General features: G+C 49.3%; 2 protein-coding genes across 2 annotated transcripts; both read left to right on the top strand.

The window, feature by feature from the left end:
* The first annotated feature begins 20,315 nt into the window (after window positions 1–20,315).
* LOC125756135 (uncharacterized) lies at window positions 20,316–45,794 on the top strand. Its single transcript, XM_049413029.1, has 5 exons — window positions 20,316–24,416; window positions 41,530–43,410; window positions 44,470–44,706; window positions 45,424–45,585; window positions 45,693–45,794. The coding sequence occupies exons 1-5, from the start codon at window positions 20,316–20,318 to the stop codon at window positions 45,792–45,794; spliced, it is 6,483 nt and encodes a 2,160-aa protein (XP_049268986.1).
* A 217-nt stretch (window positions 45,795–46,011) lies between these two features.
* Window positions 46,012–48,580, top strand: LOC119383053 (neprilysin-21). Its single transcript, XM_049411875.1, has one exon. It carries the CDS (start codon window positions 46,018–46,020, stop codon window positions 48,358–48,360), a length of 2,343 nt encoding a protein of 780 aa, XP_049267832.1. The 5' UTR covers window positions 46,012–46,017; the 3' UTR covers window positions 48,361–48,580.
* The last annotated feature ends 23,509 nt before the right edge of the window (window positions 48,581–72,089 follow it).

Here is a 72,089-nt window from a genome sequence, read left to right as displayed (position 1 = left end):
ATGAAACCGCTTTCTCGTCTTTGAAGTCGAAGTGGTTTAGGGGCCCTTTAAAGCCAGGGCGGCGTTCTGCGTTTTCCGCAGCTTTTGTGAACATTGCTCGGATGTCATACTGTAAATGAACCAGAGTTCCAGCTGAAGTGCTGTGCGTGTATAGTACTATACAATGGGTTGAGTGGAACGAGCGGTAAACGTCATGCAAACGTTGTTTCACAGTGCGCTCCCTAACGTCGCATCTTTCCCGTCGGTTTGATCCGTATAGTGCGCCATGGACGCCTGTGACGCCACTGGCGGCCCTTTTCAACACATCAGCGTCGCGAGATGCCACGGTATCTGCCGGGGCGCTCTTTCTTCTGCACAGCAGCTGTCGCACTTGCCCGCTGCATGAGTCACGCCAACGTGTCGCAGCCACACTATCCGATAACCTAAATCCTGATACCGTTGTCACTGCTTCGAGCGATGGCATTTTTTTTTACTTCATGGCACATAAATACCACGCCAAGCATTACGGAACACGGTTTTTTTGGCGCGTGAAAGGACGGTGCTTGCGTGAAAGAAACGGTGTTTGTGCTCTGTGTTTCGTGACGACTCTCGTTCTTTTACGCACCGAAAAAAAAAAAAACATGTTCTATAATGCCGGCAACCAACTAGTCCATCTATTGATTGAATATTCCAAGTGCCCTGCGGCTTCTTTATTACGAAGGTTACGTAATTTGTGTAATTTTCGCCCTGAAAATTGAGGGGCTGGGGTTTCAAACCCCCCGAAAATTTTCAGTTTTGCATGTGTATATATATGCGCAACAAACAAACGCACGCACAAACATGCATAAAGTATCACAGCCCGCATTGGCACTTCAGTGATGTCCCAATGTTATTGCCATTGTCGTGCCAGCTTTTCCTTTAAAAATAAAGAAATAAAAAAATGCACAAGAAACCCCCCGAAGGCTCCCTAATTTGGACACTGTTTTGTTTGGTTTTGTAAACCTCATTTGCAAGGATCGCGATGCGAGCATCGATGGCTTTCCGTAGCTCGAACAGTTGAGCGTCGCCTTCGACGCGTGCAGTCAGCGTCGTCTGTCATCACGAAGTAATTAGGCGCAAATTAGCACTACCTCATTCACGCATACATGCGCACACGCAAATACTCGACACCATTCCTCTCTCCTCCCCATTTGCGTGTGTAGATGCGTGCGTGAATGAACGCGTGCCTATAATAACTTCATCACGAGGATTTACCAACTAGCTCAACAGCAAGTTCCACTAGGGGTCGTTCTGCTCTGAAGGGCGGGCGCACGTGCCCCGAGTCTCGTCAGCGTGGACAGGCCGCGTGCTACGAAAGCGAACAACCGATGAAGGCGGGACTCATCGCAGCGTTGGAATGCGCCGACGCTACGAGAATAGAAAAAGAAAGCGCAGTTTCCCTGCAGATATCATTGTCACAGCGGCAGGGCACTTAAAAGCGAGAAAGGCACTGGACGACGCGAGTGCAGGCCGGTACTCTTCAATTTACCCTTGCCGGCGTTCGTACTTTGTGCGCCCGTTACGCAACGTGCGGCCGACAGTAATCGGAACCTTGATGCACAGCATACGTCCTCTCTTTCTTTATTCGCAATTTTCTCGCTCGTTTCTCTTACTCTGCGAATGTTACGCCGCTGTATTAGAGGGGGTGACCTTGTGGTCGAGAACAGATTTAGCTGCTCCATGACTCGATCGCGCATGCCCGTCGAATCATTGCCCAAGATCGATTGATACACTGAGCTTCCTGTAGCATTATAGTATTTCTGAGACTAGGAAGGAAGGAATACGAAAAGGAGAAGGCAGGGAGGTTAACCAGACAGCAGTCCGGTTGGCTGCCCTACGCCGGGGGAAAGGGAAGGGGAGTGGAAAGATGGGAGAGAGAGAGGGGGGGGGAGCGAAAAAAAAGGAAATGATCAATAAATGCACTGACACGTATGTGGCGGTGGCACTAAAAATAGTCACAAGCGCTCACAAGCGTTCACACAGGCCCGTAGTCCTTAAAAAACACAAAAGTGCTTTAACTGCCTTGTGGGCTGACGAGCGATGGGGACGGTGCTCCAGAAGCATCTGCACGGAGAGCGACCGATCGTCCAATCGTCGTATCGCATCAGAAAGAGTTCGTCTTTCGGAGGCAAATCGAGGGCAGCGGCATAGCAGATGATCAATGTCTTCCTCAGTGCTGCAGACCTCGCATGCCGCACTGTCGGTGATTCCAATTAATGTTGTGTATGCCTTCGTGAAGGCAACTCCCAACCAAAGCCGACAAAGAAGTGAAGCTTCACGTCGACGAAGTCCGGATGGAGGTCGGAGTTTCAGCGTAGGGTTTATTTGGTGGAGTCTCGTACGTCTTATACTTGCCATGTTCCACTCCGCCAAACAGAGACTACGTGCCAGCTGACGAAGCTGCCTCGCAGCGTCTGTCCTGGAAAGAGGAATCGGAACGGTGGTCTCTTCTTGATGGGATGTGCGAGCAGCGTTGTCTGCGGAAACATTGCCACTGATCCCGCAATGACCAGGTAGCCACTGAAAGTCAACCTCGTGGCCTTTTTCTTTGACGCGGTGATGAATCTTGAGAGTTTCGTACGTAAGCTGTTCATGGCATCCGCGTCGGAGAGGTGACCGCAGGCACTGTAACGCCGGTTTCGAGTCGGAGAAAACAGCCCATTTGCTCGGTTTCTCCGAATCAATGTACTCTAGGGCACAACGCAGAGCCGTAAGTTCTGCCGCCGTAGATGTAGTTACATGGGATATTTTGAGTCGTAGGGTTATTTCTCGTGCTGGTATCACCACCGCACCGGAACTGGACGCCGTGGTCGACCCATCGGTGTAGATGTGTACGTGGTATACTGTAGGTTTCGTGCAAGAAAAGTAGGCTCAATTGTTTTAGTGCTGGGGTGGATAAAGCTGATTTCTTCTGCAGCCCTGGAATTGTTAGGCGTACTTGTGGAAGGTACATGCACCACGGAGGAAACACCGGCTTCTCCGCAGGCGCATACCCTGATGTGAACGATGCGCGATGGGCGTAGACAGTTGCACTCAATGTCGTACGGGGCTTTTCCGCAGCGAGGCTTGCCAGGTGGTGGGAAGGATTCCTGGCATATTGCCTGAGGTAAGTGCGCATGGTCTCAACGGTGATGTGCGTCGTGATCGAGTAGTCCTGAGCAATGGCAATGGTTTCAGCCGTTGAAGTGCAGCGTGGTAAACCAAGGCATATCCTAAGAGCCTGAGCTTGAATGCCTTGTATCGTACGAAGGTTAGTTTTGCAGGTATTGGCTATTGCAGGTATTCTGTATCGCAGGAACCCAATAAATAATACCCGGTACAGCTGTAACATAGAATGTATGGATACTCCCCAAGTTTTTCCATGCGAGGAACCTGAACAAGGGACAGATAGCGTTCAGCCGCTTTTTCACATAGTTTACGTGAGGAGTCCAAGACAGGTCTCTGTCGATTATGACTCCCAAGAATCTGTGACTCCTGCTGGATGACACACATTGGCCGTTAATTGATATGCCGTAAGCGGACATTGGCTTTCTGGTGAATGCCACGACTGCACACTTTTCACTTGCGATTTCGAGTCCCTGAGACTAGATTCTATAGTCGCCTACGGCGGCCGCTTTCATTTTCTCGCAGGACCGAGATATGCCACAGTCCTGCGTTATTGCGTACGTCGACATCGCGTACGTATCGCGTGCGATATCAACGTTACCGCGTCATCTGTCATCGAATACACTGGCAGCTATTATATTGCGAAAGATCAAACGCTAGCAAATCTGTTCCGGTTCTTGTGCCTTCGTAAGCACTGCGTCACCAAGGAGTACTTGATCGCGATATAAGTACCTTGGGCTCTACATAGAGTCCACAGCTACTTTGCTTCTCCACAAGAAAAGCAATAGAACTCCAATAGAGAAAGGGGTCAGACAGGGAGATGCAATCTCTCCAGCGTTGTTCACTACATGCTTAGAAGAAGTGTTCGAGCGACTCAATTTGGAATAAACGGGAATAAATATTAACGGAGAATATCTTAGCAACCTACAATTCGCACACGTCATAGTGCTCTTCGGCAACGATGGTGACGAATTACAAAAAAGAAGAAAAAAATCGCAGACCTAAATCGAGAAAGTACTAAAGTAGGGCTGAATATGAATATGCGACAAAGATACACTCTAAACGTGGCAACGGATAAATGTGATTTTGTGCACCTATATAGTGAGGGTTACATTAGTTCAGAGTGCATACATTCTAAACTTGGTAACCCTTACTATCGCTGCACAAAATCACATTTATCGGTTACCACGTTAATGATTAATAGCCAAGCGAAAGAACAAGAGTTTATGATTGGCAAAGAGCATGTATACCTAGGGCAATTACTGACAGGGGAGCCTGCTCATAGAAGGAAATCCACCGATCTACTGCTGTATTTGAAGCGGAACATGTGCAACCACTGTATACTGCCAGCACTATAATATACTTGGCGGAAACTCGGAGGATAAATAGAAACTCGAGAAGAAGTTGATTAACCCCGCAACGGGTGATGGAACGAAATGTGTTAGGCGTAACATGAAGAGACTAGAAGAGAGCATAGTGGATTAGAGAACAGACAGAGCTGACATGAAGAAGAAAAATTGGACCTGGGCAGCCCACGTGATGCGAAGGACAGATAACCGTTGGTCAGCTGGAGCTACAGAATGGGTACCGAGAGATGGGAAACGTAGCCGAAGACGGCAGAGTGTTAGACGGAGTGACGAAATCCGGTAAGTTCGCAGGCACAACATGGAACCAGCTCGCACAGGATAGTGTAAATCGGAGACCAGTGGGAGAGGCCTTCGTTCTGCGGTGGACGTAAAATATAGGCTGAAAATGATGATGAATGATGGCGATATGCGAACGTGCGTTTTATTTTTGAATACAGCTTCCCGAAGAGCTTTCATAATTCAAAACTTCTCAGCGATGCAACAATCGCATCGGACCGCAAGCGCCCATATGCATCCCCATAAGTTCGGCACTGGGTATTTTTCACATGTCAAACAAACAACAGAAAACTTGCGTACAGTGAACTTCTTGAGCATGGCTTTTACTCGACGTTAATTGCACCTCACTGTCCGATGTCAGTGCACGGTAAAGAACACCAGACGGTCGAAATTCCCGGAGCCCTCCGCTACGGCGTGCCTCATAATCATACGGTGGTTTTGGCACATAAAACCTCAGATATTATTATTATTATTATTATTATTATTATTATTATTATTATTATTATTATTATTATTATTATTATTATTATTATTATTATTGTCCTGAAGGCAGTCAAGATTGTGACCATGCAGTGTCATGTGTCGGAGAGAGAGAGAATTTTTAACGATTGACCAGGCTGTAACAGACGCATTTATCATATCAATCAAAGCGACATATCTTACGGCTGCTCATCGTACACACATGGGAGCGGCTGACAGTGACGACACCGGTAAGTATCAAAGCCAGACCGTCTTCGGAGTACTTGATCTTGTAACCTTGGCGTCACGCAGGATGTGCAGCGTTGTGAGCACGGGCCATGTTGCGATTGTTAATGACGTCGGCCTAGTCAAAACAGTTTTGGCAATCGACGCATTCGCATATTGCTTTCACTACATGCACCGCTCTTTTGGCTCTCTTTCACTTTGCCTACAATGAAGTGTAGCAGTCTTGATCGCGCGGCTTCTGTCCGATGTGTCTTTCCGTACCGAGAATGCCGGTGCGGCTGCACGCGATTTCGCTTACAAAAAGTGGCCACGTGGGCGTCTAGATAATAATAGAAACTTGCAATATTACAGCAAGGCTCGAGGTTTGCCATGTGTCGTAGATAGAAAATTATCATCATCATGAACCGGCACGCGCTCTCTTCTTCCTCTTCTGCTTCGCTCCCGGAGCACGTGCGCCGATTTGTCTGGCGTGGGATGCAATAACTCTGATGGGCCAACACCACCTGGATGGGCGGGAGGAGTACAGAGAGAGAGAAAGAAAGAGAAATTCTTGGCGAAGAAAATTTCTTGGCGAGACGAGATTCGAACCCGCGTACCCACGATCCGAAGGCGAGCGTCGTAACCACTCGGCTATCCAGGCACGCTACCAGAGAGTAGCATAGCCTTGTATTGCATAGCAAGGGGGGTGGGAAAGGGAAGTGAGGGTGAGGAGGAGGAAAGCAGGATGGGACAACGAGTACAGAGAGAGAGAAAAAAAAGGAAGAGAGAAAAAGATAGAAAGGCCGAGAAAGAAATAGACAAAGAAAGAGAAACAGGTAGAAAGAAACAGACACGAAAAAAAGACAGAAAAAGAAAGAGAGCAAGCATAGCCATGTATAGTGTAGTATAGCAAGGCGTGGGAAAGAGAGAGGGTAAAAGCCTGGCCAAGCCAGGACCACCTAGGTGCCTACCAGATCTGCTGTGACCCAGGCTTGCGGGACTTAGTGAAAGCTGCGCTATTTTTTTTTATTACATAACTTTACTGAACTATGTTTCAGAAAGTTGCTTCGCCAAGCGCTGCCTTGTATGATCTGGCCTTCGTCTTAGCATAATGTCGTGGTATCAATACAAGCCCCTCACATTTTCACGGAGCCGGAGTGCCAAATGTCAATCAATCAATCAATCAATCAATCAATCAATCAATCAATCAATCAATCAATCAATCAATCAATCAATCAATCAATCAATCAATCAATCATGCAATCAATCAATCAATCAATCAATCAATCAATCAATCAATCAATCTTCTCATACGATTCATAAGTAACAGTCTGAAAGGAAGCGCAGTTCGTGAAAAGCACAACACGCCCTCTCCTGCAGTTTACCGTCAGGTTGGTTCATCAGCAGCAATGCAAGCTGACTACGACTGCCGCGAGCGGCGCGACAACCCCGCCGATGTGGGCTGATTTGCGTAAAGTTGGCCACAAAATAATACGGATCACGGGAGCGCATGGCGAAATTACCGTCTGCTATCGAGGGCTCAACTCTAGCCGCGCAATCGCCAGAGCAATGCTTTCGGCGGCAGACGGCTCGCCACTAGACGGCGCATACGGCAATTTCGGCATGCGCTCCACTGGTCCGTACTATTTTGTGGCCGACTGTACATCAGGAGCGTATGGGAGAGCGCCACCGGGGCCTCTCTTTCAGGCAAATGTTGTTTGTTCTTACGTAATACCACGGGCATGCCCATAGTGCGCGCGCTTTCGAAATCAGGGCAGCTAACGTAGCATATGCGTAAATGTCAGAAATGAGCCGCATAGTGGCGTCAGTCAGGAATTCTGCAAAATAAAAGCATAAGGCGGGCTGGGTAGTGACCACGGCAGTTAATCGACTGCACTCCGGCCCCACAGTTTTGCAGCGCTGACCGCTAGTGGCCGCAGCACGCAGTTCTTCCAAACGACTGACAGTTGACGATTGAGAGGCTTCGTCGAAGAGTGGCAGTCGTACGCGTCGAGTGGGCACCCGTCGACTGCTGCTCTAATCTTGAGCAAGCCAGTGGATCCAGGCCAGGCCAGTGGGAATGCCGCCCCGTGCGGGGCGCGCCGGGGCGGCTACCGCACCTCTGGAATTCTTCTTCATCTGGTCTGGCTCCCGTAATCAGATTCCTGGGCGGCTCGTCAAACGCGACAAGGAATGCAAGGGGCACAACGAGTGCACGACAAACGGTGCAGCGCGTGTCGACGTGTACTACATGGTTGAATGACCGCTGAAGGGCGGAGACGATCGTGCAAACAATGGGCCCACCGAAGTCGGAGCACTCGTGCTCTAGGTCTCGCTGAAGCATGCCGGCTCGAGTGTAATCGAAGAAGTCCTAGATTGACGGGCCGCGTACGTTGCTTCCTGTGTATATGTGTGACAGACATAGTGAAGAACCAGGAGACTAACAGTGCATATATTGGCGCACCTGTCCAAGACGTCTGTCATTCGCCGAAACGTATTATGCACGACACCGCTTAGATGGTCCGTCGTACATGCAGTAGCGAATTTGTAATGGAGGAAGCTACATGACTACCGTCACCCGGACCAATTCAAATTCGAGGAAAACCTGGAACTTCATCGATCTCGTGCATTATCGAATGACTCGAACAGGGCTCTGGATCCAAGCGGATTGAGAGAATTCACCTCCAAGGTACGCAAAAATGCCGATCTATTAAATAAAAAGTGAGAATTGGCAGCTCCTTATATGTAAACGAAGCTGTGACTATACAAACGCGGCAAGGCGCTCACGTGCTCATATAACTTAACATGTTAAAAAATTGCGCCGCTTTTCTGCACGTCATGCTTTGGCCTGAAAAGACAAGAATACGCGCACACACTGTACAAGTAAAGGAAGTTAAAGGCTCATTCACACCAGCGACTCGCAGTGATCGCGTGACCAAGTTGGTCGCAAAGCGACCGGTCGGAAATGGTCGCTTTTGCCGAAAAGCGAATGTTTTGGCTCACTCACTGGCTGCTCGATTTTTCAGTCGCACGACTGCAGTCGTTGGGCGACCGAACCAATCAGATGCGCAGAAGCAGAACGTCTGTTTGTTTGACGAGGTGGTGGCGGAGCGACCGAATGTGAAAGGCATCCCGATCGCGAGGCATTTTGGTGCGGCGACGTGCAGGTCGCACTAGCCGTTGTGAGCATCGGTCGCTTTGAGTTGCTTCTTGGCCGCCGGTCGCAAGCGGTGGCACGACCTCTCAAAGAAGCTGGATATAGATTGATCCCTTAGTGGACGTTGGTCGAGGCTCAATATATGTATTTATTACAAGCGCGTGGGGATGGGAGCTGTGCTTGGGTCTTTTTAGGGCCGAGGGTATTTTTTGAAGCTCACCCTGAATACCAGTAATGGGGCCTAGAGCACTCTGCAGCTCACGCTGACAGCATCTTTCCTATTCGAAGGATCACAGTAACCCAGTCAGGCGCAAGCCCTAGTAGTGCGATGCACTATTTATTTATTTATTTATTTATTTATTTATTTATTTATTTACTTCAAGAAGCCCCTAAAGGCCCTCACTGGGAGAATATTACATAGGGGGGGGGGGGGGGAAGATACAATGCAATAGAGACATAGCAAGCATGAAAAATTGCAAACAAAACAAGACTTGCTTAAGTATAATGAAAAAGGCAACGCAATAACGCAACACATATTGAAAATATTGAAAGAGATATTTAAAAACGCAATGCAGAATAACAGAGTAACATAATAATAGAACAAAAAAGGTGTTACTGAGAATAAAGCAGTACACTAAACTTGGTTATCATTTTTCAAAAGTTTGACTAAATTTCGAAATTTTGCTTTCTATTGCAATATTTCGAGGCAGCTGGTTCCATTCAATGATGGTTTTTGGAATGAACGAATTAGCAAAAGATGAAGTACAGCATGTGATGCGTTTGATCTTGAGAGGGTGATCACGGCGTGGAAAGATGGCTAAGGGTCACTGAAAAAAATCGTCATGAAGCAACGGATGATGATAAATTCTACGAAAAAGAGAAAAAGGGTTTACGACGATGGGAAAAGTTATCAAGACGTGCACGAGCTTTTAAGGCAGTGACGCCAGTGAAACGAGAGTAGTCAGAAAAAATGAAGCGAGCTGCACGGTTCTGCGGGGATTCCATGATATATGCTTGTTCCGGGTCCCATGTGGCTGAAGGGCACTAAATTTTAGGGCGGATTAGAGTAATATACGAAAGTTTTAGCACATGCGCAGAAGCATGACGCATATTACGTTTTAACATACCAAGGGAGCGGTTAGCAGCTCCCTTGCGTTGACCCGAAGGTCGTGGGACCGAATCCCGGCCGCGGCGGCCGAATTTTCGGTGGGGGCGAAAATACTCGAGGCCCGTGTACTTAGATTAAGGCGCACATTAAAGAACCCCAGGTGGTCGAAATTTCCCGAACCCTCCACTACGGCGTCCCTCATAATCATATCGTGGTTTTGGGACGTTAAACCCTAAACCCCAACGATGATTATTATATTAGCAGCTCCCTTGGTATTTATAAGGTCACACCCCATACACGTGTGGCACCGGCTTGCGTCTTCCACCCCTAGGCAGGCAGAGTATCAGACGTTAAGCGCACAATCAGAAATTGTACTGATGGCGTTTGACGGTGGCTTTAGCATTTGCGGGCTGTAGTTGAGGCCTTGACCTATACTCCTTGTCGTCGTTATTGTCGTTGTTTTCTACATGCTTACGCCATTTCGGCAGTCCTTTCTTCAGCACGTCAGCTGCGAGAGAGAGGCCACTCGTGCCTTGGACACGAGAAGCTCCGCACCACAGCCCTTTCAGCAGCATGTTGATGTTTTCGGCTGTAGTAGACCGAAAGTGTTTGCGTTTCTCTTGCGCACATAAATTCACTTCCCCGTCACCACTGACGCAAGGTTCTGCGGTGGAAGTGAAAAGGTGCGCAGGAATATACACCATCATGGGAGTGGATGGAACTGCTCACCAAGGTATGGGTTGCTTCATTTCAAACGTTTCCGGTCTGTCAGTAACGCACATCATTGTGGAAGCTGGTTCGCTTTGATATACGAGTTCCACTGCGAAAGCATATCGTGGTCGGGTTCGGACGTCGCCAAATCTGTCCATATATATATATATATATGTTGAAATTTTATCGCCAAGTTTAATAAGTACAGTCACCTTTAGCCTGTTCTTCATCTGAGCATTCCATCTGCAAACTTCACGCTCTCAGTTTGGCGTTGTAAATACGGTGAGTATGAAGATCCTGCTATGGACTCTAGTACCTTAAATTCTCACTTATTAAACAAAACATGCCGCTGATAAAGCAAGGTACTTCTCAGAAGTCTTCAGAATAAGCCGAGTGCCAATTTCTTTACTGTTAGAGCCCTCTAATATAAAGTATTTCTAAAGAAGAAGACCAAGTTCAGTCGATTAATATTTATAGAAACCACATTGAGTTGGTTATGTATACTTTAAGATTGTAAATGACTACGAATTTATATGCTAGGTGTCGTTCTTTGCCCTCCTACTTTTCCCAGCTTGGGTGGGGAGTGAACGGGAAGGCGGTGAAGTGGCTCTTTACTGCTCCCCTCCGGCTACTCCAAGTAAAAAGCCTACGTAATTCTGTCTAAGCTCAAATATTCTTTGAAAAGATGTGGGCGATTATAACGTTAAACTGCCCCGCATTGTTTCCTTCCGTATAGGTCGTTAGCTGTTAATGACTGGTCGAAATTTTCTGGGTCATGCTCACAGCACCTGCTCGTAACACGACGCAACAAATGACGCGTAAGTGATCCACCGCGTAATTACCACTTACGCATGGCTGCGTTAAAAAGAATACTCTTTCCAATACGGCGTATTGTCCGACATTGGTTCTTCGCTATTCGCCAAAATTTTTCGATGTGCCATAAAATTGCCTCCTTGTTACGCAACGTCACAAGGCTGCGAAAACTCGCGGCGTTAAAATGAAGTGTGCACAATTAGCAGCGCATTGCTGTGCTGAACATTGACTAAATTTTTTTTAGAATGGCCAGACAGTGTCTCATTCGGAACGTAATTCAAGAAGGCTGCCCACCAACCACTTTGGCAGCGGCTACTTATAGCAGCGGGCGAGATGGATTCATATGTGAATAACAGATCCTTTCAGTTGTAGTATAACGACGTTGATCTGTTTTTGCGCGTATAGAAATCTGTGAACTCATCGTTGCTAACAGGGCGGTAGAGAGAGAAATAAACATTATTAGGAACGGACACAATCCTTCGCAGGTGGGCAGTCTTCTTAGTCCTGAAAACCATGGACGCAGATCATCTCCCTGGTGAGGTATAGATCAAGCTACAGGGCAAACTTGAAAGCTGGGCTTTTCAATGTGCCGAGTCCACTGCCTTGTTACAAGCCGCCGCGACCGCTGCAGGCTACCGTATGATAAGCAACTTGTGAAGCAGGCTAATCGGATACTAAAGTGGGAATCATTTTTAGCTCTCATGGATCGGCACCAATAAAATACTCGACTCTTCTGCTCACTCATCAACTCACAGCAGCTTGGATATGAAACAGTGGCGATGCTATTCGTTTTGAAAGAAAGAAACTAAATTTCCTGAAAAAGGAGAGCGTTTTAACGGGCTATAAAACGTTTACTGGTTCCCGCCAATATTTGTGTCGCCGATTACTTAAATTTCAGGCCAGGCCGAACAAAATAAAATCATGACAGATTGCTGTAATCCATCCTATAGAGCTCCTGCTGAGCGGATAGCTTCCTCGGCAATGCTCGAGCGCAAGGCGCGAAAGCGTGGAATAGGCGGCCCGCACCGCAGAGATACTACAATGCGTGGTCATGACACACGGAGGACACTCGTCACAGAACTTATTTTACATAATTACGTTATTGCGGCGTTCAAGTAAAACTTTGCCTCACTTGCTAGTTGCCCCCAGTGTGCAGATATATATATATATATATATATATATATATATATATATATATATATATATATATATATATATATTCGAAGGTCGCAGGTTCGGTCCCTGCCGGCGGCAAGTCATCTTTTCGTCCACTTTACTTTCTTCACAGTTCTCATTAATATTGTGTCTAACAAAGATAAACGAGCCCTTGAAAAATCATAGCTTTCCTTCATTCATAGCGAGGGTCTCGTCCTGGCAGACTTAATGCCTTCAGGTAGTATGCGAGGGATTATTGGTCAGCTGCCAACTCGTAAAAAGATCACGTGCTACGTGACGCCAAGAGGCAAAAAAAAAAAAAAAAAGAGTGTTCCACACTCGCCGCCATGGCTGCGATTGGCGCTGACTAACACTCCTAGGTTTAATCAACATATATACCCCAGAAAGTGGACGGGAGGATGACCGCCGCCGTAGCTCAGTGGTAGAGCATCGGACGCGTTATTCGAAGGTCGCAGGTTTGGTCCCTGCCGGCGGCAAGTCATCTTTTCGTCCACTTTACTTTCTTCACATTTACATTCTAAATACTACAGATAACACCCCCTGTACTTTCCTTGGCGTTATTGTCTGTTAGTTCTCATTAATATATATATATATATATATATATATATATATATATATATATATATATATATATTGTGAACGTGTTCAGGTCTTGCACAATGTTTTTCGAGGGGTACAGCGATGACAGTTGTTAGGTTTTCTTAGGCCAGATTCTGCCTGAAAAGAAGCACGTCATCTTACGGTGCAGCCCTTGGACTCGTGTCTTTAGTTGCAGTGGCCCGTGTACTTAGATTTACGTGCACGTTAAAGAACCCCAGGTGGTCGAATTTTCCGGAGCCCTCCACTACGGCGTCTCTCATAATCATATCGTTGTTTTGGGACGTTAAACCCCAGATATTAAAAAAAAATTATTATTATGCTGAAGGGCTGTTGGGCGGCCTCCATCATATCTGGGCGAGCAAGCGGCGTTCCTAGCATGTGAGGTCCAACCAGGTCACGGTGTTTCTCATTTCAAGAATAACCGTACTAACGAAGGAAGGCAGATTGGAAAACCGTTGCAGCTTTTCACTTTTGTGTGATCAAGGAGTTTAATTATAAAAGTTGTGGCCGCTATGTGAGCTCTCTCTCTGTCGACATTTTCAGAGGTATGCCGATGCATCGAATGTGTTTTGTTTGGTGTTGCCGTTGTCGTTGCATGATAGGCATATGCTGCGTCCACAGGAAAGCGGAGCACATTTCTTTCAGGTGCACCTTCTCTGGGCTTCCGTCCTCTGTAGTCGTTCCGTCGCACCTCTCTGTCGTGGAAAATTCAGGTCAGTCTACACATTACGAGGTTGAAAAGCGTCGATGAGATCAACCCCTTCTTGCGGTACTCAAATGCCATTGTAGAACGTGCTATGTTGTATTGTACCGCCTCGATTTCATACGTGAGGCTGTGTAGCATAAGGTTTTAGTTGTCTTCAGGTCGACTCCTGGGGCAGCCTTCGAGCGCTTACAAGACGGCCTGATGCCTACACCTACATTCAGGCGCGCCCGCCTACGCATGCGCGGACAGTACGTCACAGCTCATGCGTGTGTAGAAGCGCTACGTGAGTGCGATCAGTTCGAGTCTGACATGGGCGTACTCGCGTCGCCCCGCGCCTGCAGGCGTTCGTATACCGCTACCTTTGAAACGAGCCGGCAGGAATATGCGCCCGCTCTCGTGTGCCCGCCTGGCCCTGCTACATGTGCACAGAGGCCGAGTGCGTCATGCGCCGGCGGAGAGCAGCCAAGCCAAGATAGCGCATTTCAAATAGCTATCAATAGTTTAATATGAAACGATGTCTGCGAAGACATCTAGCCACCATAGCAGGAGTGAGCGCGTGCTGACGCACGCCTCTTGAAGATGTAAAATACTGTATATCGAGAGGCGCATCTTCAGGAGGCGTAGGAGGTGCAAGGCGCACAGAAGCGAGATGGCGCACGTCCGCAAGTGTACGTGTGGTCTGGAATGAACAATACCCGTAACTACCTTCTGGTACAGCTGTTAGCATCTATTTTAATGCCATTTCGCTGAGGAGCTGAGTGAGAATGAACATGCATCCGTAGCACGGCTCAATGACCCTTACAGAGAGGCGGCTAGCGAATAAGGCGCTGAAAAAATAAATCAGTAAGAAACTTGACTCGCTGTTTCTGACCAAGAAGGGGCCGGGATTGTGCGCGAGGGCGGACCGCAGACAGCGACCCGCACGCTTAAAAAAATGTTGTCGCAGTCTGCTTGTGAGGCGTTATAACCCTGTTGGTAAGTGCAGTTAGTAACTACTGCATTCGTAGCAGTTAATATAAATGGTGGTAACCGCAGCTATACCAGGCTGATATTTTTTTAGTAGTTCGTTTCCCTTAACAAATGCATCACTTGGGTTTCTCCATGTAATTAATAGGGTGCTGTCATCAGCATAAATGACAAACTTAACGGAGTTTTCAACGAGGTCATTAAAATATAAGCAGAGTAAGAGAGGCCCCAAGATACTTCCCTGTGGCACTCCTGATGTTATAGCTCTTGTCAGAGCAATGGTTGTCTACGATGACTTTCTGCTGGCGGTAAAGAAGATAAGAACGAATTAATTTCAAAAATACACCGCGGAAGCCACAGTGGCTGAGTTTTTCGTTCTAACTGACATGGTTAATCAGGTCGAACGCTTTGGAGTAATCAACGAAAATACCCAATGCACATTGTTCGCGTTCGAAGGCATCCAGTATTATCCTCTTGCGGTCCGTTGTCGGGCCACTACCGACAACGCAACACGGCTGCAGCGCCCTGTGGTCGGGCACTGCTCGACAAGTTGTTTCGTGGTCGATTGACGTGCGCATTCTCTCACTGCATTAGGCGTCATCTCTAAATGAGTATGTAAACTTCTATTACTTGAGTTTTGTTTTCCTTAGTTTCACACCGGAAGGGACGGAAGGTGGGTAAAGGTTTCGGACCGCAAAGGCTTATATCCGTTTGTTTCAAAACAGCATGTTCTGTCGGGAGACCTTTCTGAAAACCAAACTTTGACGTCGTTATTATGTTGTACTTATTAAGAAAAAAAGTGATGCGAACATGAATTAATTTTTCTAAGTCTTTTGAAAATACTGGCAAGATGGATATAGGTCGTATTGGGAAAGCACATTTTTATCTCCACCTTTGTGTAGAATTATGACGTTAGCAACTTGTAATGCCTTTCGAAAAAAATTACACCATCTCCCGCTAAAGGGGACCATGAGGCGATGCGAAGCCGGAGCACTTGTACGATCGCATTGCGTTGGCGTTCGTTGGCCATGCTACCGACCTCGGGCGTGCTACCGACCTCGCGTCCTGGAACGCGAAGAGGAACGCTACGCGCGTCGTGTCTTACCTCTAGCCTGGCCGTTAATTCTCACAGGGCGAGCGGGGAACGCGGTCGACAGGCGCGCGAGAGGGGGGTAGCATAGGAGAGGAGAGAGAGGGAGGGGACGCGCATGCGCTGGCGCTCATCACGGAGTTGCGCAGGTGAGAATTTCGGCATGTCGAGCCCGCATCACACTTCATCGGACCATCACACTTCATCGGAAGCATAAACGGAGTCAAGCGGAGTGAACCGAAGCAAGCGCTGAACTGAATGCGCGCAGCGCTCTACCCGCTTTATATTCACGCTTGAAGGAGAGGAGACTAGAGGAGGAGAGTAGCGCATGCGTCGCGAGAGCAGAAGCGAGAACGCATGAGAAGTGCAAGCAGGTGGTAGGAGAGAAGTGGAGAGAGTAACGCGCAGCTGTTGTAGAGAGGGAACGAGGAGAGTTGCGCATGCGTAATGTGAGTGCGGACTAGCACGCCGCGGGACATACCCCCGAGCAAGAGATGCTTCGCATCTAAAACTCCATGAGCGAAAATTGTATTAAAAACGCATGCAGTACTGGGGCAATTATGCCAAGGACACACTTCATGCGACAGATTTGAAATCCATCAATACCACTGCAGTTACTGTTTCTTATGGATCTAAATAGATTAATTATTTCGTCTTCAGATGTCGGAGTCAGAAACGCCCTTTCCTTCTGCCTGTTACTCAGAAATTTTATGCATTTGGGATCATGTGCCCGACTTGTGCGGGATACAATATAATTATTGAATGTATTTGCCAAATTCACCACTGAAATTACATAGCCGCCTGTGCAAACCTCTGTCAATGGATTTGCCTCATTTCCGCGGTACCCAAGAAAGGTATTGAGTCGCTTCCATGCCATGTCCGATTTTTTCATTATCTCGCCGTTGAAAAAGTCATTTAAATATTTTCGGTTTTCGCTTCGTAATAGGCTGTTTACCTTGTTTCTTTGTACTTTAAAATTCTTAAAAGATTCCGCACTCTTTGTAGTTATGAAAACCTTGAATAATTTATCTTTCTTGCGTATCTCTTTGATGCAGCGCTTCATTATCCATGGTTTTTATGCGGTAAGGTTTTAATGTTCTGTATTGGAAGCATATATTATAGACAGAGTTGAAGATAGACAAAATATAGTCATTGGCTAGCTCGGGATCTTCGTGCAGTAGACATTCGACCAATCAAATATTGACAGTTTCGTGCTGAAGGCTATGGTCATTTATATTCCTTACAACTACTTCAGAGCTGTCTTTCCTCGTAGTTGTGTATACATTGTGTTTCGCCATCAGAAATATGGGCAGGTGATCACGTGTGCCAAAACCTCACAAGAGACCCGAATCATCAAGATTTGTGGCAAAGATGTCAGTCATCAAAGTGAAAGAGTTATTACATATTGTTGTGGGTGCACTTATTACGTTAGAGAAGCCATTTATTTCAAACGTTCTGGGCAATTCCCTTTCCTGAGTGCGCCGATATTTTCAGAAAGTCGATAATCAGGTCAACTGCCAGAACTAACTTGAAACCGTTGTCATTAACTCAACCCTAATATTTGTCAAGGAAAGAAATAAAATACGGAATACTTCCCGCCTGGGGGCGATGAAGAACATCAAAAACAATATCATTGCATAGTACATTAAACAATTCATAATTATCTGTACAACAGGTGTAAGGTTCTACGCATGTTGTACACCAAGGGGCGATTAACAGATTGCAGGTTATACGGGAACGTATACTCGAGGGAAAAGAACAGATCACACAACGCAACGTTTTGCCATTTGTTTGACAGCGTTAGCTGCGATTATTTCCTGCACGCGATGCTCTTCGCGGCTGTTTTTTCCCCCCATTTCGTGGAGGGTATCGATGCTTCGGGATACCCGTGGCTGCCCTCGTTCGTGTTGTGTCGGCGCGGCCACCTGGGACGCCGACGCCAAGGGAACGAAGTACCGGGTGCATGCCGGGACGGTGGCCCCAAAGAAGACAAGGCGGGCGCAGCCGGGTGCCGAGCGAAGGATCACTTTTAGTAGCTACAATGGTATAGGGATATAGAAGGGCAAAGAGGGGCAAGAGAGCAGGTTTCGTAATCGAAACCGAAACCACCATGTAACAGTTGGGATGGCTGCAGTTATGCTTTTCTTCAAAAGTCATGTTTTTTATGCACAATTGCTTGCGTAGTTATAATATGTATATAATGCATATCTGCATTATTGTTCGTGAGATTTATTTTCAGGTTGCATCTTATACGGCCGGCTACTGCGACTCATTGTGATATATACCATAGTCAGCTGTCATTTCCCTCTCCTTCTCTTGCTCTTCCCCCCCCCCCCCCCCCCCCCCCCCCGTGAGGAGTAGCAGGCTAGAAACACGCTTTCCAGGCCGACTTCTCCTCCTGTCTCTTAATTAAACATTATCTTCTTCTTCCTCAGCCAGCGGTAAGTGCGAACGCTCTTTGTAGTGGGTAAATGTCATTACTTGAGAAGAAAAGGAGAAATAGAATATTTTGTTTTCAATGTTTAATCAGAATGGTTGGTTTAGTATTCCAATATTGATATCTCATTTGGAAAAACTATTCATTCTAACTGACGCCATAATTCCTAGTATGAACTGAGATCATGCTTTATCCGCCCGTCTCTTGGCCGATCCCACTGCATCGTCATCATCAGCAGCATCAAAAGCCTAGTTTCATTGTTTCGCGCACTCCATGCTTGGAAAACTGAAATCGTTTCAAGAAAGTATCATTTTTCCATCGATGTCGGATGACCGCAGCGCGTCGCCTTTTCCGATCGCCGTTCCCTCGAGTCTCTCGGTTGCTCTTGCGGGTGCCCAGGTGCCAACACAGACTCATCCGCTCTGTTGTCTGCTACTCGTCTGATACTGTCAGCATTTATGAAACGATATGAAGTGAGGGGGGTCCGTTCTATGCACGGCTGGTGCAGAAGCCTAGCTCCGGTCCCAGCCGCAAATAGTCGTACCGTGTCAACGTCCCCTTCCCGTAGCGCGCGTCATCGCAGCTACGACGGGTTCGGGCGAATAAGGCAACAGGCTAGAACAACAAACAACACTTTATTGCTACGCTAGCAATAACGCGTAAATTTCGCGTAGAGGGATAGTCCGCTCTCGTAGAAAACAAAGGGTAACGCTTACACCTTCGGTCAATGATCGGCTGGCGGGTCTCGGGGCGGTGAGGTGTTACTTCGCAGGTCAGCAGGGCACGAGAGACCATCTGCCTGTCTGCCCGGTTGTTTTATTCACCTCCCGTGTCCCTCCCCACCGCGAGGGTTGTTTCCCTCGCAGGGTGAGTTCCCTTTCCCGCGAGCCGGAATGCGAGGATTGACGCGAGGAGCGGCGGGAAAGAAGGGGTTGTCCGGAAAGGGCGACGGTGCTCCTCTCCTAGTGGTCCCTTGGCTACCGCCGTCAGTTCGCGTTACCGCTGAGCGCGGGTCCTTTCACCCCTGCCCTTGCTGCCGGTTTGATGACTGCTACTACGTCCGAGCCACAACGACACTCTTAACACTCCTATCCACTTTTCTCCCATCCTCCCCCACCCCAAGACGCTGCGCCGTGCTCCCTATAGGGCTGCAGAAATTAGGCGTCTTATTCTTCCTCTAATCACACAATCAATCAAGTTCGCGATCGCGCCAGCCTTAGGGAAAGGAAATGGGCGCGTGTGCTCTCCCACAGAAGATGCCGCGAAATGGCTTCACTCGGGGTGCTTACGTTGTCTTTACCACAGAATGTCATTCTATGGGGTGTCGAGGAAACAGCCCGATTATTTTTTCCGAGAAAAGAAAGTAGTAGGGTCCTCGCTGCTTTCGGCTATGGCCACCTCAAGTCGATATTTAGCCCCGCCATGACGCGATGACGGCGACGAGTGGACACAGGCGCGACCGTTTATTTTCTTAATTTTTTTTTTAATCTATGGTTGGCGGTCGAAGCGAGCATCAAAACAGAATAAGGCAAGGGTGGCAGTTGATGCTGACTTCAACAGAGCTTAAGGTTGAAGTTACAGAAATAGCAATAAGCAGCGTTACCATTTAAAACAACGCACATTATTATGTGGCGGAATGGGGCATGCTTAGTTTACCGGGGAAGGATGAATGCTTATGGAATGAAAGCCTATGGAACGCGTCATCTAAATTTATCGCTCGATTCGGAATAACATCTCTGGATGATGATGACCTCTTGCTGATGGCGCTCACCCACAAAGGGGATGGGCCTTCGAACTGCTTTCGCATTGGATGAAGAAGAGGCGCTCATGCCCTAGAACTGGCATCGAGAAAGCATCACCATTGTTGCCGGCACCACGCAGTTGAGCGCGAGCAGCGTGGGCTCAGAGCTCGCGGTCACGGCCGCACGCGAAGTGCGATGGTGCATCGAACCGAAGAAGCGCCGGGTGTTCACCGCAAGTCCCCGCCTTAAGCGTTTCGGAGGCCCAACAAAGGTCAGTGGCCTCGGTAGACTTCCGCAGGGTTTGCCGCTGACTAGCCACCGACCAGGGTCGCGACCGCGCCGCATCGTTCTTGAAGAACATGGCCGCTCCTGGCGGACCGCCCCGGCCTCCGGGTTTTCCCCCAGGGCCGCCTGGTTTGCCACCGGGGGCCGCTCCCGGCATACCGCCCGGTGGGGCCCCGCGTCCCGGTTTCCCACTGCGCCCCGGCGGTACACCGCCGCGCACCGGACTGACGCCGCCCGGTGGACCTCCCGGCGGCTTACCTGGCCGTCCACCACCGCCTGGACTACCACCGCCTGGTCTACCGCCGGGTGCACCACCCGGTGGATTGCCTGGCCGAGGTCTCCCGCCCGGTGGCTCGCCTGGCCGAGGTCTGCCGCCTGGTCCTCCGCCTGGTGGATTGCCTGGAAGGGGTCTGCCTCTTGGTGGCTCGCCCCTGCGACCCGGCTTCCCGCCAGGTCCACCGACTGGTCTCACGCCTCCCCGTCCACCGGGCGCGCTTCCACCACCACCACCGCCCCCGCCGCCGGGGCCTGATGGAGCGCCAGGTCTACCACATCCTGGAGCGCCCGGCGTTCCCGCTCCTCCCGGAGCTCCAGGTGCGCCCGTTCATCCCGGTGTTCCAGGTGCGCCCGCTCCTCCCGGTGTTCCAGGTGCGCCCGCTCCTCCCGGTGTTCCAGGTGCGCCCGCTCCTCCCGGTGCTCCAGGTGCGCCCGCTCATCCCGGTGCTCCAGGTGCGCCCGCTCCTCCCGGTGCTCCAGGTGTGCCCGCTCCACCCGGTGCTCCAGGTGTGCCCGTTCATCCCGGTGCTCCAGGTGTGCCCGTTCATCCCGGAGCGCCAGGTGTGCCCATTCATCCCGGTGCACCAGGTGTGCCCGTTCATCCCGGTGCACTAGGTATACCCGTTTATCTCGGTCCATTCGGAGTGCCTGCCGCGCCCGGCGCGCCACCATCAGCCGGATCGGCCGACGCCGATCGAGAAGCGCTCGTTAGAAAATCCAAAGAGGAGCTGCAAGAGCTCATCGCCCAGAAGCTCCAGGCTTGGGACAAGCTCACGTTGTCCAAGGCAAACGAGGAACGCATCGATGCTTTGAAGAAGCTCGTAACGATTAACAAGGACGAAGTCGAACTTGCGGGCAAGGTAGGTCCGAAAGACAAGCTTGTTGACGTGATGGACACGAGACTAAAGCTGGCAAAAGACACTATAGACGACATCAATGCTGAGATAAAGAAAGAAGCTACCGACAGGCTGAAGACCCTGGACCTGTGGGAGAAAGGTGCCATTCAAGATATCAAGACATTAAACAAAATGGAGTCTGAGTTGGCTATGCGTTTGTCGAAGAGAGGACGGCGCCCTGATCCGAGATCGTCGATGGGCCAGATAGACGATATGGATGGAGACATGGATGACGTGGACAGAGGTTGGGACCGTGGACGCGACAACTATTTTGATCGGAGTCGAGATCGCTATCGCGACCGGGACCGCGATCAAGACCGTGGCAGATATCGTGATCAAGACCATGACCGAGACAGCGATAGGGATCGATACAGAGATCGTGACAATTACCGAGACAGAGATCGTGACAGAGACCGCGACATGGACCGAGACAGAGACCGCGACAGAGACCGCGACAGAGACGGGGACCGTGGCAGAGACCGAGATCGCGACGGGTCTCGGGACCGTGGTAGAGACGTCGATAGGAGACGCTCAAGTGAAGCAGACCGAGACAAGCGGAAAGACAAGGGTAAAGACAAGGACAAGGAAGAAAAACAAGCATATGGAAAATCAAAGAAAGAGTCGGAAGAAAGAGAAACAAAGGGAAAAGTGCAACGAGTGAGCATGATAGAACTTGAGACAGGAGATTCACAGGTGTGCGATGACAATCTGCTCAAGCTGCACGAGCTAGAATTCCGAATTGCGAATGACATGCTCAAAGGCAAATACAAAGGCAAAAAAGGCCGTGAACTTACCTCACGAGAACTTAAGGATAAACTGCGGAGGCTGTGTGACTTGGAAGTTCAGATCGCAGATGAGCTATTTGGCCAGGAATCCGAAGCATCAGGAACAATGGAAGTTGACGGCACCATCACGAAGGCTACCCTCAAGCGCCCGCCCGCCGAGAGGGAAAGAAAGGCCAGCCGGGATGTTGATCGAGACAGGGAGACAGAGCGCGACAAAGATTTTTCATACTACGAGCGTAGAGATTACTATGATCGTCGGGAGTATCCACCAGACTACACGGATCAGTATGGCGGTCAAATGGATTACAACGCTCCAACGGAATTCCGCGCCGATTACAGACAGGTGACAACACAAATGGGACCCCCGACGCAGCCCATGCCTCAGATGCAACCGATGCCTCAGATGCAACCAATGCCTCAGATGCAACCGATGCAACCTATGCAGCCGGTGCCCCAGATGCAGCCAATGCCACAGCCACCACCCACAGTACATCATCCAATGGCGCAAACCGTAATGCAACGAAGTGGTCCGGGGCCTACCCTAGGAGCAGTCGAAGAAATTGGTAACGACCTGGTTCGCCACCAGGAAAATATCGAAGTATCTGGTGAATCTGGTGTTCAAGTAATCAAGCACACCACGCATTCAGAGTTAATCCGCTGCGGGTCGACGGAGCCTCACGCCATGCAGATTCCATCTAAGCCGGCTTTCTCAGTGGAGAGCATCGATTCCGGTCGAAAACCCATTGTGGCTACTTTCGAGCAGGTAGCTGACGATCAACAAACAGTTGTGAAGCTCAAGACTGCCATCGACATTGAGATCATACCACAAGGCGGCAAGCAGCCTCTGTCCGTGGCAGAGAAGACCGAGGCAGCGTCGCGCTCAAAGCCTGAAGAGACCGAGGAGGAAGAACCGCCTCCGCCTCCCTCGCTTAAGAAAAAGCGTTCCAAGGAAGCACAGCGGCCTCGTTCGCCGAGTGCAGTCCGGTCGCCAAGCCCTCCTGCGATCGAGGAAGAGGACGAAGGCATCGACGACGACGATGAACCATCGGGGCCGCGCATTCCGGAGCTGGCCGACCGCCGCGTTACCACCGACGACGAAATTCCGCCCGGACCATCCTTCTGGCAGTGGATCTGCCAAAGTATATACTCTCCCCGAGGAGGCGGCCGTTGCAACGTAACCGCCGAACGGCAAGACCGACCAGTGGCCCAGACTCGTGGCCGATCGCGCAGTCGAGACCGGGATGAGAGGGTCCGCGAGAAAGAGGAAGAGTTGCGTCAGCTGATTGACAGCGTCATCAAGGTCTCTCAGGATGTCATCCTCGCGCGCCGCGCTATTGAGCTTGGGGGCGTGGGTGAAGATCGTTGCATGGGCAACATGTTGGAAGCCGAGGGCAAGTTGCGCAACTTAATCGACCTGGAGATGAGACTGGCGAACGAACTTTCTAACTTCAGAAATTCTGACATGGTAGCCAATGAAGAGTCACGCATGAGTGTACTCAATGCGGAAGAAAAGATCCGTCAGCTGATCGATGTCGAGTCTCGTCTAGCAGAAGGATTCGTGGCCGAGCGCAAGTCGTCAGTAAAGTCCAAAATCTCCGATGCCATGTCTGAAGGTGCCCTGCGCAGCTTCGCCTTTGAAGAAACCGCTCTCGGCACAGAGGCGCGTGGGTTGCCGAAGAATGTGCCGAAGAAGCCTCGCAAGCTGCTACCTTACATGCTTCCAGACACAGCACCCGGGCGGAAGTCCAGGGCCGGAGACGACGAGAGCCGTAAATGCCGGCGCAAGAAGGGCGCTGACACAGACGATGATAACGAGCCGGACGAGCGGCGCAGCTCGCGGCCTGCGCGGCCCAGGTCTCGGCGGCGAGACGACGCGGCGGACGACGGCGAACCACGGTCACCGCGCCGAAAGGGCCGCGACCAGGACGACGACGAGAGGCCGGTGCGGCGCAAGGCGAGTCGTCGAGCTCAGCAGGACGAAGACGAAGAGGACGACACATCACGGCTGCGGGTGCGCAAGCGCTCTTCCAAGTCGCGCAAGGCCGAGGAGGACGACGATTCCTGCAGGGCGCAGTGGGGCAGTGCAAAGCCTCGCAAACGCCGGGACCAGGACCAGGACCGGTCGTCCAGGAGACGTGGGAGCCGGAGCAAGGGGACGCAGAGGCAGCTGATCAAGGTCCAGGAAGGCGTGCCCATCAGAATCAGCCTCAGCGGAAAGGTAAGGGACGCACAACTAGCGAGTTATTTCTCGAGTACACACGCATAGGCATTCATCGTGCTGCAGCAGCCTGTTTTGCCTATACTCGGCGCAAATCATGCGGGCGTCCTATTTTACGCAATGCGTTATTAGTGAAAACCTGGGATCTCGTGCACTGAATTAATTGTAATTAAATCATTCCTTTACCGTTCGGAACTTATCGCATCGTATGTCTTGAACACGAGTAGTACTTGGTTTTCTCTGCTCTTAAAGCGATCAGGCCTAAAGAATCATTCAAGGTTCTGCGTTTACACCGGGTGTTTGTACTAAGAACTTTGGTAATATTAAATTCAAACAATTTGGAATATAAGGGCGGTAACTCCGGACACCAACCACCACCAGCGTAGTCAGCGGGATTGATGCCAATGAGACTTAATTAACACGTTTCAATAATTTCCTCTAATACTTTAATTACCGCCCCTTCTGCGTAATAGTGAAATGAATGTGAACTCTGTAAAATCTTAAACAGCCATATCAGCTTTCGGATTTGGACAAGTGCAGTTACCCGTGAACTGTGGCACGGCTAATTGTCACTATTTGAGTGTGCTCTCTAGGCTGTATACGCACGGCTCAGGCGTGAACAACGTAGAGAAGCGCAGCGCTGGCTAAATTCCGCTTGGTGATCAAAGAAGCAGGGTCGGGGAATGCGGCCACGCGCGCTTATGTCTCGTGGTTGCGGCTTCGCGCTACTAGAGCGGGAGATTCAAAAGCTGGTGCGGTTTTTACAGAACTCGCTCCGATTTCTCCGTTGCCCGCCATGTGCGCTTGTCGTGTGACTGAGTCATGTGGCGATACTTGGCAACACACACCGCTTCACTCAGACAGGCCATTGTCGGTTCAACTCGGCGCAATCGACTTGTCCTTTCGGAGTGCTCGAATGGCTCTCCACAGTTGTTGCACAGGGCATTTAAAGTGCATTTTACCGTTAAGCCAACACTAACAGCGCATAATGCTGCTTCACCATCTACAGAGTGCCCCAGTCATATAGGTCGACAAACTCGCTCATAAGTCGACTCACTCAGACTCGGGTCGGCCCATGAGTAATGTTTTGGTGAGTTTGAGTCCGAGTGAGTCCAGTTGAGGAAAGTTTTAGTGAGTCTGAGTCCGAGTGAAGCTGGTTGAGGAAAATGTTTGTGAATCTTAGTCCGAGTGAGCCCTAAGCGCAAAATATATTTTTTGAGTGAGCCTGAGTGAGCTCCACCTTTTACTGCCGACCTATGGTCCTATCTACTCACCTTCAGCTTTACTGTCAACCTTATGTCGGCTTACTTTTGTACTCAAGTCTATTCATACATATCTCAACGCATTCACGTTCATGTGCCACCTCGATATTTATTGGTCAGAGACGTGAGTTGGAAGAAATGGCGTGACCCCCCCCCCCCCCCGCAAACTCTTTCACGATAAAAATTTCTCGTTCATGTCGGGTATTTCATAAAAATGTCCTTTCTTGATTACGCCAAGATCGAGGGAGTTTTACGCTCATGGACTCATGAGTCGACTCACTCAGGCTCACTCAGACTCAAGTGAAGCCGTGAGTCTGAGTCCGGCTGAGTAATATGTTGGTGAGATTGAGTCCGAGAGAGTCTGGTTGAGGAAAACTTTAGCGAGTCTGAGTCCGAGTGAGCCCTCAGAGCAGAATATATTTGTTGAGTGAGCCTGAGTGAGCTCCAACCATTTTGCCGACCTATCATCATCATCATCATCATCATCATCATCATCATCATCATCATCATCATCAGCCTGTCTACGCCCACTGCAGGGCAAAGGCCTCTCCCATGTTCCGCCAATCAACCCGGTCCTGTGCTTTCTGCTGCCACGTTATACCGGCAAACTTCTTAATCTCATCTACCCACCTAATTTTCTGTCTCCCCCTCACGCGTTTGCCATCTCTTGGAATCCAGTCAGTTACCCTTAATGACCACCGGTTATCCTGCCGACGTACTACGTGCCCGGCCCATATCCATTTCTTCTTCTTGATTTCAACTATGATGTCCTTAACCCCCGTTTGTTCCCTGACCCACTCTGCTCTCTTCCTGTCTCTTCCTGCCGACCTATGGCCCCAGCTAATTCTTGCCAGAGTTTTAAAAATATGCCGACGCACTCTATGACGACACGACCAAGTGCACTTCGCTGAATATTGCATGGAGTAGTCACACTATTTTTGTGTTTTGCATAATTAGGCATATTTACTTCGCTGACTTGTGAAGCAACGAAGCTGGGCAAAAAATTCTAGTGAGAAAGTTGTAGATCTGTTTGCAAAACGTCCGATTTGACCATTTATAACTTTCTATCTAACTAATATTAATGTCTTTATGCTTAATACAGATGCCCACGAAATACGAAAAAAAGATGACTGATCCCTCCGTCATAGGAATCGGTATAGCACGAAAGTAAAACGTGTCGTCACAGAAGTAGTTGATTGTTTATAGTGGATTGTTATGTGAGAATTTGTACAATGTCTACTGTTGTTTGGCATAGCACCGATTGATGTGGACGCACTCACGTTGACGCCTAGTGGCACATCTCCGTACCGACGATTAACGCCCATGATTATGATTTAACCCTTGCGGTAGCAGATAATAATAATAATAATATCTGGGGTTTAACGTCCCAAAACCACGATATGATTATGAGAGACGCCGTAGTGGAGGGCTCCGGAAATTTCGACCACCTGGGGTTCTTTAACGCGCACCTAAATGTAAGTACACGGGCCTCAGACATTTTCGCCTCCATCGAAAATGCAGCCGCCGCGGCCGGGATTCGATCCCGTGACCTTCGGGTCAGCAGTCGAGCGCCATAACCACTAGACCACCGTGGCGGGGCTTGCGGTAGCAGAAGTTCTTAACGTATACGTGGGCACCGCATATGGTGAATCTCGCGCAAAGATGCCATCAAAAAGCGCATAATAAACACTGATACTCAATATGCACTCCTTCAAAGCGTCGTGAAGCGCGAAGAGAAACGCAACGCGCGCCGTGTCTTCCCTCTAGGCTGGCCGCTCATTCTCACAGGGCAAGCGGGGAACCCGGAGTGACAGCCAGGCGAGCGTCGGAGAGCTATTTTTCGATATGGATGGAGGCTATGAGCGACGCTTGATCCGCCACCTCGCGGTTTTAAAGCGTTGACGAAATTACACTTCTATTGGAAACGCGCCGAATGGGACGGTCGTATCAACGGCGCGTTTTTTTTTTCGAGCCTGGTGGCACACATGCCACCACCCCGTTATCATGGGGACGCTCATAGCATCCATCCATCCATCCATCCATCCATCCATCCATCCATCCATCCATCCATCCATCCATCCATCCAAGAACACTACGAGAGGAACGTGTGAAAGATAAAAGGCGCGTTCATGTAGCCTTCGTAATGTGTTTGGCGGTAGCTCAGTGGGCTAAACGCCCGCCAGTCACGCCGCGGATGAGAGGTCATGGGTTCGACTCTTGTCAACGGAACTTTTTTCTTTGCCATCTGATGGCGTTCATTTTGCTGACGTATTTCCGTCACGGAAATACGTCAGCAAGTCTTGGTGGACCCCGAGCATAAAACACTTTCGTGATAAAAAAAAAACACGCCACATGCCCGCTTGCGCGTCTATGCGCGCCGTCACTGCAGTGTTTGTTCCCTAACCTTCCGCGGGCAAGCGGCCATAGCATTTGGCCGGATGTGCTGCCACTTAAAAGGCGATAGGGCAGCGACGATGCTGGTGACTGTGGGATGACGAACGCTTCGCTAGCGGCAGCACAAGCGGTAACCGCTGCGTGTGCTTGCCGCTGTCACGAACCACTGCGAGAGAAGTATTCGTGCGCGGAACGTTAGGGAGCACTGCAACCACGGCTCGCATAGGCGCGAAAGGGGGCATGTCACGTGGTTTTTTTTTCTTTGTTCGCGGGCATCTGTAGTAAGCAGAAAAACACCAGTATTTATTAGCTAGAAAGTTAGAAGCTGTCAAATCGGACGTGTTGCAAACCCTGGTATTACCCAGCTTCGTTGCTTCAAAAGTTAATTAATTAAACAAGCCTAATTAAGCACTTAAGCAGAACACAAAAGCTAGTGTGACTAATACTACATGCAATAGTCGGCAAGATGCATTTAGTCTCGTCGTCACGCCGTCAACTCTGGCTAGAGTTGGGCACCCCGTATACTGGAGCCTTGGTTTCGTCCTACAAAAAAGCTTCGCTGCCGCCTTCTGTAGCGTTGTCCGAGCACTCTCAATGGACCTCTCTGTAAACTCGCGGAGCCAGTTTCTGTTACAATGATGAGGAAGCTATGAAGGCAAATAACACCCAAGTAAGAAGGCGTATCACTGTTAATTTGCTTAAGCTGGGACAGTGAAGATTATACAGGGTGTTTCGGCTAAAAAGCACCAGGTAAGAAACAATTAAGCACAGGCGCTGCGCGTCTCCAATTAGCGCAGTATTGTTCTGAGCCATATAGAGCACGTCAGAATATTTTCTCCAATGCGCCAAGCTCGGCAATTAACAAAGATTGCTTAATGAACTTTTTAAATAGTAAGTCTAGAGAAACACTTTTAATACAAAAGTTGTAGCGCTTGTTCAGAAATATCGAATTTTTTTATCTACGCTAATACCCCCTGCTTTATTTTTTTAGCTTTTCTTTAAAGCGCGCGATTAAAAAAAAATACCACCTAACTGCCGCCTAACGCGCGGCGCTTTTAATGCCCTCAAATGTAAGTTGAACGAATTATCAAAGGGGGCTCCACGCACAAAGGTCGATTGAGGTAGGCTATCGGTGACTGCGATGGACACTAAATGATGGTAGAGGCGTACCGTCTAAAAAAAAAAAAATCTACGAAAGGACGCCCGCCACGTGGGAGGGAATCTTTTATCTCGCTCCGTCATCACGCTGTCACCCTTAGGAAAAGCTTTCAGGAAACAATTTTTACCTGGTGCCTTTTGGCCTTCTTTGCCCTGGTGCCATAAAACTCTCACTCACTCACTCACTCACTCACTCACTCACTCACTCACTCACTCACTCACTCACTCACTCACTCACTCACTCACTCACTCACTCACTCACTCACTCACTCACTCACTCACTCACTCACTCACTCACTCACTCACTCACTCACTCACTCACTCACTCACTCACTCACTCACTCACTCACTCACTCACTCACTCACTCACTCACTCACTCACTCACTCACTCACTCACTCGCCCCTTCCAAAATGTTTCTTCATTGGTGCGAAAAGAAAAGAAAAAAAAATGCCTACGCCGCATCAAATGCTGCCTACGGTCTCATGTGGCATTTGCTCCGTGGCTGCCGCTTTTACAGCAAAAGCTGTTATGAGATCATTTCACCGGCCGTTTTTGGCGCCGTAGTTGTCCGCCGCTGCCGCCGCCGCCGCCGCCGGTGTCCGTAACCAGTATCGCTCGAAATAGGAAAAAAAAAAACGAAATAAGAAAAAAATTCCAGGATGGAATGAGGTTCGGACCTGCGCCCTCTGCGTGGTAGCTTGAAACTGCTTTGCAAAAAGGTCCTATACAGGCTTCATGTCGGGAAGGAACCACATTAGCAAATGCAATATAGCGTGGTAGAAGAGTAAAATAAGCACCAAGCGTCGCACAACGCGAATTCTGTAACCAGGCGTCACACAATGCGAATTGCGCAACGAGTAGGTTGTTGAATGCTTCCAACCCATCACAAAGGGCTCTGCCATAATTCTTCATCGTCATCAGGCACAGCATCAATAAAGTGCGCATAATGCCTTACATGCGTTTAGCAGGTAGCAACGCTCTCCGTAGAATGACGAAAAATGGCACAGTGCCTGCTGCCCTACTTCTCAAAAATTACAATGATTTATAGCGTAGTGGGTTCCTCGCAAGTGCACTTGTATTGGTTGCCAAGGAAGCCCATAAGCGCATGATCCATTTTCTCGGGGTCTCAGTAAAATTACAATGATTTATAGCGTAGTGGGTTCCTCGCAAGTGCACTTGTATTGGTTGCCAAGGAAGCCCATAAGCGCATGATCCATTTCCTCGGGGTCTCAGTAAAATTACAATGATTTATAGCGTAGTGGGTTCCTCGCAAGTGCACTTGTATTGGTTGCCAAGGAAGCTCATAAGCGCATGATCCATTTCCTGGGGGTCTCAGTAAAGTTCTTCACCCCCCCCCCCCCCCCCGTCTCTCTCCCACGTCAACGTATGTTATACAGCATGACGAAAAAGGGAAATAGCGACTGGGCGTCACCCAATGCAAATTACATAACTGGTGGGCCGTTTAAAGCTTCCAACCCATTACAAAGAGCTAAGCCATAATTCTTCATCGTCATTAGTCGTCGCGTCAACAAAGTTCACATAATGCCTTACAGACGTGTAGCTGGTGGCTCGCTTCTCCGCAGAATGACAAATAATGGCTTAGAAGGTGCTTCCCAACTTCACAAAAATTGTGATTTATGGCGTAGTGGGTACCTTTCTAGTGTACTTGTAGCCCCAAGAGAGCTTACAACGGGCTCTAGAAACGCCGCTCTTCCAGCTTTCGCTGTGACTGTGCTGCGGTTTCAGCGCAGGCCTGGCGTTTTTTTCGTTGAAGAATTTTTGTTGTTCAAACGGTATGCTCCTTTTGTCGCTTAACGTCCATCGCAGTCACCGATAGCTGCTCAATCAACCGTCTTGTGCAGAGCAGCCTTTGATCATTCGTTCAACTTACATTTGAGGGCACTAAAAGCTCCGCGCGTTTGGCGGCAGTCACGTGGTAATTTTTAAAATTCTCGCGCTTTAAAGAAAGGCCGAAAATAAAATTGGCCGAGTTCAATTTTTTCTGTTACTTGGTGCTTTTAGCTGAAACACCCTGTACATCTTTTACCGCAGCAAAATACACTGCAGACGACATTTTACTTCATGGTTTTCTCTTACTCGTTTGGGCAAATGCGAAACAGCTGCGCGTGAGAGCTGCGGCGATTCAGTATCTGTTCAGAAAACCAAAAGCTCCATCAAACTCAGCCGTACTGCTTGACGCAGCAACATGCGCGCTGAGGCTCTACCCCGTTTAGCTTCCCCTTCACTGCCAAAGAAAGTCGCCCGGTAGTTAAAAAGATATATGCATAAAATCGCCTGCCCTCAGAGCACTTGATTGACGAATTTTGGGGCCGGTATTATATTTGAGCGTGTCAACTTGTGTGATGATACGAAAAACAGTACGCCGAAAACTTCCGACTTATCCCACGCATTGTGGGAATCGATTTCATGCGAAGCAGTCGGCGACTAGCAGCCTATGGCGGATGTTTCGCTTTGAGTCAAGCGTTACGTGGTGGATCGACGTCTTTAGGTAAATTTCGTAGTTGTGCGCATATCATTGGCTTTCTAGCCGCATCGACTACACTGGCGTGATAAGGGTAGCTAATGGTCTGATGTAACGTCGGAACTCACGTTAGAGCATAGGCGCCAGTTTCATCGCCTCGAAGTGCACGCTACGGTGCGGTGATGTGCGTATCATAGGTATGCGGCGTTTTCGAGCAACGCATGACTACAGCTTGCAGAGTGAATGTTTATTAAATTCCTATAACAGTGGATAATAGCGAACACTGCAACAACAGCTGGAGTTGTCCCCGACATGACGCATGCATGAGCTCTTTTTCCGGACTTGTGTTGAAGCGCTCAACTATTGTACCATGGCTCTGTGGTAGAATAGTTGACCGCCATACAGAATGCCTGGGTTCGATTCCGGCCGCGATTTTTATTCTTTGCTTTCGTCAGGATTTTTCGCTCAGTGACAACGCCGTTGACGCCATCACCGGATTTTCCGCAACACGGGCTCCTTAACGCTATCGCGTTGAGATTTCCGGTCTGTTCTCACTGAACCTTGGTTGATGTAGACGGTCAATCACCTGTGGCGCATATCCGAATACCACAGGCCGTGTCATGTGGGTATGTGCCGCACGTGACTGGTGGAAAGAGTTTCATGACGTACGTGACAGGCATGTCACGTTATTAATGTCATGACCTGTGAATCGTGTTCGTCATACTCTCATGCCCTTCTATGCCAATTTTGGTATATACCAAGCTAAGAAGACGACCACGAGAGCGCCCAGGCGTAGGTGGCTAGATATATAGATAGAAACGGTCAAAGTGCCTGTGGTTCGCTAAGAAATGCTTCGCATTTAATAGCTTGTCGGTGCACGGGCAGAGATTACAGAACACTCGCACATGGAAGAAAGCGGGCAGCGCATTTGTAGCATTATCGTTGTCGCCTGACCAAAAGCGCTCTTTTATTCCGTCTCTTCCCTGCTGAAATTAAGCTTACCAGCTAACACCTTTAAACATGGTAAAATCAGTGCAAAAAGACGGCAACACTAGAAGAACGACACAGGACAGGCGCTTTAACTACCCAGCCTAGATTTTCACGCTATTGTGGTATTAAATGTGACACCACACACCTTAAAGTTCTGAAAGCAGCTTCTATATGGTCTATATGGTCTAGAAGCAGCTTCTAGATTGTCGAGGCAAATATTTGTAACCATTGCATTTATGACGTAAGCGCCTTTTGCAAGCCTTTTGTCTCGACGGTGGTCTCGTAATGATGCCAATCTTTGCCATGAGTGGCATGGGATTGAATACTGGCCAGTGAAAAGGCACTCGTGGTCAAAATTAACTGTGCGAATGCAGGTTGCGTTTGCTCACAGGCATTACAGGCACTGCATGACGTTTCTTCCCTTAATCCCGTGTTAATTTTTATCTAGCCCCATTTGTAATCTACAGTTTTTTTTTTAATGCGAAGCCTTTTTTAGTGAACCAATGGCACTTTGACAATTCTATCTTATCTCTTTATATATTCAGCCGCTACGTCTTGGCGTTCTCGTGGTCTTCTCCCTCAAATTGGTCGATACCGAAATTGGCATAGGATGACATGAGTGTATGACATACACGATTCTCAGATCATGACATGAATAACGTGGCTTCCCTGTCTTGTACGTCATGAAAACCTTTCCAACAGTCACGCGTGGCACATACCCACATACCGGCGGGGCGCGGTATGCGGGTATGCGCCACAGGTGATTCACAGTCCACAGCAACCCAAGCTTTGGACATATTAACGCGATATCGTGAAGCGTCCCGTGTCGCTGAAGATGTGGCGCCGGCGTCGGCGGCGTCGTCAGTGGGTGAAAAATACTGATGGAAGCGAATAAAAATCGCGGCTCGAGCCAGAATTTGAACCTAGGTATTTTGCATGGCAGTTAAGTATTCTGCCACAGAGCTACGCCAGTGCTTCAAACTGCTTTGGAAAAAGACCCTATACAGGCGTCGGGTCGGGACAGCGCCAATTGCGGTTGCAGTGTTGGCTATCCGCTTTCAAAACGGTTTTCACAAGCTGTAGTCAAACATTCCTGGAATACGGCGACGACCGCTACATGCATCATGAAACTGTAGCGTGCACTTCGTTGCGATAAAACTCGCGTCTCTGTTGGCCCATTTCACGCCAAACCAGCCATCCCAGCCATTTCGGAGACCATCTCAAATGTATTCGAAAAAAAATCGTTCTGATTTATTGCATTAAAAACATGAAATTACACGAATATTTTAGAGAGAAAAAAATTTTGGTCTCGTGGAAGCGTTCCGAATTTCGCAGAGAGCCGTCTGAGTGTTAACCCTTTCAGACGCCACCTACGAAGTACTGCCTGTAAATGTGTCAAATTGATACAAAGTTATTTCAAGGCAATCAATAGTCTATTGCAGCAAAAAGTATGTCATGGCCCGCCATGGTGGTCTAGTGGTTATGGCGCTCGACTGCTGATGCGAAGGTCGCGGGATCGAATCCCGGCCGCGGCGGCCGCATTTTCGATGGAGGCGAAAATGTTTGAGGCCCGTGTACTTAGATATTGGTGCATGTTAAAGAACCCCAGGCGGTCTAAATTTCCGAAGACCTCCACTACGGCGTCTCTCATAATCATATCGTCGTTTTGGGACGTTAAAGCCCAGATATTATTATTATTAAAAAGTATCTCATGATATGCTCATTTAAGTGTGTTATAGTTACAAATTCTAATTATGTTGTAATTAAGTGTCTATTTATCCTGAAGTCATTGATGCTCTGTTTTGGCGTAAATAGAATTAAATTCCAGGCTAGAATATAATGCAAGTTCATTTTCGGTTATGTCCATTTTGAGCAAAGAAAATTATACTTTTTACATGGCTCGCAAGAAGCGGCACATCGAACGACTCGTCGAACGTTGTAGTGCCTTCGGCAAAGTGATCATATGCAGCAGTACACGGCAAAATGAAGTTAAATGAAGACAAATTTCTCATGCAGGAGGTTCATTTCATCATAAGCTCGATATATCTCGCTCTTTTGTAGCCCCTAGTTACTAAAAATAGCAATAACAAGTGGTGTACACAATTGTGTACATAGCGTGTCAAAGGGTTAATCGGAGCTTATTCTGAGAGTATCTTGTCTTGTTTCAATACCAAACTTGGTTTACAGCAAAGGCGTTTGTGTAAGGTGTTCAAAACTCAATAATATTACCGCAATTTTTCTGCCATATACGTCTCGAGAAACTTCGTCAAAACGTTTGTAAACTCGACTTGCTGCGCAACCAGCAGGAAAGAAGGAGGGAGACAGGAAAGAGCGCAGTCTTTCAACAGTTTTTGAGCCGCACTCGAAATTTCGTTCTTTCGGACAAAAGTGCACCGCCTCGAAGTTCTTGTGCATTGCTTCTAGTGCCTTGTTCTGGTACATCCCTTCAGGCAGAACCACGAAACCGCCCTCTTTGTCCGAGGCGGGAATCATCAATATCCTTTTCTTAAGTGCGTCCTTAAGTGCGCCGGCGGTCATGACAGGAAGGCAGTGCGGAGCGTGCGAAAGCAGCGTTGAGAAAAACGGCTACAAAAACGCGCATGTCATCACAAACGCATGTGAGGCGTGTGCGGCGGTGTTCAGAGGAAGAGCGCGTGCGAACGCGTCAGTGGCACCACTCAGCCAACATTTCAACAGTACAGGAACGCCAGTGTGATTGTAGCACTATCTCCTTGCCAATTGAACATCGCGCCTCCCACAGGCGTGTTCGTGGGCGGTTATCCTCTTTCGAGCAGGTTCTTTCGTTCCACATGGAGCATCGTAATTTCCACTCTCGAAGGTGACAAAGGTGCGCACGCAGCACTCTCGTACAGTTTGCTTCACTTCTGTCGAATATTACGTCGATTACTATGTTACGTCGAATATTATGAAAGCTGAATCGTGCCCACTCGCTGGCGTTGCGGCGTGAGTAGTGCGCCTCGGGAAGAGCAAACGCGGTGGGCAGGCCCCGAGCCTTGCCGTGGGCGCTTATCAAACTACTTGACACACGAGCTCGGCATCGAACTCGTTGATTCTGAGAAGGCCCCAGTTCAACTCGTGACTGTCAAGCGTTTCATACGGTGGACTGCTAAGGAGCAGTTCTTTTACATAAAAAATTGTCGGTGCATAGGCAGTGCGACGACATAGCCCACGGCAGAAGCCTGGCGCGTCTCAGATGCTAGAAACGATGTCCGACTTGGTTCTAAATAGCAGTCTTAATTAGCAACCTTCTAATTGACAATGTTAGCATGGTATTAATTAGCAAGCCCTTAATTAGCAAGGTTTTACTTATCATGGTCTTAATTACCACGTTAATATTCTCCTTAATTAGAAAGGCCTTAAGAAGATGGAGGAGAGGACGAAGACGGCGCGCGGCGGCCGAGCAAAGTGCTAGAAGGAAGTCGATATTGATTATACTTTTGTTATGTCTGCACGGCCTGACGTCGCGCTTAAAGAGCCGCGCTGCTATGTTATCTAGCTGGCTGATTGCACAACCATAGCGTTCCATCGCGGTATATTGCCAAAAGCAAGACTACACGTGGCCTCGGCGATTAGCAGCGGACAAGTGCTGTTGAATGGCGCTCGGGCGCAGCTAATCTCCGGGGCGCCGTTACTAATTATTCTAAAAATTTAGTGCAGTAATTTAACGCTTGTAAATGAATTTACACAGCCCGTACCTCTAAAAAATATCATTAGTAAAATTCCTGAAACTTTCCTTGCATGGGTGCACTTATGGTGGAGCGACGAACAAAAGAAGCCACTGGTTTGATGACGATACCCCAACTTTACCCTTCAACCGCCCTTCACATGACGTCGCGTTGCCTCGTAATCAATGGAACGCGGCGCGCGCTGAGTGCTGGACTTGACCTTTCCGCGCTTCTAGTTGGTTCAAAAGGGGTGTCGCCAGAGTTTGCCGAGTTTCGCCAGACTCGAGCCATCCTGCATAGCACCTCAGGTCCCGTATTCGCAAAAACGTTTTACGCTAAAAATTCTCGTATAAGAGAATATATCAGTCGAACACGATGGGGTTTTTGTGTCGTTTATGCGTCTTCCCTTTGTCTTCGTTTCTTCGCGCTGCACATACTTAGTATATATATCAAGACATGTGCCAACTAGCTCACCAGCGGATTCTTCCAGGTCATGTCATTAGCGAAGCCAATGAATATATTGTTTAAAAGAACGAAATGCGGTGCCGGTAAGGTTGCGTTTAGAAAGGCTCGTGTAAGTTTCACTTTCTTGGGAAAGTGATTCCCACACTTTTATTTAAGTATGACCAATCACCACAATAAATATTTGAATGACTCCTAAATTATAGGCCAAGTTTCCAGCAAGAATATCCATACGGACAAAACAGCGTACTTCCGCATGTATGATGAGTGTCTACGAAGGAATCTATTTTCGAGCTCAAAGTATATTTAACTGCCCGTAAAACTAAATGTTTGTAAAGCGTAGTGGTAAGCTGGCGCCCGTCAGATGTAGCTGTTCGCGTCCGGAGTTTATAAGCTTATTGCGGGGAAAAATTCGGCAAACATTGCTTGATAGTGCAGAGTCTTTGACCAAAGGCTGATACTCTCTCGCCAATAGGTTAATGCCAGCGTATCGTCAATGTGAGAAAAAAAATCAATAACCGTATCACATGGTATTTGGACACGCGCGCTTCTTCTCGAACTCCTCCGCCGGCACCGCACTGATCGGATCCTGCTCTGATTAACGCATCTTAGTATTTGACTCCAGCACCATCTGTCAAATTTAGCTACATCGGTACATAGGGGTCCCTTTTTTGTAATATTCAAACAGACCTCTTTAAAAAAGATCTGATAAAGCAAACGGTGGAATATGACTTGTATAGTTGACATATCTGAATGGGCTGCAATGATTGACAGGATTTTGATTGCGCGGAATTCTTGCCGAGGACTGTTTATCGATGAAGAAAGCCGAATGCCAGTGCTGGGGGCCTGTACAACCATTCGGGATTTGTAATTATTCACCTAAAAGCAGACTTGTACGCGTTACAGAGAATAAGTAACGATTACAATTACAATTACTTCCTTTGAAATGTAATTGATTACAGCAATCAATTACAGCTCGAGAAAAAGAACTGAGCAATTACAGAGATGTAATCGATTACTTTTGCGTTACTTCCCTTAAATTTTATTGCTGTAAAACAATAACACAAGTTTACTCAATCTACAACGAACTTGCATGGTAGAGAAGGCTGGAGGTTTACGTGAAGGCTGAGAGAGGCTTGCTATGGCTTTTATGATACAAGCAGAGTGTCGGAACGGAACGAAAACCGAAAACGGAAAACGAAAAAAAAATATTTTGGCCGGAACGAAAACGTAACCGAAACTTTATTTATTATTTAGTTCCGGAGTGAAACCGAAATTTTTTCAATCGTTTTTCGGTTCACGAGAAAATTTCGCAATCCGGAACAACTGAGCTCATGCAATGTAAGCATATCTCAGGGTATAGTATTAGCGCGTACCTCAGGCGAGAATTCCAGAGCAAAGATATGTTGAAATTGTGCGAAAAACGAAAACAGTGGCAACCAGAGATGTTTATATTAACGCAAGTGGACTTTTGCGCGCCTGTCAAGCAGGCCAAAGTGGAGAGGGCATTGTCGGCGCTGACGTTTGTTACAGCGAAAGCTGTTATGAGATCACAACAGCCGATTTTGGCGCCATAGTTGTCCGCCGCCGCCGGTGTCCGTGACCGCTATCGCCTGATATGAGAAAAAATAAAATGAGAAACAAATTTCTAGGATCCGCGCCCTCTGCGTGGCAGTCGCATCTTCCGCCACAGTGTCACGCTGCTGCTTATCACTCCATCGCAAAAATACTCTACACAGGCGTCATGTCGGGCAAGGAATCGCGTTAACATATGTAATATAGCGTTGCAGAAGAGTAAAATAACAACCAGTCATCACACAATGCTAATAGCGCAAAGAGTGTTTGGTTTAATGCTTCCCACCAGTGTTGCGGAGTTGCCACTCCTGAATTGGAATGACTCCGGAATCATTCCACATTTTCGCGACCTCGGAATGGAATGGGGACAACGCTCGGAGGAATGGGAATGGGAATGGAATTACGTCTTTTTCCGAAAATAGAGGACGTTTTTGTATACGTGCTGTTTTTCAAACTTCAAGCGTTAGTAAGTCAGAGCCTCTCAAATTAACACTAAAGCAGTATTCTTAAAATGGCTTGGCTGATTACAAACACGGTACATTTATAAGCAACGCGCCTACTACAAACCGAGGCATAAATTAGTGTAGAAACAAATGCATTATCCCAGCAGATACCGAAGGGAGAAACAAATTACCCCTGCGCGTTGGTTCCCATTGATACCCCCACACGAAAGTGGCGAATACTCTATGCACAACCTGATCTTTATCTCACGAGCAGTTTAGTACCTGACACACGTAAATAACCTTTGCGACATGGAAGACATTGCATACCTGCGCACAGGCGAACACAGAAAGTTCTCATCACCCCATCCATGCTTGCGAGGCGCGCTTGACAAGCGTGAGTGCTGACGGACAGTGCGGCCCAGTGTTCCGTATTCGATGCAAATACGCTTTTGTCAGCATAAAAATACGCTATTTCTTCATTTCAGCATTAGCAGATTTAAGCTTAAACAATATCGAAACACCACCATTCGTTCAAACATGTTGACCACGCAAATAATAGGTAGCGGGAGAACTGCCCCTATGGCAACTAGTAGGGTGGTTGTACCGCACGAGATAAGTCACCAAACGGCTATCCCTCGACCTTGGTAAAGTGTTTTGCGTACTTTTGCCGTTCTTAATGCATCTGATGACGTCAGCTTTATGGGGCGTTCATTCTTAACTCGATAAAACTATCAAGATGCCTTTCCTACGTTGAGGAATTACAGGAATGGAATCGAACTGCCAGGCCATTCCCAGAGTGCGAATGGGCTAAGTTTTTTTTCATTCCGAGGAATTGAAAGGAATGGAATTGCGGAAAATTCTAATTCCCTGGAATGGAATATGAATGGAATGGAGGCGCCCATTCCGCAACACTCCTTCCCACCCACTGCAAAGTGCTCAGCCATCATTCTTCATTATCAGCCACAGCACAAAGTGCAAATAATGCCTTACAGATGTGTAGCGGGTACCGCGATTCTCCGAAGAATGACGAAAAATGGCATAGTGTGAACTTCGCTACTTCAGAAAAATTGCGACAATTTATGGCGTAGGGGGTACCTTGCATGTTTACTTGTATTAGTTGCCCCAAGAGATAACAACGGGCTCTACAAAGTCCGCTCTTCTAGCTTTCGCTGTGGCTGTGCTGCGTGTTCCGCGCAGGCATGGCAATCATTTTATCGGAACAACGGTCTCGCACATCAGAGAGTACACTCAATGACGTGCTGCTTCTGATATCGTGCTCACTCCCTTGACAAAAAGCATTAAGCCAACTAAAAAAATCGTATTTGTCTTGTGAGAAAATAAATACCATGACTTTGAAATGAATACTGGTTTGGGCTAGTTGGTAGGAATACGTGGTACAGTTACTTCCGCTCCTCTGAAGAACGTGTTTTACCCTTGTCCCACTTTCTTAAGAGGAGGGCAAGTAGCTACATCACGAATCCAATGTTTTTTATATTTGCGTTACCTTTTTCATACCTTTTTTTTCATACAAAAAAAAAAACCGTTACGAACCGTTATGGAACGTTTTTTTTTTTCGTTCCGGAACAGAAACAGAACGGTACTTTTTGCGGTGGAACGAAACCAAAACCGAAACGAAAAACATTTCGTTCCGACACCCTGGAACTTACAAGTTAACTTTCAACAGTTGTTTTTCAAAGTTGTAGTTGCTTATTCTTCCGAGTATCCTCGTTAGGAGGTCAGCTGCTACACTGAACACTCTCTCAATACATGCACGGAAGGGAAGTGCGGTATTATAACGTAGGAACACCTTGCGCACCAGCTCGTAGTTGCGCAGTGCTTCGATGCTAGTGTCCATGTCCTCTATGAAGCGTCGCGCTTCGCTGTTACTGGTGCTGGGGTATGGCGTTGCAGGTAAGGCCGAGGAAAAGGTGAAAAGATAGGCTCTGTATGGAGCCTATTTTATCCTACCCCCCCAGTCTGCTAGGAAGAAGCGTCCATACAGATCGGTCCCATATTTTTCGGTATGAGAACTGCTGTAGAAGACTGGTTACAACTTGATTTAGAAAAAGAAAGTAATTGATTACCGGTTATCAATTACAAGAAACTGTAATTCATTATAAAAACGTGATTACTTGTAACGCGTTACGGACAACTCTGCCTAAAAGCACCTGTTGCAATTGCGAAATTGAAGCCTATAGCAGCAAAGAATCTCTGCCTGCTTAGGTGAAATGCTACAGTAGGGCTCTTTCTGGATGTCGAGATAAGCTTTATAAAGCTGCAAGTTTATTTTACATTTGAAAAGCCTTTCTCTGGCAGTTAACGGTATCAAATAGAACGTCAATGCAGATTTTTGCAAATATTGAGAATGGACTCTTGCATGTCACGCTCACGCATCGCGTCACTTTTTCTCATCCGAGCTGCAGTAATGTCGCTATGTGACTCGGCTGTAGCTATTTCGGGTGACGAAAGTGGAGCGTATTATTTGGAAGTCGCTGTCACCGCATCATGAATATGCGTTTTTTTTAATGCGCCGTGTCCAACACATCTTGTTAGTACAGCAGACAGCAGATGCATGTACACGCGCTTGTATGCTACTTGAACTGTAGCGCTTCAATTACTTCTCCTACCGGAATGAAATTCATGCAATGTCTCTGTGCAGATGCTTGAAGGAAAGAAGAGGCGTTCCAAGTCCGGCGACAATTTTACGGAGATGGCGGCAGACACTGCGCGGAAGAGCGCCATTTCAGTGATCGAGGTGTCGTCATCTATCTCCATCAGTGACTCAATGACGGAAGCTACGACAGTGGTGCAGAAATCTTCAAGTGATGGCACTATCATCGGCAAGCGCTCCATCTCGTTTGGAACGCCGCGAAACAGAATTGCCAAGGCGCGTACACCCTCCAGCGGTGCACGTTCGGGCAAGGGTTCTAGCCAGGTTTCCGTTCTGACTGTGTCCATTAGCGACAGTGAGGACGTGGATCCTCGTGGGCCACCACCATCTCGGAGAGGGCGTAACCCCCTGGCGCCAAGATCGCGGCCTGAAAGCCCTCCATGGACATCAGCGCGTTCACCGCAGCATGTGACACGTTCGTGCAGCCGCCACCTCGCCATGCAGAGGGCGGCGCAGATGCGGGGCTACTCGAGAAGCCCTTCGCCTAAGCCTGGCTACACGGTGGCATCTGCGCGTATGTACTCGGCAAGCCCTACACGTGTGCGCAGTCCCATGCGTGTTCCAAGCCCTAGGAGGACCGTTTTTCAAGTTGTGGATGAGAGCTACTGTGCCGAGCCAGCCAATCGTGACCGCGCACGCCTTCTGCGTCGCGAGGACCAACGTTTCCAGATGACCGCAGACGATCCGAAACCTCAGCGCGACGGCAAGTGGCACGAGCCGAAGCTTCGTGTCAGCTACGCAGCTCGAGTGCCATCCCGTGGAAGCCATTCAGATAGTTCTCTCAGCTACAGCATGTCTTCAAAAACGGCACTTGACTACGAGCGTGGAGACAGCTCACGTGGGTATTATCGGACCGCTTCTCAGCTCGATCGATACCGCGAACCATCAGGAGAAAAGTCGTACAGCTCGACTCCACAACTTTATTACGAAGATTCGCCCCCGAGAACCTATCACGATCACTCGCCGATGGGGGGCTACGTGGAAGGATCGAGACACGCTTCTGGTGCACCAATACACGGCCGAGACGTTTCACTGTCGAGAATTAGCGAATACTCCTCGCCGAATGCAGGTCATCAAGACTCGACTGGGAAAATGATAGTGAACGTCAGCTCCTCACGACTAGTCCGTAGCGCGTCCCTCCCCAGAACAAGCTCTTTCAATCCAAGGATGCCTCGTAGAGGTACTCCATCAAGACTCGCTCGTGAGTCCAGTGCTCTCAGAGATGCACGAAGCTCGTCGTCACCTCGTCAAAGCCGCAGTATGTCTCCCCGTAAACCAGACACGGCACTCGCAAGAATAAAGGTTCGTGCTGCGTCATCGTTGCATCTTGGCTACGAGACATCGTCATCCCGTTCTGAAAGTTCACGCAGAGTGACCGGGCGAGTTTCTCCAAAGTGGCTCGAACGTAAAGGCTTCTTCCCGAATGGGCCTTTGTCCCCGCCACCACCAAAACCTCCAGTGCCTCCCCCGATGCCACCACCTAAAGGTTTCTCAATGGGACCTCTCGGTTTTGAGAGCACGAGCACATCAGCTTCAGCCATCCGGATTACAATGTCCCCACCTCCCATGCCCCCTGTCCCACCCATGTTACCGCCTCCAACGCCCACTGAAATAGCAGCCTTGCAGGCTGTCACTGTAACAATGAAAGATCTTGGACGAAAGCAAAGTTCCTCTGAACATGAACTGTGCGCGGCAGAACTTCAGCGTCAGATACGCGAGAAACAGCAACTTCAGCTTGAGCAGCTATTTCAACTTCAACAACCGCAGGACTTTAGCCCGCTGCAAGATGTCGAAGAACAGCAGTTGCAGCAGCAACTTCAAGAGCTGCAGAAAGTTCTACAACAGCAAGAAGGTGCACCAGTGCTCCAGGTACAATTTCAAAGCCCCGCTGACCCATCCGGGAAACCCTCAACACCACTAGCTCAATCTGTGCTTCAAGTGCAGCTTCAAAGTCCGTCACAACCGGTGCCTCAAGTTTTTCAAGCCCAGATCCCGACACGAGCTGATAGCCCCCCCGGTGTGATACAAGTTCAGCTTCAAAGTCCAATTGTGCCTTCCGAACCGCAGCAAATAGACTCTTTCAGTCAGGTAACTTCCCGTATTGCGCATCCGGAGCAGCCAGGAGTACTGCAGGTTCAGCTTGGAAGTCCACTAGACTTCCAAGCACAACCAGTTTCCACCCAACAAAGTACGCAAGCCGATCAAATTTCAGTTTTACAAGCGCAGCTACAGAGCGCGATGGATTTTTCGGCTTTGACAGGACCTTCGCAAGTTGATCAACTCAGCGTCCACCAGAGCCCTTTAGAGCCGAAAAGCACAGCATCAGATCAAGGAGGACTGTTCCAGATGCAACTACAGGGGCTAATGGATTTTTCTCAACAGCCACTTGCGCAATTACAACAGCCTGATAAACTTGGAGCGATGCAAGCACAACTTCAAAGCCAGCTAGGGTTTCCGATGCAAGCGACGGATCAGGCTCAACAACCTGAGCCACCTGGCGTGATTCAAATGCAGTTTCACAGCCCATCAACGGCTTCTACGGGGTTCATTGGGCAACAGGCTGCGCAAGCAAGCCCGCTTGACCAATCATTCCTGCAATCACCAATGCCACAAATGGATTTTACCGGTCAACTATTGCCTCAAGTCCATATGGCTGGTTCTTCAATGCCTCAAATGGGACCGCCATATCAAACAATGTCTCAGATTCAGCTGTTCGTGCATCAAGGAGGGCAGCTTGAGGAACCAATACTACCGCAGCAAGGTGGATTTGCTAGTCCTCAAATATGTCACGGCCAACAGCAAAATCAATCATTTCTTCAAATGCAGATGCAAAGCCCAATGATGCCTTCAGTAGATTTTGCAAGCCAGCCATATCAGCAACCTCCTTTTCCATGTGAGCAAATGTCTCATGAACAAGAACTTGCCCAGAATATGCTTCTAGAGCAGCAGAACAGACAGTTCTCGCTGCAAATGCATCCCGGAACGTCCTCGCTGTCTAACTTCATGCAGGGCTCAGTACACCAGATGCCGTCGCAGCAACCTGCTATGCAAGACATGCAAGACTGGGCGCGTGAGCAAATTCCAGGGGAGCCTATGTGCCACATGCAAGAGTGGGGATCCGCAATGCATATGCCCGGACAAGCTCTTCAGATGTCGGAGGGAATGGTAAGCCCAGATATGCGAGATGTTAGACTGCAGGCCATGGGTCAAAACCAGTTATTCAACCAGATACCACCACAAGAGCTGTCTTTCAGCCATATAATGCCTCAAGGATTACCGCAAAGTCCTTCGATGGAAATTATGAATGAAATGATGCAGAAAGATCAACTTGCAAGTCGATCATCGCCTCAGGTACAACTAGCTGAACGCAGAATGGAAGAGATGCGGTTTCGCGACCCGTTTCAACAACAGCTTTTGCGACAGAGATCTCAACCGCATACTGTGGTTATGTTTCAGAGATCTGACCGGGATGTTCGCCTTCCTCGACAACAGGGGACCCCACAACCAAGGAGTACCGAACCGCGCATGCAACGAACTCCGTGGCGCAACTTTGAAGATACAAAGCGGCCGCCCAGTTGGTGGTTTTCTCCGCGAATGTCACCTCGAACACCTTCAAGAGCGGAATTGTACCCTGGGATGGTTTTTGAATCACCACCTCAGCGCTTTCCTGTTCCATTTAATATGCGTATGCCTTCGCCTATTCTGCCGACGAGACCCCGGATGCCGGTAACGTCAGCTTATCCAGGATTTCTTCGCCATAACCTTCCCCGGGACGTGACCCCCGGCACGCCAAGCCAACTCCGAACGCCAAAACCTCAAGACGAAAAGCCACATACTCCACAGCCGCAAGCGGCACATACGCCCCAACCACAACCGCAACAGGTACCAACACCGCAGAAGTCGTCGCAGTCACCGAAACAGCAGCTACCGAAGCTATCGCAGTCATCACCACCTCCTCAGGCACCACAACCACCAAAGCCCCTGCAACCGGCACAAACGCCGCAGCTACAGCAGTCATCGCAGGAGCAGCAACAGCCGAAACAAGTCACTCAAAAACTCCAGCAAACAGCGCAAAATAGTGAGCCGTGTATGCAGCAGATTCCGCTACCCGTGACAGGCTACGAGCCTTTAATGCATGAGCCTCCGTTTAGGAGGTTTCCGTTCCGTATGCCGCGACCTCGATCGGCAGCACCTCTGAGAACACCTTCTCCTATTTCGCCAAGACCATCGTCCCCGTCACCTGGATTTCCTGACCTGCGGCAACTAGAATTACAAACAAGACTGCAGCAACAGATGTTAGAGCAACAGCAACAGCAAATGCGGGATCAAATGATGGCTGTAGCGCGCCTACAGTGTCCACCAAGGCCGACCCGAAGCCCCACTAGCCCAATTCCAATGATGCCTCGAAGCTCGCCAAATCTTCTGCCGCCATTTGGTGCACAAATGTTCTTGCAACAGCAAATGCAGATGCAGAAAATGCAGCAAGCCAATCAGATGAACCGTCTTCGGGGGATAGGGAGTGATACTGATGGTGCTGGTTATTTGCGCCGAAAGATGCTCAGCGCTACAAAAAGTAGCTTGCCTGACGTGGTCAGCCCGTCAGATTACGGCAACACTACTCTGGGCACAAAATCATTGGGGGCTACATCAAACTTGATAGATAAGCGAAAGCCACTCCCACCACACATTCACGCGCACCCACATGCACACAGGAAACAGAATTATCGACACTCAGCAATCGAAACGAGAATGCGCAATTCTCAAACTGAGATGGTTGTTTACTTTGTCGTGTTACTCGCCACAATAATTGGTCTATGGACAGTATTGGACATTTACGGCCGACGTACTGCTGTGCACTCATTAAATGGTAGTTACATTGCAATTCCCAATGCTTCATTGAAGGGTTTAAGAGACAGCTCGAGCCAGAACGGCGTTCCTGTCAACGTAAGTGGGCAACCTGGCTTTGAGCTATGCAGTTCATCAGCATGCCTAGCCGAAGGTAGCTACGTGTCTCACCAGCTAAACTGGAACGTGAACCCATGTGAAAGCATGTACGAATTCGTATGCTCGAACAGCCCGACAAAGCCCGCTGATGAATTGCTACTGTCCGACATGGAGACTTCGCTTCTGCGCAAACTTCGAGGTGCATCTCCCGCAGAAACTCCTGCAACGAAACTCATGCACGATCTCTGGAAAGAGTGTCTGGATCAAGATACACGCAATCGCCTAGGCTGGGGTCCCCTGAAGCACATGTTCAAGGCTGCATCACTGCCAGACTGGCCTTACCAGCAGTACACCACACAAGGAGAGCCTGCTGTATGGCAGGCAGCAGCTCGCGCACTGCGTTATTTCGGTTTGGCCACACTAGTTTTATTAGAGCCCAGTGAACACCCTTTGTTGGGACGTAGCCCTCTGCTGGCCTTGGACAAGCCCGTGCTGCTACTGCGTCCCGGAAATGACAGTTCCTGGTACTACGATGCAGTTTCCTTGGCTCTATCTTCAGTAGCTCGCAAGAATGTCGCCAAACACTCCATAGCCCTAGACCTGACAAACTTCGCGCGGCAGCTGGCAAGCGTTGTGCGGTCGCCCGGCGCCTCAGGAGACATGGTCCGTGACGTCAAGCTCGAGCGTCTCCGCAGTGTGCCCCGTTACCGAGCGCTCCTGGTGGGCTTCTTGCAGAACGAGAGCCTCGTGAATGACGACACAGAGCTGCTCTTGAGGGCCCCGGAGTACGCCATCCGCCTTGGTTATCTGTTGGACGACACGGCACCGCACGTGGTACTGAATTACATCGGCTTCCGCCTGCTCGTTCACGTATCTCCGTTTGTCCCCGAGTCGCTGCGCAAGCTTGTGCCACTGCGCGCTCGACAACTGGGATTAGGTGACCACGGACCAGGGCAGTTGGTGTGCCTACGTGCCGTTGAGCACGCTATGCCGACCGTTTTCTACCGGGCCGCGTACGAATTGCACCGGCCGCTGATGGACGCACTGCTTGCGGCTGACTTGGGCGGCGCGCTGAAGCAGGCGTTAGCATCAAGGCTGGCACTCCTACACTGGCTGGACGGCGACACACGTGAACGGGCTCTACAGAGACTTCACCAGCTCGAGCCGCGACTGCTGTTCCCAACTTCAGTGACCGACACGGCGAAGGCAGAACAAGACGTGCGCCAGACGCCCCACGTCATCGTGGGCGAGGGACTGCGCTCGTACGCGCGCATTACCAAGCACCTGATGCATCGCCGGCTGCAGAGCGCCGACCCGTGGCTCGGCCATCCACCTTCGGACGACCAGTGTTGGCTAGGTCCCGGCCACCGCATCCTCTACTTACCACTGACGGCGCTCAATGCGAGTGCGCCGGCTCAGGAGCCCTTCGTGTTGTTGCAATTGGCGCGGCTGGGTGAACGTGCAGCGCGCTGCCTTGTACGCCTGGTCTTGGACGGAGCCGGGAGCCGTGCCGAGGACCCACGCGCATGGTGGACGCCCGCGGCACGCCAGGGCCTCGCGGAGCTGCGCAAGTGCTACGCGCTGCAAAGCCGCGGCGACCGGCCCACTGCTGCGGAGGAGAGCGCCGCCCTGGTCGTGGCGCACGCGGCCTTTGAGGCTCACATGCCGTCGCTGGACTTCCGACTCGAGAACGCGGTCTCCATGTCCCTTGACCAACTCTTCTTCATCCACTACACGCTCGGATACTGCACTGCTGACTCCGATGTGGCTCGACGCGTCAATTTGGCCCTGCTCAACTTCGGTGGCTTCCAGCGAGCGTTCACTTGCGACGCTGGCACTCCGATGAACCCACGCAAGAGTTGTGACTTCTGGTGAACGACCCGTGTGCGCGGCCGAAAATTCTTCCAGCGGCCAGCCGAGAGCATGCACGTACTCTCACTTGTTCCTTGTTGCAACGCGTGGTAACCGGCTGCATCGAAAACGGGCCACACGTATCCGCAAGGTGCCTGTAAACTAGACACGTGTAGTGGCCCTCAGAAATTTTTTTTTTTTGCGCGCAGACTGGGGGGTGCTGGCTGTGAATAAAGCCCTTGTTGGGTGGCTCGGATTGTGCTCTCGTTGGGCACTGCAGTGCAGGCGATCTTTGTTAGTCGATATATACTGGCGATTGATAAATCCAGGCTTTGGCTAGTAGTTTCACAGTAGCATAGAAGTTAATCGGGGCGCACCAGCTTTTCTTGTTAATGTAGCAAAGTTCTATGCAAAATAGCTGCACATTTATCACCTGCACTGGCAGTGTTCAAACGACTAGTGGTGTTAGGGTGAGCTTTTTTACATGTGTGCATAGTAGCTGTATATCCAGACTGCTCTTTAAAGCACGCTAACCTGTGATCTCAACGTGGTAACACAACAGTGCCTCGGAGTTCGGGTACCGCAATCGCAAGGCGGCTTCCGCTTCATCGGAATATTCTGTGTGCACTTTAGAGGCGCGCCCTAGTGGAATGCTGCTGAGCGCCACAGCTACGACAGTATAGCCACTATAACGCCAACAACGTGAAGGCCATGTCAGCCTACCCTGCATCTGCGAGTTGGCACAGGCACGAAATGTTATTTGAACACCACCAGTGCTCTCATTAAGGGGAGGGCAAGTGCAATGTTTATTGGAGCGCTAGATACTTCCAGGGCTCTCTTGCGTAGAAATACCCGTGCACCACAGGCGGCAGATGCAACGGCTGCGGCCACCGCAGTATGGCTATCGTATGAGCGTAGCGCGTTTTCTGCAGAAAGTATAGCTGAGACATTTCCCTATTATATAACGAATTTAAGCAAGCCACTCGGTCTGTACCTCGATTTATGGGAAACGGCAAACCGACCTGTATAGCATAAAAAATTGGCGAAGCTTGCACTAAGCCAGGCAAGGCTTGAAACAGCGAAACCGGACGATTCTGAAGACTAATCTGGTTAGGTTGTTTCTAGCCCTAGCTATAGGTGATGCAGGTTTGTTTCTACGTTGCTCCTAGGCCGTTGCTAGGCTTTAACTGGGCGATGCTAGGTTGTTTCTACGTTGATTCTCAGCGCAGAAATGAACGAGTTAAACCAGGCAGTCGCTGACGCGACACGGATGTGCAAACTGTGGAGACAGATCCTCGCGCTGAAACCAAGCGTTCGCACTTATCATAAGATCTACGGGCACGTCGTCGTTGGCATAGGCGTTCCGTCGCTTCGGGGCCGCCGTCGCTTCGCAGCCATTTCTTGGGCTAACTGTAGCCTTCTTGATTTTTAGTGGACCAGTGACAAGCAGTGGGATTTACCAATTTCTGTGGCACATACCCGTTTACGATGATGATAGGTTTTTCTTCGCCGGACAAGGAACGATTCTTAAACAGCTTCTCTGTTAAAATTGACGTGCAAGATGGTAACAGACCGCCTGCGTTATGCCCCGGTTGAACATTAAATTTTCATACAAAATCTGCAGATCATTTCATAGTAGTCTCCAAATCATGTGCTCATGATATTCAACAGTTTTCCTCTATTTTCTTTTATTGGATTGGCACCGGATCTTGTCCTTGAACGCACCTCTGTTCTGCGCCAGAAAACAATGAATCATGAAAAAATATGTAAACTCGTAGATATCCTAATTTGATGGCGTGTGATATCATGGGCTCCTTTGAATCCCTACACGTTTTCGGACCATGAGGTATGCGCCCATTCTTGGCAATCCTGGCAGACTGGGCATGTCAGCGTCTCGCAATATAAACACTGGCTTTCTTTTGTGTTTGCATTTCGTCACAGTCTGTGAACGGAGCAGTGCAAGATACCCGACAGTATAGTGTGCACATATATTTCACGAGGTTGCACGGCGTCCGTAGCATGTAGGGCTGCTGCACCGCATCGGCATCTCCTTCAACGCTGCTGCAACAGACTTCAGTAAGAGCACGGACGCTCTGACGCTACAGCGGCGCACTGAACTGCGAGACAGTCGGCTCCGAAACACGTACGGCGCGGGACGTGTCAACTGATGCACTCGTACCCTTATACACTCCTATGTTTAAGCTATATTTGAGTTACAGTATGGAGAGCTGGGCGAGTTGGTTTGAGGACATTCTTGGAAACATTTTGGCGCGCGCACAAAAGACGGAAACGAAAGGCGAGAATATAAGGCGCGCCCGTTTGTCTTCTCGCCTTTCGTTTCCGTCTTTTGTGCGCGCGCCAAAATGTTTCCAAGAATATATTTGAGTTCTTACTCCACTTCATTAAAATTAAATAGTAATCATGGTGTTTGTTTGCGGCATCGTGGCATACTTTTCTAATTGTGTTTTACTGCATCTATCGCAGTATAGATGCTGTAAAACGGCAAACCGGCCTGTATAGCATAAAAAGTTGGCGAAGCTTGCACTGAGGCACGCAAGGCAAACCGCCTGCGGTGTGTAACCTTGGGACCTCCTCCTGCATATTTACCTGCAATGTACTATATTTTTGACAAGACTAATAAATATTGATTGATAAAATATTGATTGATAGCCTTTGCTTATCTCAGTAAAATGTCCTCTGGACGGGGCCTTACAACCTTCCGTGGATAACCAAAAATTGCAATTTGGTCCGGTGAGGGAGGGCCTCTTTCTAGTTTTCGAGCTCACTAGTCCCGCATTATATGCATATGCTGCGTTCCGCAGGGGAAATTAAATAAAGGTTAGCCTAACCATGACGTCATCTGCTGGCAGTTGATACATAGAAGTCCTACCAATGAGATAACCAGCAGCTCACCATCTGCGTTCATTTGCCTTCCATAGGTCCTGTTAACGGGGTTCCTGTTTCCTTTTTTTTTTCGTTCCTCCTCCAACGCACCTGCGTTCTCCACGATTCTAAAGTGACAGTCACGTCGTCGTGTCGCAGACCTGTAGCACAGTAGATTGGCGCGTTTTTTTGGTGGTGCATCTTGAAAACGGCAACGCCACAGAGTGACGAAAGAAGCAAGCGCTACCGTCTTTCCGTCCTGTGTGTGTGGCTAGCGCTGTGAAACGCTAGACTGCTGTAAGAAGATACATCCATTGGACAGCCGAGCAAACATTCTTTTTTCTGAACCCAAGAAAAGGAGCTCCCGAAAAAAGCAGGGCCCGTATTCACAAAAACGTCTTACGCTAAAAATTTTCGTAAGAGAATATTTTAGCCATTCACGATGTGGGACATATCATTAGCGAAGCCGGCTGACCAATGGGAAAACGCAGTTACGAAAGAGTAATTTTGTCACTTTCGCTCCCGAAGCTTTTACAGAGAAGCTCTCTATGACTGGGATCCGGGATTTCATGGCGTTCGCGAAGAACTTTTCCCTAAAAAGTGAGAGTGAAAGAGCCAACAACAAAAGCAAACCCATATCGCCGCTCGTACGGAGCTGGAGCGAAGTGGGAAAGGAGGGTATTCGAGGCAACCATCCTCCACCCTCGAAGGAGCGAGCGTGGCAAAGGTGCCTTAAAGGGGCCCTGCAACACTTTTCGAGCATGCTCAAAAAGCGCTGCCGATCGGTAGTCGAGGCTCCCGAGAACACGCGAGCCAAATATTATAGCGATGCGCACGGCCTGGAATTTACAATAAATTCTCAAAGTTAGCTGAAAATCGCTCCCTCTTCTCTCGACAAATGATGTATTAGTCCGCAAAATATGACGCGATTGTCGGCAGTTCCACCATTGGCTGATGTTATAATCACGATAACACCCTCGTTATTACTTTCGTTGTTAATTTTGAGTTCAATAAGTAGATAATATGTATGTTTATATTCTGTTATCGCGTTAAAAACACCGAACAAACATTAATATTAGCACTTCCGGTCTCACCGACAGCTCGTCTGCTCGTAGTTGCGTGGTTCCGTTTTCTTCGCCATGCGCAGTGCCGAAAACGTGAATATTTCTGTGCTTTTGACCATCGCCGTTTGCCGTTGAGAGTGGCAGCCGTTTGAGTGTTGCCTCGTCAGCTGGGAACTGCATCGTCGGCACGTTCTCACGACCGACCGAGGCAGCCGTGCAGCATGTCTCCGATAACAGTGCTGGCGTCCGGTAATGGCGGCGCTTCGGGGTCGTCTGCCAGTGCCGTCTTACGAGGCGGTGTATCGGAGTATGGGCCGAAACCGATCTCAGCTGTCATTCGTTCCAAACGAGCGCGCAGGTTTGCTTCCATGGTTGGCAGAGCGATGAAAACACTACGGCGTTCGAGGTGCACACCCAACATTACCAAACCGACGCGCAGTTTTCAAGCACGCGCGATACACATCGGCTCCGCTCGACGAGAACGACGCAAGCCGACTGGAAGTGGCGGCACAGACCACGTGGTTGCGCCCAGACGTCAGAGAGAAAAAAATGAAGAAAAAATTTCCGCCGGCGCTCTTGGGCGGAGCCTCGCTCGTCTGCGCTCCCTCCCTCGAGTCGCTGCCTGTCGCTGCCTAGCTCTCCGCGCGCTCGCGGCGCTGAGTTGAGGGAGAAAGCTGCGGAACGTGATCTCTATAATTTGGTAACACCACTTAGACTTGACGGATTCGAAAAATTTTTGCGGCATATGACTCGTGAAGAGTCATACGTCAATAATGAGACTATTCCAATATAACTAAGAAAGGTGTTGCAGGGCCCCTTTAGTGCGCACTCCCGAGGAGAAATGCGCTGATCAAGACAAGTAATGACCACGACCAAGAATAAGATGTGCGTGCGTGTGTGTGCGCACGTGTGTGTGCGCGTGTGTGCGTGTGTGTGTGCGTGTGCGTGCGTGCGTGCGCGCGCGCTTCTAGTCGCGATCATCACCACTATCGCTCTAGACAATAAAATGTGTCTGTACCTTTCATTAAAATTTTGTCACCTCTGTGTTTTGCGCTACACAGCTTCGCTGGTCATCCACCTTCAGAGTGGAATGGCTCATGAACTTTTGTTGTCTTTTACGATGTTTTCTCGTGAGACGCAGATGTTTTGTGTCCAATTCATTTCAACTTTTGTTAAATATTTAAGATTATTTGCTGGTGTTGTCGATCCTCTTTCCAGCAACAATCGCAGTGGGAGCGTGACAAAAACAAAGCATTTTATGGCTGACACGAATAACATCGGCGGTCACATTTTAACGATGAAAGTTTCGTAAATATTACTATAACTAAAACTGGAATTCTAGAACCGTATTGAAAAGAAAAAAAAATCGCTCTTACGCTACAATTTTTTGTAAGAGAACATTTAAGCCAATCCTGATGCTGGACGTATCATTAGCGAAGCCGGCTGGTCAACGGGAAACATTGCGCACGAACTAAAAACTAAAAACTAAAAGCTTTGTGAATTTGACTTCTGACGTTTTGCACTTCATCAAACCTTACATTGCCACAAGATAAAAAAACTACTTCATGCCGACGTGGGAGTCGCGAGTGGCCCGCGGCGCACTGGTGCGCGTCCCGCAGGACTTCAATAAAGTTGTTTCAATCAATCAATCAATCAATCAATCAATCAATCAATCAATCAATCAATCAATCAATCAATCAATCAATCAATCAATCAATCAATCAATCAATCAATCAATCAATCAATCAATCAATCCCGTTTTATTCTACGAAATACAGCTTAATGTTCTTCAGAGGTTGGGAGAATGAAAAGGAAGCGACGAACGTCTTTAAAGGGAATAAGTACTTCTTTTTCTTCTGCCAAACTTCCACCGATGACCATAATAACAATAAAGCATTATACCCACCTTTGTATCGGTAACAAAGGTTGTAAAAGATGACGTTCGAACATCAGGCTTAGAAAGATGGGGACACGTATTCACAACATGCTTTTACGCAAGAACTGTTCGTGAGAGGAAAGTAAATGCGTTGTGCATGCAAGTAAAAAAAAATGCACACGCTTTGTGCATTCGGCGGAGGAACAGTCTTCGTGTGTGTAAGTTTTGCATGCCGCATGCATGCACACAGACAAAAAAATAGCTGCATGGAGAAGTTATGATATTAGAGCGTGCTCGCCATATCTTCAGTGTTCCGCTTTTGCTCAATCGCACACTGCAGAAAGGGAGAGAGCGCACTCTTTTCTCTTTAATGAAGGAAGGAAGGAAGAAAACAAGAGACAAGGCAGGGACGTTAACCAGACACGTGACTGGTTGGCTACCCTATGCCGGGGGAATGGGAAAGGGGAGTGGAAAGATGAGAGAGAGGAAAGAAGGAAATGATCGGTAAATGCACCGACGCGTATGTGGCGCCGGCACTATACAATAGTCAAATGCGTTCACATAGGCCCGCAGTCCTCAAAAAGCACAAAAGTACTTTAACTGCCTTGTGAGCCGACGAGCGATGGGGACGGCGCTCCAGCACGGAGAGCGGCCGATCGTCGAATCGTCCCAACGAGTCAGAATAGTGTTCGTCTCTCAGAGGCAAATCGAGGACAGCGGCATAGCAAAGGATCGATGTCTTCTTCGGTGCCGCAGACCTCGCATGCCGACGTAGATGTAGGTGCCCGTATCATACTTTGCATAGCCATGGAAACATGGGATAGAGGAATTAAATCAATAAGTAAATTGCAATGAGAGTGTTAAAGAAAATAAACAGAAAAGGAACTACGCGAGTATGCTTGAGAATTCGGGCAATAAAATTCCTCGAAGTGAGCGTGGGAATTTCCAAGAAAGAAGAAGTAGAATATCAAATTAGCTCAGGAATCTCTGTATTTCAAGTGAAATTGCAAGTCAAACATCCAGTCACGGAAGCCGATGCACCGGTAGAAACAATTGGTGAAGTAAGTCCGAAGCCCACTGTCGAGAAGTTTTTTCCCAAGGGGAACAGCATCTGAAGTCAGTCTTCGTTGTTCTCGATGGCCTCGTGCCTTGGCGCTATGTGGCATCAGCAGCGCTGTTTTCGTGGCGAGCACCGCGGCGTCGACTATGTGTGCAGCCGCTGAGCCGGCGGCAGCAGCGGCGTCCGACGCTGCAGCCGCCGAGCCGTCCAGTGAGGATGAATGGGTAACTAGCGCCCTGCAGCCGAGTTCCTGGAGCGAAGAGCGTGAGGTGTTCGCCTACCTACTCACGCTCATGGCCGTGCTAACTGCAGTCATCACAGTTGTCAACAATCTGAATGGCAAGGGTGTGGCACCGATCGTGCTGCAGCCGCGCCGCAAACTGCCCGATGCCACTACCACTGTGCTAGCCCGCTTGGCCCTCGAGAAACCACCGTACGATGTGTGCGTGTCACGGTCGTGTCAGGCCGAGGGCCGCTACCTTCTGGACTTGCTCACATGGGAGTACGACCCATGCGAGAACTTTTACGGTTTTGTTTGTCAAGGCTGGCAACAACAACACGCGTCGGGAGACGCTCGGTTACGCCGGGACCTAGAGCTGCGCCTATCGGCACTCCTGCGGAGGCCCTCGACTAGCCCCCTGCTGGAACCGCTACGACGTCTCTACAGCCAGTGCAGCGAGGCGCCCAGCCGCCACGACGTCAACGCGCTGCGCCAGGCCTTGTCGATGGCCGGCCTGCCGGATTGGCCGTACGCTGTGCCGCTGCGTCACACCGTCTCTATCTGGTCTACTGCAGCCCAAGTGATAAAGCTCACTGGAGCGCACACTCTGCTCAACGTTGTGCCCGGTGCCCATAGCTCCCGCCCGGAACAAGGCGTGCTACGTTTGGGTCCCCCAAACTTGATCAACACGACTTCCGGAGAGGCGCTCACCGCAGCGCTGGGTGCCTTTCGACCACGACTCTTAGTGCCTCTATACGCCGCAGAGGTTTCCGGTCTGGAGCAGCGCCTGTTGCGCTGCAGGCCCAGCACAGTTCACTTGACGCGACTGGCAGGGCTTCCCCAGCTGGTAGAGTTCCTGGCCCGGCTACTGGGTAGCGGCGTTCATGAGGGCACTGAAGTGCTGCTAGAGACAGATGCCCTGCGCTGCGTTCTGGTGACGGCGGCAGCGACTCCAGCAGACACTGTTCTCAACTTCATGGGGCTGCGATTTCTGCTGCGACTCGCCTATCTTTTGCCCGACAAGCTCGGTCTCCGGCTGGCTGAGTCGCGAGGGCCACGGTGGCGGGGTTGCCTGCTGCAACTCGAACCGGCACTTCCGCACCTTTTTTTGCTTGCAAGCATCGAAGCCCTTGGCGCACCCCCTCGCGCTCCCAGACTGGCTGAGGACGTTCGACGCGCCTTGGTGCGCGCGTTACCCGGCCTGTCGTGGCTTTCCCCGGGCGACCGACGCAAGGCGGCCGCATTTCTTGGACGCACGAACATACGGCTCTTCATGCCCGAAGAGCTGCGTAACGGCTCGGCTGCCTCCTCTCTGCCACCGCATGACTTGGACGTTGCACTTCTGGCCTACTGCAGGCTCCATTCGCGCGCCTTCGAGCATAAGCTACGCTCTCCGGATCCGTGGCTTCTGTCTTCGATGGACAGTGACTGCGTGATGGACGTCCAGTCCAATCGTGTGGACGTGCCCTTGCTCATGTTCAACCGAAGCGCGGTAAAATTGGATGACCTGCAGTCGAGCCAGCTACCGCGGGCCGGCTTCCGCCTCGCGCGCTGTCTCCTGCGTCTCCTGTTTGGCTGGGCCGAAACGGATGCCACATGGGACGAAGGCGTGCGTGCGCGGCGATGCCTGGCACGCCAGTACGGCATGATGCCCCCGGTGGCTCCCGTCGAAGACAGCTTGGCGCTGGCTCCAGTGTTGCGCCTTTTTCGCGACAATCTCCGCCATCGCCGACGAATGCGGCAAGACCTGAGACTGCGCAATGCCGAGGACTTGAGTCTTGACCAGCTCTTTTTCGTCTACTTCGCGCTTGGGTTCTGCCAGGACGGAAAGGATGCGGAGCGCCGTACCAACGTCGCCCTTTGGAACACACCTTCCTTCCACTCAGTCTACGAGTGTCGCACAGGGTCGCCCATGAGACCCGACCACTCATGCATACTCTGGGTCTCTCTTTAGGAACAATCAAAGCGCATTTCGCGCTACAATTCGCAGCTGACTCCGGTTGGCATGACTGCCATCCGCCGAGCACGGACACCGTGGTAACACAGCGATCAGCGCCGAGGTGCGGATATGAACCTTTTTTAGGTTCCAGCGGCGTTTGCACACTGGTCTGGTTATTTTCGTGTTGGCACTCTGTCATATGGTTGCTATTTAGAAACTATGACGCTTCGTTCTAGCGACCTGTCAGATAGGAGTAACAGCATCTTCGATTTGAAATGCTCTTCTAGGTGGTCAACCACGCCTTAGGTGAGCACGGTGCACACGGCGCCAAAAAGAAGGAATGACGGGCGATGGTGGCGCTCGTCTTGCCCGAGGTACTATGTGCGCGCGGGGCAGACATGACACGAGCGTCTGTCAGAAAATGACGGTGCTGTCGTACGCTTAATATTATAGGTTGATGAAGTAGATAGTGCTCAAACTGCTTTAGCGAGTAACTGAACTTGCGCAGATCAGCTGGCTAGATTCTGGAAAGAAGTGTTCAGAGGAATGTACCTTGCGTGGAGCGTGTGTATGCAGCGTGCGTAATAAACGCTTGGTATCAACTTGTTGATCATGCAGCGTATAACAAAATGACTATGTTTTGATTGTCCAGTGACTTTATATATATATATATATATATATATATATATATATATATATATATATATATATATATATATATATATATATATATATATACCACGAAAAAGGTCTGGAAGTGCTTCTTTGTCTCACCGCTACCCTTTACGAAATTGTAATCGCGAGAAACGTATTGTACCTTCGAAGGATTGACTGATAACCTCTGATACCGACAACGCTGTCCACAGTCGTGGCTTCCTTAAAATTAGGAAAATAATAGAAAAACGCGTAAAATACAAACTTCACGCATCTACGCTAAATATTTATTTAAATGCCTTGACTGTGCCAAAAGGACTTCTGATTTCGCTCCAACCAGCAACTCGAAAAATGGAACGAAACGTTAAAGAACGCCTCTCTAGCTCTCATGCGCGTCATCATCGACCATTATAATTCTGCTGTCAAAACGCTACTAAACAGTGAACAACAGTTACGTAAAATTGACATGTTGGATCCTTCTGAATCGGCCTCGCTCGTTAAGTACGAACAGAGGAAACAGTTAGAAATTGAAGAGAAGAAAGCGAAGAAGTTGCTACGTGACCAGATAATCCTTCCGCAACCACTGACGAGTGATGTTTCAGTTCCCGTCGAACGATCCCATTCTAGACGAGATAGCCCATCACCTAGTCCTAACGTAGTAAACGTTTCAAACGCGGTTTTATCCGACTCGGAAATGAGTGTGCTTTCTCGAGGCTTAAATTTCTGCCCTGCTACTGGTGGATATAATGAATTTAACTTGGTAAAAGACTTAGATGAATTCGCACGAAATATGAGATTAAGCGAATTTTTCCATCAACGTTCGTCTTCCAAGAGCAATATGTCTTCCCGTCAACACTGGACGCCGCCAACACAGCGCGATAAATTCCTCGATATGTACATTTCTGCTGTCCAACGTGACATAGTATACAGGCTTATGGGAACCGCGTTTCATTCAAAAGGAACCTGACCCTCAAAGAACGAAATGCAATTAAACACTTACAAGAACGCCCAGACATCGTAATTAAACCCGCGGATAAAGGAGGCGCAGTAGTGATAATGAACACGACGGACTACATTTGTGAGGCTCGGAGGCAACTAGATGATGACACATTTTACAAACGACTCGATGACAACCCGACCGACAAGTTTAAGGACATTGTTAATGACGCAATCAAACACTTAATATTGGACGACAAACTTCCCGATAAAGCAAAGCATTCACTAGTCCCTCTCAGCCCTGTTCCAGGAAGGTTTTACTTATTGCCTAAAATACATAAGCCAAATAACCCCGGTCGCCCTATTGTGTCAGGCATTGGTAGTGTCACTGAACTGCTTTCAAGCTATGTCGATAGCCTTATTAGTATGCTTCCTCCCACTTTTCCATCTTATCTTAAGGACACTTCCCACTTCCTGGCTGACATTATCGACCTAAATGTGCCTGGTGATTCACTGCTGGTAACATTAGATGTCGCCTCACTTTACACTAACATTCCGCATGACGACGGCATTCGTGCAGTGGTAGATGCTTACGACGACTCATCCCTTGACAAATCTATTGATAGCTCTACATTAGCCACATTACTAAAACTCATCCTAGAGCTTAACAATTTTGAGTTCGACGGTGTACACTACGTACAAGTCAGTGGCACTTCAATGGGCACCAAAATTGGTCCCAATTACGCCAATATATTTATGGGCCAACTAGAAACTCGTTTTCTTTCCACGCGTAAATTACAGCCCTACTATTATAAACGTTTTATAGACGACATTTTCCTCATCTGGCACCATGGCGAAGCAGAACTCCTGACTTTTATTGCAGATTTCAACAAGGTTCATCCGTCCATTACTTTCTCGCAGTCGTACTCGATGAAATCCATATGTTTTCTGGATGTCTCAGTGTCGCTATGTGGCGAAAAAATAGCTACGAAGGTATACAGGAAACCAACCGACGTTCACCGATATCTTCATTTTAAAAGCAGCCATGTTAAACATTGTAAGACTAGTATACCCTACAGTCAAGCACTTCGCTTCAAGAGGCTGTGCTCTGAAAATGCGGACTTTGCTAAAAACTGCGATAGGCTTCGCGATGCCCTCACTGAACAAAAATATCCGCCACAGATAGTGAATGACGCGATCATGCGCGCCGATGCGATAGACCGCAGGGCGCTTCTAAAACCGGGTGAACAAACTGTGCAACGAAAACACACCAATTTAGTTTTGACACATTCCGCGTCGATTCCAAATGTTAACGTCATTCTTAAAAAGCACTATAACATACTAATGCAGAGTAATCGTCTCAAAGACGTCTTTCCGGAGCCTCCACGAGCAGTCTATCGACGATCGAGAAACCTACGGGACATACTAACATCATCTAAAGTAACAACGCCTGTCCATGTGGGATGTCATCCGTGTAACAAGACACGTTGCAAGGTGTGCCCCCAAATGACGACATCGCAAATAGTTAAGAGCGCTGCATCAAACTTTACTTTAAGAATAAAAGGTAATTTCGACTGCGACACGAGCAATGTAATTTACTTGCTAGAATGCTCAACGTGTAACCTTCAATACATTGGCCAAACGGAGACCCCTTTCCGATTGCGCTTTAATAATCATAAGTCGCATGTCTTGGGCCTGCCTAGCCTTCCCCTGTCCAAGCACGTCGCTACGCCAGGCCACTCTTTTGACAACCTAACCGTCACAATACTCGAATCAGGGTTTAAATCGCACTACGAAAGGGAGGTTCGCGAATCTTTTTTGATTCATAAGTTTAATGCCATAGCATCTGGGATCAACGAGAATCCGGGCAGGTTAACATTTTTGCCAGTAAAAGAGATAAATTAATCATCGTAGTGCGCGTGCACGGTTGTTTGCTGCCGTGATCGAATCTTCGGTGACATCCGCCCAATCATTAAGGTGACCAGAATGCGCATGTAAACTTGCTATCATAATGTGACGTCGACGCTGGTATTTTGCTCGTGTACATTTCGTTGCAAACAAATGTGACTTGTCAACATTGTATAGATTTTATTTTTATTATTTTTTAATTTTTTCATTGTGTCACAAGTGTGGTGATATTTCAACCACCCTACATACTATCGCTATTTTATGTTTGGGTTTGCTTTGTCACATTATCAATATGTACTGCTACTTCGCTATTTGTGCTATCACCATACAAAATACTGCGCATGTCTGAATATCTGTCTGTTAACAGTGAATGCCTCTGTGTAAAAATTTGTTAGCAGTGACTATGCACAATGGGGGCGCCCCCTGCCATGTCCTTATTTAAGACGTACGCATTACAGTCATATGCATGTGTGCCCTGACGAAGGCCGGTCCCCGGCCGCAACGTTGGCAATAAAGCATCGTTTTTCGTTCGTTCGTCCACTTCACTTCAGCATCTATATATATATATATATATATATATATATATTGTGGCGAAGCAATTGGTACTGTTTAACGGTTGCACTCTCCAGCGGCTCCTAGTGGGTCGTCCTCTTCTAAACGCCGCTCGCGCTCGGAGCCCGTGCCTTTGCCTTGACTGTCGCCATAGCTCATTGTCGCCGAGTGCTGTCCAATAAACAGCTTAACAATTTGGTGGAGGTGCTGTGCTCCCATTCGATGCCCCTGCAACCTCCGACTCCTGCGCCACAGAGTTACGCTCAAGTAATCGCCAGGACGCACCAGGCAATCCCTGCGGCTGCTCCATTGAGTTACGCCGAAGCCGCCGCTAGACCTCCGTCCTTCGAAGCGGGCGTGCCGGCTCCGTATGCTGCCGTCATCCCTAGGCCCCGACTGCAACCCACCATGCAGTCGTTTCAGCAGCCGCCCCGTCAATCGCATCCTGCGACATGGGCGGGACCTGCCCCGGCGAACCGATGGCGCACACCCGACAATCGGCCCATCTGCTTTGCATGCGGTTATGCCGGTCACGTGGCACGTTACTGCCATCGCGTGCAACCGCCTCGAGTCGCGTCACCCACCACCAGCCGTGAATTCTACGACCCGCCTATGTCACCGACGTCACGCCCAGCTCCATCCACTCGCCGCTCTCCGTCTCCACGACGTCGCTCACTGTCACCAGTGCGGCCACGTTCTGTCGCACGAGAGCAGGAAAACTAGTCGTCGCAGTCCACGAGGCAAGGGCTGCGACGCTATCGAACTGTAAAAGCCCTCAGCGAAGTCCATCGAATGTCATAGATGTGTTTGTGGACGGTGTTCGCGCATCTGCCCTTATCGACACTGGAGCCGCCGTATCCGTTATGGACGCAAAACTTAGCCGCTTACTCCGAAAAGTGACGACGCCACTTTCTGGGATGTCCCTCCGTACCGCCAGCTCCCAGAGTATTAGGCCTACAGCAGTATGCACTTCTCGCGTCGTCATCCAGGACGCTCTGTACGACGTCGAGTTCATCATAATTGCTGCATGCTCCCACGACGTCATCCTGGGATGGGATTTTCTTTCCCGCCACGACGCCATAATTCACTGCGCACCAGCCGCCCTCGAACTCTCACCGTTCTCACATTTGACGCCGGCAGACAGTCCATCGGCATGCGCCAAGATCCTCGTCAAAGACGATACCAAAGTTCCCCCAAACTCGTCGGCGGCCGTGCCAGTTTACTGCGCCGGTCTCTGTGACACAGTTGCACTCCTTTCGCCATCTGACCGCGTTTGCACTAGGAAAGGCTTGCTGGTACGTTTCGCGACCGTGCAAGTCACTCAGGGTAGCACCGCTATTTTTGTTACCAACCCATCCCCGCACATTGTTACGTTGGTGCGAGGGGAATGTCTCGGCAGAGTGGAGCCCCTCGAAGACGCACAAGTTCTGGACGCACCCGATGACTCGCACTGCACCAGTTCCCGTACCATCAGTGCTGTTTCCACGTCTGATTCATCACCCGCGAATGTATTTGGTCCCGCCATTGCTGACAACCTTACGTCGGTCCAGCGTTCCCAGCTTCTGTGCCTGTTGGAAGAATTTCGTTCTTCTTTCGATGTCGGGCAAACTTCTCTCGGCCGCACGTCAGCTGTTACGCATCGCATCGACACTGGCGCCCAACCACCACTGCGGCAACGCCCATATCGCGTGTCTCCCACAGAACGACGGGTAATTAATGAGCAAGTCGACGATATGCTTCGACGCGACGTTATTCGACCCTCGGACAGCCCATGGGCGTCTCCTGTTGTTGTCGTTGCCAAGAAGGACGGTTCTGTGCGGTTCTGTGTGGACTACCGAAGGCTCAACAAGATCACTCGGAAGGATGTTTATCCGCTGCCGCGCATCGACGACGCGATTGACAGCCTCCAAGGAGCAGAATACTTTTCATCTCTCGATTTGCGCTCGGGGTACTGGCAAGTACCCATGGCTGATGATGCTCGACCGAAGACAGCCTTTGTCACGCCCGACGGCTTGTACGAGTTCAACGTCATGCCGTTTGGTCTGTGCAATGCACCCGCGACCTTCGAGCGCATGATGGACACCGTTCTGCGCAACTTGAAATGGCACACCTGCTTGTGTTACCTGGACGACGTCGTCGTTTTCGCTCCGGACTTCTCCACGCATCTTCAACGTCTGCGGCATGTTCTGACGCGTTTGAGCAACGCCGGCCTCCAACTGAATCTGAAGAAGTGCCGATTTGCAGCACGGCAGCTGACAATCCTAGGCTACGTCGTGTCTAAGGACGGAATCCTTCCCGATCCGGCCAAGCTTCGGGCCGTGGCCGAATTTCCCAAACCCACGACCGTCAAAGAACTGCGCAGTTTCGTCGGACTGTGCTCATATTTTCGACGTTTCATACGCAACTTCGCCACCATCATATCGCCGCTGACGAAGCTCCTTGGGAGTAACGGGCCCCTGCATTCGTGGTCGTCCGAATGCGACGACGCGTTCGCCAAGCTCCGTCGTTTGTTGACGTCTCCTCCCATACTACGTCACTACGACCCTACGGCCCCAACGGAGGTACACACGGACGCGAGCGGTGTAGGCCTATGCGCTGTTCTTGCGCAGCGCAAACCAGGGTTCCCCGAATATGTCGTAGCATACGCAAGTCGTACGCTTACTAGAGCCGAGACCAATTACACCGTCACGGAAAAGGAGTGCCCGGCGATCATCTGGGCTCTTACAAAATTCCGACCTTATTTGTATGGTCGCCCATTTGATGTCGTCACCGATCATCATGCACTATGCTGGCTGTCGTCATTGAAGGATCCCTCGGGCCGTCTTGCCCGCTGGGCACTTCGCCTGCAAGACTACGACATCCGGGTGCTGTACCGCAACGGACGCCAGCATGCTGACGCCGACGCCCTCTCGCGCTCCCCCTTGCCTGACGACAATGCCTCCTGCTCAGTATCTCACATTGCTGTTTCTTCTATCGATGTTCACACCATCGCTACCGAGCAGCGCAAGGATAAATGGATCGCCTCGCTGATAGACTTGCTCACTGATCCGTCGGCAACACCAAGCACTCGCGCGTTGCGTCGTCAAGCCCACCATTTCGCCATTCGTGACGGCCTACTGCACCGACGCAATTACAACGCCGACGGCCGCCAGTGGCTACTTGTGATACCCCGAAGCCTGCGTGCTGAAATATGCGAGTCCTTCCACTCTGATCCGCAATGCGCGCACTCTGGGGTGCGCGCATTGCGCACTTACCAGCGCATTCGACAACGATACTTCTGGCGAGGGGTGTATCGCTACGTGCAGAAATTCGTCCGCTCCTGCCTCGATTGGCAACGCCGAAAACCTTCAACGCACGTGTCTCCAGTCGGTCTGCAACCATTACCTTGCCCTAACCGTCCGTTTGGGCGCGTGGGCATCGATTTATATGGACCACTTCCTCTGACGTCGGCTGGTAACCGTTGGGCCATCGTCGCCGTCGACCATCTAACGCGATACGCCGAAACCGCTGCCCTCCCAGCGGCTACAGCGCGCGATGTTGCCTCCTTCCTGCTACACCGATTCATGCTGCGTCACGGTCCACCCCAGGAGCTTCTCAGCGATCGAGGCCGTGTCTTCTTATCGGAGGTCGTCGAAGCCATTCTCAAAGAGTGCCATGCTGTTCACCGCAAAACTACTGCTTACCACCCGCAGACGAATGGCCTAACCGAACGCTTTAACCGCACGCTCGGCGACATGCTCTCAATGTACGTCGCCGCCGATCACACAAATTGGGATGCCATTCTGCCCTTCGTCACCTACGCCTATAATACCGCCCCTCAAAGCACTACTGGTTTTTCACCCTTTTTCCTGTTGTACGGAAGGCACCCGTCGCACACCATTGACACCATACTACCCTACAAGCCGGATCCACCTGATTGTGCGCCTATTTCTGACACAGCCAGGCTTGCTGAAGAGTGTCGCGAGCTTGCAAAGTCCTTTACAACGCACGAACAAGAGCGTCAGAAGAGCCTTCGCGGTGGCACCACCACTTCAGAGTCCATGTTCCTCCCCGGAGCGCTCGTATGGCTCTCGGTCCCTACCACTGCAACTGGTCTCTCGTCAAAACTACTGCCGAAATACGAAGGCCCCTACCGGGTCGTCGAGCGAACATCCCCGGTCAACTACCTGATCGAACCCATCGAACCAGCTTCGGACATGCGCCGTCGAGGGCGCGACATAGTCAACGTGGAGCGCCTCAAGGCCTACTATGACCCACTCATAGTGACGAGCTGTTAGGTCGCCGGACGGCTCCCTTTTCGTACCCGGGGTAATTGTGGCGAAGCAATTGGTACTGTTTAACGGTTGCGCTCTCCAGCGGCTCCTAGTGGGTCGTCCTCTTCTAAACGCCGCTCGCGCTCGGAGCCCGTGCCTTTGACTTGACTGTCGCCATAGCTCATTGTCGCCGAGCGCTGTCCAATAAACAGCTTAACAATATATATATATATATATATATATATATATATATATATATATATATATATATAGTCACTGGACAATCAAAACTCATGGATAGTCTTGAGTCGACTCACTCAGATTCGGATCGAGCCGTGAGTCCGGTTGAGAAAAATTTTAGTGAGTCTGAGTCCGGGTGAGTCCGGTAGAGGGAAGTTTTGGTGAGTCTGAGTCCGAGTGAGCCCTAAGCGCAAAATATATTTCTTGAGTGAGTCTGAGTGACCTCCACAAGTTTGCCGACATATATGGTTCTATCATACACAACTTCATCATTGACTATCAGCCTTATGTCGGCTCACCTTCATACACCAGCCGACTCGCACATACTTCAAAGCACTAGCGTTCATACGCCAGCTCAATATTTATTAATCAGAGGCGTGAGTTACGTAGAAGGAAAGGGGGCAGGTTGCCCCCCCCCCCCTCCCGCAATCTCTCTCACAGGAAGTTCTTGACAAAAACATCTCGTATGAGTCGCCACTTTCAATAAAAATGTTCTTACTGGATTGCAACCACCCATGACTCATATTTCAAGGTTCGAGATCAAAAGGCGCCAAGTAGAGCACCAAATATGCGAGATATTGGTGTTAAACAGCATTGACATCATGGTCAAAAAATCGAATTATACTCACTCAGGCTCAGATAGAGCCATGAATCTGAGTGTGAGTGAGTCCGAGCGAGTCATATTTTGCTGAGTTTGAGTCCGAGTGAGTTCGTGTGACAAAAATTTCAGTGAGTCCGAGAACGAGTGAGTCCAGTTGAGGAAAATGTTGAGGAGTCCGAGTCCGAGTGTGCTCCAAGGGCAAACGGACACTCAAACCGACGTCATCCCGATATTTCTCTTTAATCTGCGGCGTTCCTTGCCACCGTTACACTCGTAACGTCTGTCTCGCGCTTAAATCGCCCGGTTGGAAAGACCTAGCAGGATTTTGCTGAAGAGACTTGTACTGCGCTTGGTGATGCGGTATAGCTAGCCGAGCTCGGAGGCGAGCCTCTCGCAAGGTCTCGCTGGAGTCTAGTATTGAGGGCGTTAAGTTTGCAAACTGACAGAAATACGACGGCGGCGGTCGAGAGACTCCTAACAAGGGGTGTTCTTGCAGAGGCGTGTCTAAACCAAGAAAGTGTTCATGCGCTAACCTTGGCGTCCGCCTGTAGAGCAACTGGAATGGCGTTTCGCGAGTGACTTCCTGTTGGCACGTGTTTAGAGCGAAGACTACAACAGCGACGTGGTCATCCCAGTCGTCGTGTGTGGTAAAGGCGTAGGAAGAAATTCGCTCGTAAGAAATGACGTCTTTTATGGTGCGCTCGACAAGTCCATTTGTCTGTGGATGTTCAGGGGAGGCTGCGGCGTGGCGTATTCCATGGCGCATTCCAATTTTTTGAAGGCCCGCGACATGCATGCCATGCCACGCTCAGTAATCAACAACTTAAGCATGCCATGCCGGTATATGAGGGACTCGTTAATAAAGGTCATAACATGAGTGGCTGCAGAGTCAGGAACGGCTCGTACTTTTACCCACTTAGTCAGGTAGTCCGTTGCTACAACGACAAATTCGTTGCCATGCTTGCTGCGAGAAAACGGGCCCATGTTATCAATGCCCACCACATCGAACGGTTCGTTAGGAGGCGCGATTGGTTGTAAGGGCACAGGATGTGGGTTGGTGACTACTTAGCGAGCTACGTTTTTTTAATTCCGTGCGCGAACTTGTTTGCATAAGGGATGACAGCACACCTTTTTGATCTCTCGGACGACTCTAATTACACACGCCCCTTTTCCCTGCCTTTCTGATTCAAATACCTGCTCAAATACCTGCCATCTGCTCGCAAGGGGAGATGCCCAATAATCGTGATAATTAACACATTGTTACCGAAGATGGGCCTGCCAGTGGGCAACCAAAGACCGAAAATATTTGTGCGTTTAGCACTGGCTGAAGCCGATTACGCGAAGCTTTTCGGTGAACTCGGCTTGCTTTTTCGGTTTCATATTTTTGACTTAATATAAGTTCAAGACCGAAAATGTATGTGAACTCGTCTCCTGAAGCCTATTATTCACCAACGAATAAGGATAGACGGAGGCTTATCTTCCGTTGTAGCTTAACGGCGAAGGTGTCGCACTGCTAAGTTCGAAGACGCGGGTTCGATTACCGGACACGGCGGTCGCATTTCGATTTGGGTGAAATGCAAAGAACCCCATGTATGCTTATAATTAGGAGCACGTTAAGGAACATTCGGTTGTCAGAATCAATCCGAAGTCTCCCCCACTACGGCGTGTCTCCTAGTCACATCGCGACTTTAGCAGATGAAACCAAAGATCCTTATCAAATATAACTAGAACGAGGCTTCATATCTGTCCCTGAACGTTATCTATCGGCCATGTCTAGTTTTCGCATATAAGCTACAGTCGGCGAAGGCATGGCTCCTTATTGTTTCCAATTACAGCTGGGAGTGTGACCATCTTGAACCTGCCTGGAAGCGGGCTGGTGCAGTCTCCAAAATTGACATATCTACGTGGGAAGCAGCGCAGTTAGACAATGCACGACAAGAAACAAATACAGACGGGACGACCGCTGCACTCGCAACTAGTTTATTTCGAAGAAAACATAGTTAATGTACATACATGCAGGTGTACCATGTGTGACCATGACTCTCAAGTTACAACGGTTTTCGATGATTTTCCAGAAAAGACACTTCGCTATCGCTCAGACCTACGGATGCTTGGGTGATGTAAACATGAACTATCAGCAACTCGCCCAACTTTCAACTTTATTGACATATCTATTACGTGTGTAAGTTTCTATCGTCTGAAAGCACTCATCAGCTGTATCATAAAGTGGCATGGAGAACGCGGTATTGATAAACGATATAAAGGCTGGGTGGGCAAATGCCGAAATTAAAAGCTGCAGTACATTAGTTTCACTTGAGTGTCGCTGTGTCAAGCAAGCTGCGTGTCGAATACCAGCCGCTATATTCATCTGTATTTTAAAGGAGCGCTCGACAGCCTACCTGGCTATATAGCCTATACAGGTGTGCGCGACCTCATGTACAGGAGAATGCGACACGTGTGACTTTGAATCACACCTCACCGATCTTTGTATCTCCTTGTATGCAGATCACTTACGCATTGTACGCGCTTAAGATGAGACAAGGTTATTCACTATTGAATTCTGTCTATTAGCACCAGGTCTAATTTTATATCTTTCAAAAGTGTGGCTCTTTTTGCGATGCTTTAATAAGAGCGCCGCCCTGCAATAGAGGTTGAAAATGGCACCAATGTTGATAACCTAGCCAGAAATTCACTTAAATAAAAAGAAAAAGTTTTTCTCATCGTCTTAATAATGACGTCGCTTCTGTTTTTAGTTTCAGCTGTTTTATTTTAGCCAGTTCTTAAATGTTGGTCACATAGTGTTTCCGCATCGTTGTCGGAGAAAATGTTTTTCAGATCACCGATAACATGAGGCGAAGTGACGCACATCTGCGGAAGCTCGAAAAGCAGTTATTTTTCAGCTTCAAAGCTTTCCTTCTGAGAAGTCCGTTAGTGTTTCCTTTGCTTCACACGACAATTGGTCGGGTGACATTTCTTCCCTCTCACAGCACCAACCCTCCATTTAGAGGGGCCCTACAAAACTTTTTCAGCATGGTCAGAAAACGCTGCCGATCGGTAGTCGAGGCTCCCGAGAACACGCGAGCCAAACATTATATCGCGGCACGCGGCCTGTAATTTACAATTAATTCTCAGTCAGCTAGAAATCGTGCCCTCTACTCTCTACAAATGATGCCATAAATCCAAGTGAACGCGCCGTAGACCCAAAGTCGACGGCCATTGCTGATTTGAGCATCGTGAGCTGCAGAGTTACCGCGGCCGCCGCCACATGCCTGCGCTCGCGACCACACTGAAGGTAATCCGCGCGATCGGAGAAAACAACAAAAAAAAAGTGCTCAATGTCATGGCACGCGCTGACAAAGCGACGCATCTTCTTGCCTCCTTGTCCCCCCTCTCCCCGCGTAGCTTTAAGCGCGCTCGCTGATACAAAAAGAGAGAGGAAGCACTTGAAGCCTGCGACAAATACCTGTAACTCCGCTCATTTTAAAAAGACAAGGCGTGCAAACACGGACACAGAAGAAGTCAGGACACCACCAGCTGCGGCCGCTTCTACGTAGGACAGACGGGCCGCTGCATTAACCAGAGATTATTGGAACATAAGACATCGCTAACCGGAGGCTCACCTTCTAATCTATCTTTACATTGTCGAGAGTGTAAGTGCACGCCAAAATTCGACGAAAGCGCAGTGTTGTACCGGCATAGAAGTGAAGCAACGCGCCTGGTGATTGAGGCATGGCATATCGAGAATAGTGGTAGCCCATGCGTGAGCCAACCGTCGATTAACTTGCATAAAGATCAAATCAAATGCCCTAACAGTTATCTTCCACGTAGACCCTCACGCGTGCCGGATTGATAGGTTCGTCTATTGCATGGGCATGCGCAGATAAGCTTTCGTTCCTTCTTTCTTTTCCGCCGTTGTGCGTCTCTTCAGTTGTTAGTCGGCGTTTGTGGTGTCCTGACTTCTTTCTTGTGTCCGTGTTTGCACGCCCTGTCTTTTTAGAACGAATGCCTACCAACTAGCTCAGCTCTCTGTTATTCTAAACTCCGCTCGTAGTTGACAGATTCTAAAAATTTTTGCGGCAGTCGATGCGTGAGGCAATAAGCTCTCTTAACGAAGCCATTACTTACAAAAGTGTTGCAGGGCCTCTTTAAAGATAACCACACTCGAGCAGTGGGAGACTATGCATGCTGAGCGCGTGCCTGGAGGACCAACTCTGGGCAGTCCGGCTGGCCGAAGACGCCGCCAAGACTCAAGGACTGGCCGCCACCTGAGGAAGGGGGCTCTGGTAGGGCTAGTCTCCCAGCCCCCGCCTCCCTTGATCCCAGCAAGGACAAAAATAAAGTTTCGTCTCTCTCTCTCTCTCATATACAGCCTGTGAATGTCGCTATATACTTGCAACGCGACGCGACCTTCGATTGCCAGACATTTCATGTCAAGCACCCCTGCTTGATGCCCGAACGAAGCAGCTTCCGGTTTGTCGCATACCACAGGCCTTAATGAAACTTTTTAATGGCTATGGTGAAATTACCACTCTACACCTGTAGAGGGGTAAGCCGGGTTTTTAACCAAACCATAACATCTCAAGTTCCTCATTAAAAAAATCGGCAGATCCCACGCAGTGTGGGAATCGAGGTAATGCGAAGCAGCCAGCAAAGAGCTGCATACATCGTCTTCTTTGTCATTGAGGCTTATGAAGTCATTCATGTCGTGACATCTAGTTCGCTATATATCGCGAGATTGCCATACATGCATGCGTGTATAATCTGGTATATGCCATGCTAATGAAACATATATTCTGCTACATATATACGATGCGTGACATGCTACTTATGTTCCTCACGCACTCTTGTCACGTCATACCAATTTAGGTATATATCCAGTAAACAAAATGGCTGGGAGTGCACCATGAGCGTGGCATCTAAATCATACCCTACATGACATGCATGTCATGATTTTCGTGTTACCACCTATTATTTATGTTCGTCACACAGTCACGTCGCGAGATATCAATTTTCGTGTATATCAAGCTAGCGAAACGGCCGCCAGCGCGCCATGAGCGTGGCACGTAAGTCATACTGTGCATGACATGCGTGTCATGATTTTCATGTTACCACCTGTTATTTGTGTTCGCAACACAGTCACGTCGCGCGATACTAATTTTGGTGTATATCAAGCCAGCGTAACGACCGCCTGCGCGCCATGAGCGTGGCACGTAAGTCATACTGTGCATGACATGCGTGTCATGATTTTCATGTCACCACCTGTTATTTGTGTTCGTCACACAGTCACGTCGCGCGATACCAATTTTGGTGCATATCAAGCTAGCGAAACGGCCGCCAGCGCGCCATGAGCGTGACATGTAAGTCATGCTGTACATGACATGCGTGTCATGATTTTCATGTTAACTCCTGCTATTTGTGTTCGTGACACAGTCACGTCGCGCGATACCAATTTTGGTGTATATCAAGCTAGCGAAACGGCCGCCAGCGCGCCATGAGCGTGGCACATAAGTCAGGCTGTGCATGACATGCGTGTCATGATTTTCATGGTACCACCTGTTATTTGTTTT

This window comes from Rhipicephalus sanguineus, chromosome 1 (genome assembly GCF_013339695.2).
Source record: "Rhipicephalus sanguineus isolate Rsan-2018 chromosome 1, BIME_Rsan_1.4, whole genome shotgun sequence".
Lineage (NCBI taxonomy): Eukaryota > Metazoa > Arthropoda > Arachnida > Ixodida > Ixodidae > Rhipicephalus > Rhipicephalus sanguineus.
The sequence above is the reverse complement of the archived record's forward strand: the minus strand, read 5'-3'. Positions and strand labels throughout refer to the sequence as shown.

Excerpts from the sequence above, each read along its gene's own strand:
- LOC125756135 (XM_049413029.1), top strand. The coding sequence starts at position 20,316 with ATGGCCGCTCCTGGCGGACCGCCCCGGCCTCCGGGTTTTCCCCCAGGG. Across the intron at positions 44,707-45,423 it reads TTCAGATGTCGGAGGGAATG|GTACCAACACCGCAGAAGTC; the intron begins GTAAGCCCAGAT and ends CAACCGCAACAG. Across the intron at positions 45,586-45,692 it reads AGCAGCAACAGCCGAAACAA|GAGGTTTCCGTTCCGTATGC; the intron begins GTCACTCAAAAA and ends GCCTCCGTTTAG.
- LOC119383053 (XM_049411875.1), top strand. The coding sequence starts at position 46,018 with ATGCAGCAAGCCAATCAGATGAACCGTCTTCGGGGGATAGGGAGTGAT.